Source organism: Microtus oregoni, unplaced genomic scaffold (genome assembly GCF_018167655.1).
Source record: "Microtus oregoni isolate MIOR12 unplaced genomic scaffold, Mior012 000001F_ref0000356, whole genome shotgun sequence".
NCBI classification, from domain to species: Eukaryota; Metazoa; Chordata; class Mammalia; order Rodentia; family Cricetidae; genus Microtus; species Microtus oregoni.
The window spans coordinates 24483999-24556087 of NW_024543060.1; the positions used below are offsets into that span (position 1 = coordinate 24483999).

The window sequence follows — 72089 nt, forward strand, 5'->3', positions numbered from 1 at the left end:
CTCACAAAAAAGCCAAATTAATCAAGTAATTGGAATTTTGTAATACCATTCTGCTTTATAATCAGTTTAGATGAGATTTTTTTTGAGAGATTATCCTTCTAATAGGAGACCAACACTAGTCCTACCAAAACGGATATGCCAAGGTCTCTAAGAGATTGATTCAGTTAAGCATCTTCTATGCTTGGGTAACCAAGCATGAGGCTTTGGACATATTTTGTCCTTAAAACAAGGCTTTATAGTATTAAGGAAGAAAAAGTGTTAATATTTGGTTTAGGATTTTTTCTCTAAAAAAAATGGAGATTAAATTTTTCCCTTTTTAGAAGATGCCTCTGAACCCATTTAGGTTTCTTCTATTACTACTGCTGCAAGCCACATCCACACAAACCTGCCACTGAAAAGGCTATGCCTCAAGAATGCAATATTAAATCTTCATAGTCCAATTTTTGCCAGTCATGTGATCCAAAAAGGCTTCATCAAAAGAAAAATGCAGATTTTAGCAGTTATTTCAAACCATATTAATATGGGATTCCCTTCTGTATGCTATGAATATGTTTTATTTCCATTGGTTAATAAAGAGTCTGCTTTTGGCCAATGGCTTAACAGAATATAGTCAGGCTGGAAAAATATAGAGAAAGAGTAGGCAGAATCAGAGACGCCATGTATCTGCCAGAGGAGAAAGAAGCCCATGTGCCAGTACTGGTAAACCATGAGTCTTGTGGTAAAATATAAAATAATAGAAATGGGTTAATTTAAGATGTAAGAGCTAGCTAGCAATATACCTAAGTGACTGGCCAAGCAGTGTTTTAATTAATATAATTTCTATGTGATTATTTAAGGTCTGGGCAGCCGGAAATGAACAAGCAGCCTCTGACTACACCATATCAGGCAGCCTCTTACCGTATACCACACTCTTTGTTGATGCTACAATCCCAATGATTCAAGTTATTTTAACTAACAAGAACTTCTTGTGAAAAACACATACAGGAACAACATAGCAAGTATATCAGAGAATAAAGAGATTTATCTTTAAGCCTTACTGAGGAGATCTGTATTCTGAGTCTGTGATGTCATACACATAGTGCTGGATGTCAACTGCAGAGCTTTTCATGCTAATCAAACATTCTATCACAGAAGTCCACCCTGGGCCTTGGCATTTTGTGATGAAGTCCATATAACTTCTTTTTTTGTTGTTTCTGTGGAAAGTCTCTCCACGTCTGCATTCCTTCCTTTATGACTCTGACTTCATTACAATGTCTACTCATTTCTAACCTGTACTGCCTTACGCTCTCCACAGATGGCTTTCTCTTGTTTTTGCCTTCACCTTCAGTCCCCCTGTTAACTGTTCAATAAGTGAATTTTTATTTCACTTTCCAATTCCTGACAGAAAACTCTCATCACCCTATCCAATTAACACAGTCCTTTTAAGGACAAAGCTGTTACATTAAAACACCTAAATACCCTCTGGACAGTCACTTGCTAGGCTGGCTTTTCATTCACTTGTTCTAGGTGATGCTATGTCATAAACATGTTATCCAAAATTCTGAAAGGGGAATCTAGCTTGGCCTTTCCTGACATGGCTAGAGAGGGAGGCCCTTTGGAGAACTGGCAAACTTTAGCTGATGGAATCTACATCTCTCAAGGAGGGTTTGTGATGATATATATTCTTCTCCTAATCCCATAAGGTTTTGATCACAGCATCTCACCTTGATGAACAGGATGAAGTAGCCTTAGAGCCTCTAGGTGCTGGGGAATAATGGTCTTGTACCTTGTCATTTGTATTGTTTTAATAAAATGCTGAGTAGCCAGTAGCCAGGCAGGAAGAATAGACAGGGCAATCAGGCAGGGAATAGAGGTGGAGCAATGAGAACAGGAGAATTCTGGGAAAGAGGAAAGACTCAGTCTGCAGTCATCACCCCGACACAGAGGAAACAAGATGAGAATGCCTCACTGATAAAAGATAACAAGCCATGTGGCTGACACAGAAAAGAATTATGGGTTAATGTAGGGTGTAAGAGTTAATAAGAAGGTTGAGCTAATAGGCCAACCAGTTTATAATTAATATAAACCTCTGTGTATTTCTTTGGGACTGAAAGGCTGTGGGACTGGGCAGAACAGAAACCTCTGTCAACATCTAGGTAATTGAGAGACTGTGCTGCATTTCTTAACTCCCAGCCAACAGAAGTTCCAGATCCCTGTTGAACTGGGAGCCTCTACATATGTATGGGAGCATCATCAATTGCCTTTCTCATTATTGTGACCAAATAACTGATGGAATAGAAGGAAGGAAGGAAGAAAGGAAGGAAGGAAGGAAGGAAGGAAGGAAAGAAAGATGGACTTATTTTGGCTTTCAGTTTGGGGAATACAGCTCATCATTGTGAAGAAAACATGGTGGAAAAGTTGTGAGGCAGCTGATCATGTTGTGCCTCAGGCAAAAAAATACAGATGTAGACAGAGGCTTCTTGTTCATTTCCAGCCACCCAGACCCCAAATAATCACGCAGAAACTGTATCAATTAAAATACTGCTTGCCCAGTCACTTAGGCATATTGCTAGCTAGCACTCATATCTTAAATGAACCCATCTCTATTAATCTGTGCATCACCATGAGGTTATAGCCTACTGGCAAGGTTTCATCTGGTGTCTGTCTCCTGCAGTGGTTGCATGGTGTCTCTCTGACTCCATCTACTTTCTCCCAGCACTCAGTTTAGTCTTCATGCCTAGCTCTATTCTGCCCTGCCATAGGCCCAAGTAGCTTCTTTATTCATTAATCAACGGTATTTACAGCATACAGAGGGGAATTCCACATCACACAGAGATAGATGTTGATACTCAGCTTATTTCCTCCCTTGTATTCAGTCCAGGGTCCAACCAATGGAATGGTGCTGCTCACAGTTAGGGTGGGTTTTCCCACTTCACTCAAGACAATAGCAACCATCATAGAATATCTAGATTCCTGTGTGTTCAACTTCATTTAGTGCAATCATTTAGGCAGCAGGAAAAAAATGGACTCAGAGTTTTTTTTATGAAAATTTAAGTATATCTTGTCATATGTTTTAATTTCTGAGAAAAAGAAAAAACAATTATTGATGGGGAACATGCTTCATGATAATTTGGATATCAAAAAACAATGCCTCCATGTTCTAGCCACCCCTATGACAGAGTATAACCTGTGACTCATTCCTCACTTCACAAAGCAGTCATCATTACTAAATGTAGTTTAAATTGGAAAGACACTATACATTGCACATGGAAAAATTAGCATTTTAACATCTCCAGAATGCTATTAAATATCTCAGAGATATCCATAAAGGAAAATGTGTCCTAGAGCTTGAAATAGAAAAATGATTGGAAAAAGTAGAAATAGAGTTAGTATTTTTCAAAAAGGAGCCATATCATCCCATAAATCTTTGAAAAGAAGTTTTCCTGGGCTCTGCTCTAAGCATTCAAATGCTTCCCAAGAGTGCCCTGACCTTAAATTAACATTTATAGAGTTTAGCTGACACCAAGCTTTGCCGTTTAGTGGAAGGTTTAGCGCTGAAGAAGGTAAGTAGTCTAAATTGGTATTGTATATTAAGTCTCGAATAAGGATGCATTTCTACAACTGCCACCATTTTCATTTATTTCTCCCTCTAGAACAATAATAACAATTGGTAAAATATATGAAATGCATTTTCCATCATGAATAATACATTTTTATATGTTAACCTCATGGAAACAGGAGTAGCTCAACAGTAGCAGCAGCACTCATGCTGCCTTCTTCAGAAAGAGGGTATGTGGCAATCTGCACTATATGACCTTGGTAGTGATGTTTTCTGTAGAGTCTGTGATGTAAACACAGTTTGTAAGAAATATTAACCCAACACTAAAATAATAAAGAGGCCCCTTGGAAGAGTGAAGAAAATACCTGCTGTTATGTATAAATCATATCACAGATCAAATGAAAATGAGGGGAGCTGCATTCTCTTCAGATCACGAGCACATTTTCTACAGTGTATGAGTATCCAGAGAGTAATAGATGAAGTATGAAGATGGCTTTGTAACACTGCTGATGAGGTGTCCCTTGGTTGTATTGCAGTTAAGAACAGTCTTTCTGCAATACATACACAAGCACACACACACACATACACACAGTAGAGTGGATCAGATATTTCTACAGTAGATAAAACTTCATCAAGCAACTGATGGAAACAAATGCAGACCTGTCGCGTTCACCCTCGACCCACAAGGATGACACGACACCCGGAGCTCTTTCTGCTAGCAGTTTATTCAGGACCTTTTTTAACAATTGTATCTCTCTCTCTCTCTCTCTTCCCCTCTCTCTCTCTCTCTTCCCCTCTCTCTCCGGGCAAACCTCTCCCAGCCCTTAAAAAGGCACGGGCCGCCAACCCCGGATTGCCAGGTGGGCACTGCCCATAGGTCCACGCATTTGCAAGCAGCTGACAATCATTGCGTGATCACAGCATAAGTCAGGTCTTAGCCATAATTAGGAGCTGATTATCAGATGTGGCTTCACGCAGCTTGCTACACAGACCCACAGCCAAATGTTAGGCCGAGCTTGGGGGAATGCTGCAGAAGAGGAGAGAATAGATTGTAAAAGTCAGAAGAGTCAAGGGCTTCACAAGAAAATCCACAGAATCAACTGACCTGGGTTCACAGGGACTCACAGAGACTGATCCTACAACCAGGGAGCCTGCATCAACTGACCTACGCACTGTGCATATATAATACAGTTGTGTAGCTTGGTCCTCCTGTGGGACTCCAACAGTGGGAGCAGGGGCTGTCTCTAACTCTTACTGGCTTTTGGAACCCTACTCCTTACACTGTGTTGCCTTGCCCAGCCTAAATACATGGGAAGGTACTTAGTCTTATTGCAACTTGATATGTCATGTTTGGTTGATATCCATGGGAGAGCTACCCTTCCCAGAACACAAACTGAGGAGGAGTGTATAGGGGGATGGGAACAGGGTGGTATGGGAGAAGAGATTGGGAAGAGAGAAAACTGTGGCTGGGATATAAAATAAATAAATGGATTAATTGATTGAAAAATTATAGATGGTATAAATACATAGAAGAAAACCCCAATCTTCTAATTGTTTAAATCTGTCAAAATACTGATTTGGCCAGTAGAAAATATGCTTTTGAAAAAGCAATTAGAAGAAGTACTGCTTTTAGAGTCGAGATTTTGAGGCTGTGAATAGCAGTGGAGGTGGGGACAAAATCCCACCTTCTTGTGTATTGTAGAATCTTTTGACTACGTCCTGTATTGAAGGAGGGCCTGCTTGTTCATCCTGGCTGCCCGGCTAACTTAGCCCCAAGATAACCACAGAGAAACTGTATTAGTTAAATCACTGCTTGGCCCATTAGCTCTAGCTCTAGCTAACTCTTACATTTTAATTTCTATTAATCCGTGTATTGCCATGTGGCAGTGGCTTACTGGGTAAAATTTCCAGCATCTGTCTCTGGTAGCTCCATGGCGTCTCTCTCCCTGCCTTTCTTCTTTCTACCAACATTCAGTTCTGTCTTCTCTGTCTACCTAAGTTCTTTATCAACAGGCCAAGGCAGTTTATTCATTAATCAATGAAAGCAACACATAGACAGAAGGACCTCCCACATCAGTCCTGAGGCCCCCTCTATTGGTTAGGATCACTCTGAGCCAAAGCTCTGTTCAAGCAGAGTACCCGGAGTGAGCTTGTAACCTGTTTGGGCCAGGATCCCCAATGCTGCTGTTTAGGGTGTTTCTAGACCTCTCTATCCATCCTGAAGGTATGAAGTTGGCCATGTACTCTGGGGAACTGCAGTAGTCCTACCTATGGGTTGTCCCTAGGGCCCTTCAGTGAGTTCTCAGTTCCCAGAGGACAGTGCATTAGGCAAGTCATTTGTGATGTAGTTCAGTGTCTCTTTCTCTGGATTCTATGACATGGATCAGTGATCTCAAGCTTTTTGAAAATATCTTTTCCTTCCACACCTCGAAGGCAGGCATGTTCCTATGAATGGTTATAGTAAACAAGAAATTACAATCTAAGCAAGTGAGATAAGGAAGAATGTTCCCTTTAAGCAAAATTGATGGCATATTGCTTGCATAAGGGCAAAAAAGTAAATGAGTGTACTGTCTGCAGAAAATGAAATGGAGAGAGAAAAAAAGGAGTAATATTACCAAAATATATTAATGGGTGCTTACTTACAAAAGCAGTCACTGTAGTCAAATGGGCCAGATATTCTGTGGAAGGCTTCCTCATTTAAATCTTGTTTCCAGCTCCTGAGATTTCTCTTGGGCACTGCCTTATGGCCTCTATCTAGTGTCCTGTTGTCATGACTACTGGGAAAGGGTTAGTGCAAACTATAACAATTTGATGCTGAAATCCCTACTGTCACAAGGTGCTGTGGAGTCCTACTGTGTGATGCAAAGACCCTGGATGTGGGGTAGAATTCCTTTCCAGCGGGTGTCTCTAATTCTCTCAAGAGATAGTCAATGATTAGCAGCTAATACATGTCCATGTGGGCTTCTTGGCAACTCTTCTGCTTAGACAGCTGAGGAAGTATCAAAGAAGATGTTCCAGTAGCTGACTTAATAGCACACCTCAATTTTATCCTCCCCCCCTTTCTTCTTTTCCTCCTTACTTGTCATTTACTCCAGTTCACAGGGATTCCTTTCCAAAATAAACTTCCAGAACAAATTCTGGCTTTCAGGGGGAAGACAGCAGACTCATTGACAATATCCTTTGCTTTACAGAAGCTTCCCAGTTTCAGGAGGTCCCGTTTATTAATTGTTTCTTTCAGTGTCTGTGCTACTGGGGATGTATTTAGGAAATGGTCTCCTGTGCCAATGCATTCAAGTGTACTTCCCACTTTCTCTTCTATGAGGTTCAGTATGGTTAGTTTTGTTGAGGTCTTTGATACATTTGGATTTGAGTTTTGTGCATGGTAATAGATATGGACTTATTTTCATTCTTCTACATATTGATATCCAGTTATGCCAGCACCATTTGTTGAATATGCTTTCTTTTTTCCATTTTATATCCTTTGCTTCTTTGTCAAAAATCAGGTGTTCATAGGTGTGTGGATTGATATCTGGGTCTTCTATTCAGTTCTGTTGGTCCTCCTGTATTTTTTTTTTTTTTTTGATTTTTTGAGACAGGGTTTCTCCGTAGCTTTTGGTTCCTGTCCTGGAACTAGCTCTTGTAGACCAGGCTGGCCTCGAACTCACAGAGATCCTCCTGCCTCTACCTCCTGAGTGCTGGGATTAAAGGCGTGCGCCACCACCGCCCGGCCTCCTGTATGTTTTTATTCCAGTACCAGGCCATTTTTATTACTGTAGCTCTATAGTAGAGTTTGAAGTCAGGGATTGTGATGCCTCCAGAAGTTCCCTTATAGTACAGGACTGTCTTGTCTATCCTGGATTTTTTGCTTTTCCATATGAAGTTGAGTACGATTATTTCGAGGTCTGTGAAGAATTTTTCTGGGATTTTGATGGGCATTGCATTGAATCTGTAGATTGTTTTTGGTAAAATTGCCATTTTCACTATGCTAATTCTACCTACCCAAGAGCATGGGATATCTTTCCATTTTCTGGTGTCTTCTTCAGTGTCTTTCTTCAAAGATTTAAAGTTCTTGTCATACAGGTCTTCTACTTGTTTGGTTAGAGGTACTCCAAGTTATTTTATATTGTTTGTGGCTATTGTGAAGGGTGATATTTCTCTGATTTCTTTTTCATCCTGTTTGTCATCTGGGAAAAAGAGGGCTACTGATTTTTTGAGCTAATCTTGTATCCACAGAGACTCATATTATGATTTACCGTCATCATTCCCTTATTTCCACATGCTCCTCCACCATCAATTATCTATCACCTAAACATCCTTAAGTAAATGAAAGAGCACTCCTTTTGTGCACAAATTCATTAAGTTTATCAGACTGGTAGGGTGACATTTATGATATCTTATTAGTTTCTGTTAGAGACTATTGATTGATGAAAAGGCTTGGTGCCACATATCCTTCAGGTTCTCTTACTAGCATCTGGGGTATTGTTCCAAACTCACTAGAAAGTTCTGGCCCTGAGCCCACAGAAAGTGACTATTTTGTAAGTGGTTTTATTTACTGTGTGTCTCACCTATTACAATCACATAAATGAAGGTGAGAAACACATTATCTTTTATCAACCTAGCAAACATGTTTGAACTTGAAAGAAAAATCATTAACTGCTATCTTTGTACAAACGTTCCAAGAATTGTCCTTATTCCCAGGATTTCTGTGTTTTAGAGAAAGTATTCTTAGTTACAGTATTATGCAATTAGAATGATGAAATCAGGCTGCCGAAGTACTTATTTCCTCAAGACTTAAAAACATTAGGATACATATGAAATTAGGCATTTGTCTAAATGACTAGTCAAGTCAGAAGTTATACATACTTGCACAGACCTCTTCATACATGAGCAATTAAGCTGACACCATTTGCAAGTGTCAGTTTTCCATATCCCCAGAGGGGGAGTGGGATGATTAAAGGTTCTTCTTGGACAGGCTTTATTGGTCTTTAAAAAAGAGAAAACTCTAGTTAACATCTGGGTGTGATGCATTATTGAGATACATTACAGATATTGCTTCCTTTGGTCAAACCCCTGGAATCCAATTTTTCAAAGTCTCATCATCCGCCTTCCCCGGTATTTAGGAAAAAAAAAAAAAAGAAGCATGAATAGCAAAGGAACTTACCGTCTGTATAATTACCCTTCCTCTTCCAGGCATGCAGTATAAAGATTCATATGTGTTGTTCCATGCAAAGTTGCAAAGTTGACTTTAGAACTGAGACCCGCAATTCAAAGTTCTGCAATAAGCATCCAAATATAGTGAAATTTTATGCTTAAGTTTTTATACAAAGCAGACAGTTTTTACTTGTTCCTTTAAGACTTTAAAATCATTTATAGTTTAATGTTTTGGGACCTTGAGATCACAATGGGAAGAGAATAAGTTTGGATCCTGTAATACTTCTAAATAGAAAACTAGAATATTTTATTATTAGAATATTATGTTGACATTATTATATTATTAGAATATTATAGTATACATTAGAATATTATGTTGACATTTCATTAATTCATATATTCATAGGGGTGGTGGCATTTGATTGTAGTCCCAGAACACAAGAGGCTGAGACAGGAGAATCTATTCCAACATCTAGGCTAGCCTTGGCTGTATAGAGACACTTTGTCTTAAAAATAAATTAATATACTCACATATTTATTGAAAGGATAATCCTAAACTTTGAAAAAATAGGACTCAGCCAACAAACATGAACAATTGTAAAGTAATATGAATTTCTACTGGCTATAAATTTAAGGAGCTACAAAATTTCAGGTTTAGGTTTCTAAATTCCATACCCATGAATGTGGTGCTAGATCTTCTGTCAATGAACATTAAGGAACCCAAGCTCCTACCGAGTCACCGTGAGTTTGCCTCCTTAATTGGCCCTTAATTAGTAACTTGTAGTAACACTCCAACCTTTTCAATTGGTCACCCAATGACCCTTCCTCTAAGCCTTACAGAATATTATTTTTTAAATATTGTAACTTTGCACATAAAAAGTAATTATATACTCGCTTTAAGTCAAGGTTTTAAGTTAGAAGTTGAATTGGTGTTCTTTTTTAGTGAGGAAAGCTAGTGAGAGAAAAGAATTTTAGAATCATAAATACTTTAGTTCAAACTCATTTATGGCATCAATTGCCTATTGTCTTGTTAGAGTTTCTGTTTTATGAAGAGACACTATGACCACAGCAGTTCTTATACAGGAAAACATTTAGTTGTGGTGGCTTACAGTTTAGAGTCATGATCATAGTGGGAAGCATGGTAGCAGGCAGGCAGTCATGTTGCTGGAGAAGTAACTGAGAGTTCTCCATCTGGACTGAAGGCAGCAGGAAAAGAGTGACACCAGACCTGACTTGAGCATCTATAACCTCAACCACCACCACCCCCATCAAGACACACTTCCTCCAACAGTTCACTCCCTAGGAGCCTATGGTGTCATTTTCATTCAAGCCGCCATACCTGTGCTATAAAAATAGGTTTCTCAGGGGGTTTCTCACTTGGAATACTTTAATATCTTAGGCCAAATAATTCTTTATCGTGAAGCATTGTCTTGCACATTGTATGATGATTAATACAATCTGATATATACACACTACATGTCAATGGACCCTGGAAATCTTGTGACAATCAAATATATCTCCTGACATTGGTAAATCTCTCCAGGGATATAGAATTGCCCCTTCCCGTGATAGAGATCCACTATGCTAGAGTATATTTTATTGATTAGTTAAGAGTCCTTTAAATTATTGTTATAAAGATGAAGGGTGTGTGTGTGTGTGCCATAGCAGAAATCCAAGCTGGCAAATTACCACATGATTAATAAAGTAGGGTGCATGATTCCTTTGAGTAAATTATAATATGCTTAATTATGAAAACTTCTTTCCAGAAATATAGCATGATTAGCATTAATTGGTCTATTTAATTTATAATATTACATTAGAATATTATTTATCTTAGCTACTAAATTTTCATCACCCCCTTCCAATTTTGTCCCCAGCGTTGACCTGATGAATGCTTAATATCGGATCCTGTAGCATCATTGCTAAATCAGAATTTGCATAATAGCAGGTTCCTAACTGATTGGGATACACGACAGAAGTGCAACAACGCTGCAGTTGAGTCAAGAGTAGTGTTGGGAGAAGCAAGCGTGTGGAGGGGAATGCAGATGTGCGTTAAGAGAGACAAGGACTCTGTGGGACAGCTGGGGCCATTTCAGATATCCGTTCTTCAAGGCTTCCTTATAAACTGTGTAATTGGTGGAAAAGTGGAGAGAGCTGTTTCCTTGGGGACTAGGCAAGACATCTGCTCTTCAGATGCCTTCTTGATGAAGTGAGGTACCAAGCCAGGGAAGGAGTCTCCCCTCTTATCCTGTGACAAGCACTGTGGCATGTGTATGAGAAGTCATCAGGGAGTGTGGCAATTTGCTGGAACAACTCATTTGCTTTGAAAGGAAGCTCTGGGAGTCTGCTTTCTTCTGGAGGATGCTGGTGCCCTCAAGTGGATCTGTGGGCTGCAACTGGGCTGAGAAGCAGGAAAATGCAGACCTATTCTGAAGACGGATGAGGGAAGACAAATGTGAATAGGGTTTTCCTGGGGCCAGAGGCCTACACGCAGCATGCTGGTGGGCAAAGGCTCCGCTGGAGGTACACATGAATCAAGAAAACTCACCAGTTTCCATGACTTGTAGGATGGGGCCGACATACATGGCCGATAGTTATTTATTTGTATTTGAAATGTTGGCAGTTTGCTGTACTCTAAGCAATGTCATGCACATGCTTAATGCTCAACAAATACCAATTGCACGCCTGCGTGAATCTTAAATTTAAACACTTAGTTCTGGCTATATTATTAGCCTAGTTCTTATTGCATTATCATATCCCATGACCAATGGCTCAGTCTCTGCACCCAGGCAGAGCTCAGCTACTTCATCTGAGATTTTATGCACAGCTTATATGTAGTAAAATTTTGCATGCAACTGATATGCCTGTTTATATCATCCTACTAGAGAATATGTAGAGTGACTATTTTGGTTAATAAAATACAAATTTGATTAAAAAATTTTTAGCTTGTCATTCTATATATATTTTAAAGTACAGCAAATATATAACAAAATTGCACATAAGTCTCTCTGCATGTTTACATATGTATTTGTTGAAAGTTATTAAATACATATACATATGTGCATATATTTAAAAAATTGGAAAGTCCCAATGAAGATTATGCTTCTAAGCTCTCATTTAACAGGCACAGATACTCTAAGAACCTGAAGTTTTCCCCAAATAATTGAACAATATCCAGGAGTAAAAGCAGAGATTAGAATTCTGTACTCGAGTTTCTCCTGTCCTGGGGCTCCATTCTCTCTGCTACTTTACCTCAGCAGAGAAAAAAGTAAGCTACAAGAAAGCAAACTATTTTAACTATGAAAGGTGACCCGAAGAAAAATCATTTCAAGACCAAGTCTGTTGCAGCAAAATTCATTAGCCTCCTCCAGGATGAAAGCTGGTGTCTGGGTGACATTCCAAGGTTACTAATACTTGTCAGTCCAACGACTTGCAGACTGTACATGATGGGGAATCTTTGGGGTTTGGCATCAAAGGAGAAAGGATGTAAAAATGGCCCTGATGGATGTTCTGAGGTTGTTTGATCTAAATCCAGAGAAAATAGCAGCTATCACAGCTGATGGAGTACCCACTATGACTGGGAAGATGAATAGGAGGGAGAAAAAAAAATTAAAGTCAAAAAAGCTTGTGCCAGACATTTTATCATATCTTTTTATTTTATTTTTTACAAACCAAGCTTGACAACTTGGAAATCCCTTTGTGCGGTTTATAAAATAATGAATTCTAAATGAAGGCCCAGATTCACCAACAGAGCAAGCAATTATGTAAACAATTTCTGTTCCCCAATATGGCTCCTTGTCATTGCATTTTCAAGTCAAATCACTTCCGTGAGGTGGAACAGTAATACATATGATGCATATCTTTGAAGTGCGGGCTCGCAGACATGGTAAGGTGCCAGCTTCCTGGCGTCCTAGTGACAAGAAAGGTACCTACGCTGTACTTCCACTTCTGATTTACACTCGGAGAAGAGTCAACTGAAAGACAAAAGTGCCAGGAGATGATTTGTATTCTTGTAGCATTTTCCCTGTGTTTAGTGGTTTGTATTCCCTGATAGCTTTACCATGATTAGGGCAGCCTTATCTTACATATGCACATACATACTCACATACACACGGTCACATGCACACACACACACACACACACACACACACACACACACACACACAGGCATAGGCCCTCACACATAGTTCTTTCAAGTTCGCATCAGGCTGCTTCTACTAGGCTGCCTTAAAAGACTTTCCTTGTGTCTGTGCCGTTTGGTTCGTTAGTTTACAATCTCCCAGAGAACAAGTACCCAGTGTATTATACCCTTTGTGTTCTTCCCACACAGTGTGTTCGATAAATGCTATTGACTGACTGACACATTCCCCCCTTTTCCCTTTGTCTCTGACACCTCTGCTTTCTTTCAGAGATGGTATTTTTTTAAAGTGGCAATAGTCCCCACTCTGGGCTTATCAAAAGCTCTTCTCAGCCTCTAACTTTTTCTTTATGTAAGATTTTTTTTAACAATGGACAAAAATACAGGTGGAAGGAAACTGATATTCTAGTGCCCCTTAACAATAAATCCAGTTTTTAATTGGAGCATGGCAAGGGTCTTGCAGAATGGAAGCTTTTACCCCAAGAACAATGAGAGCAGGAACATCGCTGTTGAAGGAGCCATTAAAAAATAATAATGCCTCCTGCCTGCCCTACCCACTCCAACAACTGAATCCAGGCCAGGGTATTAATGGACAGCCCTGTTTTATTTTTCTTCTGTTATACAATGGGTCAGAGCCACTGTCTATATTCAGTGTCTCTGCTGTTCTCTCACAGAACTTAAATAACAGTTGGTTCTCCTTTTGAAGGAGACACCAAATTACAATTATTTTTTTTAACCTTATCTTAGAAAAAGACTTGGTGGTTCAGTGATACCCAGAGATGTGGACTTTTCCGAAGATTAAAGTGTAGTCTCCATCAAGTCAAACATTGTTTGATCTTTCACAGGTAAGGCTGCGTGCCCTGATGGCTGTTTGCTTTCTGTATTACAGCTATTATGGATTGTGTAGTTGTGCTGATGATGGCGAAGGTGAAATTGTTCTCACGTCACTTCCCTCCATCTGTGCCGGCCTCCTGTAAAAGGTGCTGGTGAGGAAAATCTCGACTTGATGTGGCACCTGCTCTTCACAGCAATTATAGCTTTGGGCAGCATTCTCTCTAGTGCTGCTTCTGCATCCTATTTCTCTTCCGCTCACAGTCCTTGTTTAATGCTGACCGGAACAAAAGAATATTCAGAAAAAAGGCATACGTGAAAGTGTCGCGGATTGGTATATGACAAGGATGTTGATAGCGGCCCTCACTTTTTTGTTTACTTGCTGGTAAGGTGTCTGTCTGGAGCAGATGCTGACTACATATCTCTAACCACTGAGCTCCCTTCCCTATTCAGGTCTTACTGGCACCACCATCAAAAAATGATGGCATTGAGGCATGGTGGCTCACACCTGTAATCCCAGCACTTGGGAAGCTGAAAGAAGAGGATCAGGGAGTTCAAGACCAGCCTAAACTACATAGCAAAGTGAGACTCTCTTTCAAAAAATGAAAACAACCAGAATAAACCTAAAACAATAAGGACTGTGTATATTGGTTTGGGTAAGGCTCAACAAGGATTGTACAGCAAAATGTGTGTTTAGGAATCAATCTCAGGAAGTCTCAGAAGATGGTGCCTTAGGCACCACTACTCTGAAGGATGTGGAACAGATACTACAGTTTCTGAATGGCACCCAGTGTCTCTTCCTGTGCTTGGAAACACAGCAAGTTATGAATGATGGTAGGAAGAAAGGGAAAAACTTCAAGAGGTGTTGGGGCCCCAGATGCTGCCCAGATTTCTTCCCCTGTGGAGTGATGTTCCTGCTTACATCAGACTTAGGAGGAACAGCAGCTCAGGCAATGGACCATCCCATGGAGCCAGGACAGACATTGCCAAGTGCAGTTGTGAAGAGGTGTTAGAATTAATTGCCTTATGACTTTTTGAACCAAATAGAGGAAAGTGAATTAGTGGAGGCAAGAAAAGCAGCTGCACTCCTAAGGACCAGGAAGACCCAGTTGATGGAGGTGGGTCTTTTTTCTATGTGTTGTTTTTATTGGTTAATTAATAAAGAAACTCCTTGGCCTTTAACAAGACAGAAAATTAGGTAAGTGGAGTAAACAGAACAAAATGCTGGGAGAAAGAAGCCGAGTCAGAGTCACCATGATTCTCCCACTCCAGACAGACGCAGGTTAAGATCTTTCCTAGTAAGCCAGCTCGTGGTGCTACACAGAATATTAGAAATGGGTTAGATCAATATGTAAGAGCTAGCCAATAAGAGGCTGGAACTAATGGGCCAGGCAGTGTTTAAAAGAATACAGTTTCCGTGTAATTATTTCAGGTAAAGCTAGCCATGCGGGCAGCCGGGTGCCAGGAACGTAGCCTGCTGCTCCAATCACAACAGAGTGGCGCCCAACGAAAGCTAGCAGGGTGGCAGGAAGCAGCCCACCGCTTTTATTACAACACCCAGTGTGCACACCAGGCCTTGATTTGGGAAGTGACCACATTTCACAGAAGAATGCCATGGTTCAAATACAGTGGATAACCAGCACCCAGATGCATAGCTGGCAAGGAGGAGAGGTAGAACGAGCAGCCTGGTTGGAGCCTGCTCTTGTGAACACTAGACACTTATCATGGGGAAATATCACATACTGACATATATGCTGTCCTTCGTATCTTGTCATTCTCTCCACACAAAGGAAGAAATGAAGGTGTGATGTCTTGGGACTAATATAGACTTTTTTTTGATGAGGTTCTTGGGTTTTGGTGTCATCTCTCAAGGGCGCTTCTCGGATATGGTGGCTTCTACAAGTCAAAGCATAATTTACTAAAGTGGGCCTAGAATAGTTCTTTAGACTACGGCAAGGGCCTCATGCCAAAGTTATAAATCCTTCACTTTTTCATCTCCTCTTTCTACTGTTATCCCACTACATTAGCATACATATCCATTTTCCTCATCAAAATAATTTGAGTAAAGATGCTGGAACCCATCCTATTTCTCAGACAATGTGTACATCAGAGAAATCTAGCCAGTGAAATTCTCTAATATTCGTGTCTGGAAACTATACAAGATGTGATAATTATTCAGGTGAGTGTTTTTTTTTTCCTCCCAGGAGGACAGGTAGTTATTTTGACAGCTAATTTCACTGTTAGAGATAAAGTTTATACTGTCAATTGATGGGAATGCACTGGGTAATACTCATGAGCTCTGAGGGACTAATCTTGATGCCATTTCCAAATGTCCTTTATGGAGGCATATGGCCACATCCTCCATTCCATCACCAGGTCAACCCATGCTTGCTCTTTAATATGGTGTGCTCTTCATGCACCAGCGCGATTTCCAAGCTCCTCACATTTGTTTTCTCCCCCCGTGGTGCTGGAAAGTTGCTTAAGCCTCTGATTATTGCCTTGCCATGAGCTCTGATCACTCTTCTGGATGGTAGGCTTTCAGATGTCATCTTTAATTTGCGATATTAATATTGAACTCCATCACCGTTCAGTGGTTTTACTGAAGTATTTACATATAGACTAGCAAAGTGTCTGAGCGATGCATGGCAAACTGTCCGTTCCTAATTGGAACCGTAAAGTTTCCCACAGCATCTGGATGACATGGATATGATTTCTGGTTATAAAGCAGCCACGGAAGTTTGCTCTCAAAACAAATGAGATCTGCTTTTACAGCTCTGGATCACCTCACCCAGTCAGACCATTCATGACAAGCGGTGACAGGGCTCTGAGAACTCTTTCTTCCTAGCTTCCTTCTTTCTTTCTTTCTTTCTTTCTTTCTTTCTTTCTTTCCCTCCTTCCTTTCTTCCTTCCTTCCTTCATTCCTTTATTGCTTTTTTTTCTTTTTGCAATCTCACATACTTTTAAGAAAGATTAACTATCTCAAAGAGTTTTTACTGGGAACAGCATTTAAAATTAATGAACTAATTAGTTAAGAAATGTATTACTTTATTATGGAAAGAGAAACCTTGCACCATAATGATCCTGTGAAATGCACGAGGTGTCCTTTTATTTTATGACAGCAGAGGAAGGTGGACTTGTTAAGGAACATTTGGACGGCTGCTATTAATTATCTGTTTAAAGATCACCTCACTCTGTGAGAAAGATGGATTATCAGTCACTGTTTGTGAGTTTCCGAAGGATGAAAGAGAGTGAGAGAGAGAAAAGATAGGAAAGGGGCCATCTTCCAGCTGTGTTGTTCGATGACCTTGTGCCCTGGTGTGTTTAAATTGCTTACTTCCTATAACTCTATAAACTTCTGTGTTTTCATTTGCTGGATTAGATTGAAGTGTCAACTATATTTGATGAATGGCATTGGTAATATATGTTCATGTTCGTCTTTGCTCTTTCTGCTTTTATTTATATAGAGTCAGTATAATTTATTTCTCCCGAAAAAGCTTTCAGCAAAAAACATTTTTTAAAGTACAAATACTTTTTAACAGGGCTCTGGGGTTTGTGATGATCAAATCACTCATTCTTCCTTCTTCTTTTCAAGCTTTCCCCAACCTTGCTTACTTATTTTAAGGGAAAAACAAAAACAAAAAACCTAGGGACCAAAAAAGGAATACAGGGAAGCTCAGTGGTTGCAGTCATGCTGAGTGAATAGAGCATTGGAGGCAAGACTCCAGCTAGGTTTGTGTACATTGTTGAAATAAAATGAAGAATTGCATGATTATCTGGACAATTTAATTTTAAAATCCCAGTCAGAAGTTTTTCCTCTTCAGATGCTTTATTCTCTTACAGCAGCCTATCCATTCGACTGTGGGCTTTTCTTTTTCTCCCTTTCCTTCCCCTTTTCCTTTCTTTCTTTCTTTCTTTCTTTCTCTCTCCTTTCATTTTTTTTTGGTAGTTCTAGCTAAATAAAAGACTTTATTTCTTTCTACAGGGCCATTGGGAAGGAAGCCTGGTAATTTTTAGATTAAATTGGAATGCTTAATTATTCATACAACCATTTATTCATTTTTGCTTGTTTGTTTACTTACACACAAAAAATGTTATGTTTAGGTTAATTGGCATCCAAAGTTGTTTTCAAAGACGTCTGTGATGTAATGGGAAGGAGGGAACGAGAGAAGAAGGGAGGGAGGGAGGAGAATTGAGAAACAAAGATTGCATGTCAGCCTGTTTATAATCTAAAAACTATATCTCACAATGTTAGAATGTTGGTCATCGATGTAGCTCACAGGGTTCACAGTTATTAGTCATCTTAAAAAGTAAATACAGGGATTCTGGGAGTTGTACTCACGTCCTCAGGCTTTGCGTTATATCTCAAGCGTTAGTGAATCATTTTCAATTACATACATACATACATAAATATACATCAGTATAAACCAAAAAATACATCAGTAAACCACCAAATAACCTAACACAGCTTATTGCCTTTTTGAAGCACCTCATAAATGAGACTGTACTCTCTCTTTTTATTAAACTAAAAACTATGAATTTTATGATATTCTAGTCGTGTGTGTTGTATTTTCATGTGTGTATATCTTTGTGTCTTAGGTAGGGTTACTATTGCTGTGATAAGGTACTATGATCAAAAACAGCTTGTGGAGAAAAGGGTTTATTTTGCTCACATTTCCAGGTAATAGTCCATTATTGAACGAGATTATGGTAGGAACTGCATAGAGATCTGAAGGCTCACTGTTAGCTCATGGTATGCTTAGCCTGTTTTTTGTTTGTTTGTTTGTTTTTAATAGCACTCAGCTTGGGATGGCACCATCCACATCGATTGTGCCCTCCCGCATAAATTCTCCATCAAGAATATGTACCACAGGCTTGCCCACAGGCCAATCTTGTGGGTGGGGAAAGCATTTTTTCTTAGCTGAGATTCCCTCTTCTATAATGACTCTTGCTTGTGTTGAGGTGACATAAAAACTAGCCAGGGCACCCTGTGTGCATGGAGGCAGAGAGGAGGGTGTTGTTGCCCTGCTCTACCACTTTGCCTTGTTCCCTTGAAGCAGGGCCTCACACTGAACTAGAATGGCACCTAACAAAACGTAGTAATCTGCCTTTATCTGTTGACACCTTCCAGTGTTGGAATTCTATGCTTTTACAGACACATTTAACTTTTTTAAAATAATTCTTTTTTATATTTATTTGTTTATTATGTATACAATATTCTGTCTGTGTGTATGCCTGAAGGCCAGAAGAGGGCACCACACCTCATTACAGATGGTTGTGAGCCACCATGTGGTTGCTGGGAATTGAACTCAGGATCTTTGGAAGAGCAGGCAATGCTCTTAACCGCTGAGCCATCTCTCCAGCCCTGACACATACAACTTTTAATGTACTGGGGATTCAAATACAGGTTCTATGTATGCTTGCACATCAAGTGATTTTATACACACAGCCCTCATACTCTTTTTTTTTTTTAGCTACAAAAGTGGCTATGTAATATGGCTTGACTTGGATCTCATCTGTATTAAACTGTTCTTAATTTTTGCTTCAATTGTCTTCCCACATCTTTAGCATCTATTCCTTAAGAAGCGACGTGACCTATACATTTCTGATCTTCTCTCCTAATACTGTAGTTAGAGTCCATGTAAGCAAGATTCTCCCCATCTCAGCTACTACCTGATCAGTAAGTGCACAAGCACTGGGAGGGAAAGATGTGTGAACGGTAGAAACCTGGGACAACATGGGCACTAACTCTCTCATTAGTCTCCCTTGGATGTCTCTGAGTCTAGACTGGCCAAAGTATGTTGGTGACCATCAATAATTATTCTGATATTTCCATGTGTTTGCCTGTGATGGGCAACAACAAATACGGCAGAGTAACTTTAAACAGAATAATCATGTGCAGGGAAGGGAAAATGAAAATATTAAAGGTTCATGTGAGCATTTTCTGAAGTCGGGTTCTGTGGTTTGATAGAAAATTAGGATATGACCATTGGAGAAGGATGTGGCCATGGGGTAAGTATATAACTGAAGAACTAGAAAGTGGGAGTTGCCCAGGGGCTCAGGCACTGGAGAGAAGGTTACATTTAGTCTCTGAGTGGATGGATTATCTAGAAAGTCTGGTCTGTTTTTTCGTAGCTTGTAAGGGTGAAAGTGGGCCAGCAGGGACATAAAGGAAGGAAGCAGTGGGTTCCCAAGGAGGGTCACGTATTTCCCTGCCCTTGGAGAGGAATGCTAGTCCTTGGACCCAGCCAGGAGCTACTTCAGGTGTGGGGCACAGACTGTATGCTCACATCCTCTTAACATGTGCACCAAGTACTCCTAAACTGTGGGCTTTATTTTCCTGTTGGAAACAGTATTTTCCGTTTTTTTTTATAAATATGCCAATTAAATATTGTCACCCTATAAATTCATGTTGAACAAAATTCCTCAATATTGAGAAGGAGAACCTAGCAGAAGATGTTTGGGTCATGAAGGTAGAGCACTTATCAATTGACGCCATGCCTTTCTTGCTTGAGTTCTCACTGTCATAGGACCTGATTAGCTATAATGAGAATGGGTTATTACAAACATAGTTAACTCCTCCTCTTGTCTCTCATATGTCTCCTCTTGCTCTTTCATGTCCTTCCATGAGTTGAAGCAGCAGGAGACTTTCACCAATGCAGTTGTCAAATGCAGAACTATTAACAATAATGAACTCTGCTGTAAATTACCACATCTTGGCATTTTCCTCCATTAGCAGAAAGCAGACTAAGACCCACACGGAAGCTCTAATACCAAGGTCTGTCCCAGCATTGTACTTGCATAGAATGGGCCCACTCTTTGTGCTTTCTGGATCTTAAAGCTGCGTGTCAGGTAGCAATCTGCTACAACAAGATGGGAAGGCAACGGCTTCCCCTGCTGCTAATGTAGGCCATCTTTTCTTGACTAATGGATCACTGGACACAGGCAGACACAAGTTCACATGCAGATGAATCTTTATATTTTGTTTTGCTTGATATTTGAAACTTTTTAGGCAAGGCTCACAAACCGCAGAAGAGTTTCTACATAGCCTCTCTGCCCAGCTTTCTCCAATAATAGCCTGTTACATAATCATAATGTATTATTAAAATCTGGAAGCTGACAGTGCTATACTCCTATTAGCAGACAGAGGGACCTTAGTGTATAATGACCTCGGAAGGGCTTCCATCTTCAATTGCATCTGCTTTTGCCTAGGGCAATACAAAGTCATTCTGAGCACCAGCCTTCCTTTTACATTCTCCTCTGTCTTACTGATGAGCTATGATCATTAAGACCTGGATGGTCGGATAATAATCCAGCCATGCCTCCCAGTTTCACCTCTCCTCCGGTGTTCACATTTGCTTGGACCGTGGGTCTTTGCAGATCTCTGGGATACGCGACTGTCCATTCAATTCACGTTGTCACAGTGCCACTTCCCAGTTCCTGGACACGTGTAGGACCCACCACAGTCGCAGCCTTTTGTCTCCAGATTGCCCTGAGAGGATGGGCTGTGTTCTAGCTGATGAGCTTCCATCTCTTTAAATCAGTCCCAGCTATTTCTAGAACACCATGTGGCTTCTTCATTTCCCCTCTCCCGCCGTCCATCCCGGACTTTATTATTGCAGTCCACACAGCCTAAAAATTGATTTTCCATGTGACTTGACTATAGATGGAGACGGGTGATGAAAGTGCTTTTGGCACGGTTCAAGCACTAGTGAGAAAGTTATTCTGTCTTCCTTACCTATGTTTTAAAATTTCAACCACAGGAATTCAAAGTCTCCCCTGCATCATCTTGAAAAATCTCTTTCAGGACTATGTGAAGATTAATTAAAGATGCATAGGGACACCTCAATGGCAATAGAGTGACTAGTAGTCTTCTCTTGTGGTAGATCTAACATCTTGTTAACCCAGGGTGTAGCTGTAGGTTGATGTAGTCATCCTGGGTATACCTAAAGGCTCATCTGTGGCGCGATTTCTAATTGGTTTTAATAATAAAAACCTGGAGTCAGATAAAATGAGGTGAAAGTTGAAATTCAGAGAAGCAAAGGAGCCAGCCACTGGTTCCTACCTCTACAAAATCCTCAGTCGGAATGGGATATCCCATTTCTACAAGTCCTCAGACTGAATGCTATCTCTAGGAAACCTCAGACTGAGTCCTGAGCTCCTGTCTCCTTCAACCTTATCACTCACCCAGCCACATCCCTCCTACCTCCACCTCCCTAGAGATGGGATTAAAGGTGAGTCACCACCACTTGGCTCTGTTTCTCTTTTAGACTGATTCAGTCTCTTTAGCTCAGAGTTGCCTTGAACTCACAGAGGTCCTTCTGCTTCTGTCTCCTGAGTGCTAGAATTAAATGTGTGTGCCACCATTGCCTGGCCTCTATGATGACCTAGTGTGGCTAGCTCTGCACTCTGATCATTGGGCAAGCTTTGTTAAAGCACAAACAAAATATCACCACACTCAGCCAAACGTAAGACAATTATTTCCAAGGTTCCTCAATGGTGCGGGTCCCTATTAACTGCAGTTTGACAAGTTGATGCTACTATGTTCTAAGGGTACTAAGGTTTCGCGTGTCATTGTAGTCCCCATCTCATTGCTATCTAGATAAGTTTTGTTGGCAAGGCGCTTATGAGTTTTCTTTATCTGACAAAATTTTAGTGAAAATGGAAAAGATAAATGCATGCAGATGTTTCTTGGCCAGCTAAAGGAGGAGGGTAAACTGACTTGTCCTCCAGGAGACCCACAATGGCCCTATCAACCCCTGTAGCAATTAGAGCAGAAGTTGTAGGTAGACCCCCCAAGCCCCACCCACTGATATCATCTTCAGAGACTAAAATATTTAGCAGGAATAAAGTTTCAAAATGCTATTGTTGGGAGTTGCACTGGGGGCTGTGCAAATGACCTCTCTTATCAGTTGGAAGAAAACCAATTTCTGCAAGCAAGGATAACCTGGGAGAATTGAGGTCGTGTGCATTCATTTCTCAGCTAGAGCAAAGCATATATGGGTCTCTCACAGTTTGCTAAAGGATATTCATAGGAAAAAGTATGGAAACGACATGGAAAATTAAAGTATAACCTGATGGTCATATAAATAATTAGGATTCTAGATTATGGTATTTGGGAAAAGATGTAAAAGGAAAAACTTGATATTTATTGGGGTTATTTCCAATCCTAGAACGCATGTCAATAACTAATACTTCTTTCAGCTTCACTTGTGAGTGTATATGTGTGTGTGTGCAGGCATGTATGCGTACAAGTGTGTGTGTGTGTGTGTGTGTGTGTGTATGCACATACTTGCTTTTCTGCAATGAGCTCCGTTTGCTGTAAAGAGAAGTTTCTTTGATGAGGGGTAATAGCTACCTTTATCTGTGGATGTAAGGCTGAGATTTAGAATGTCATAAGGAATTATGATGGTCTAGCGAAGAAGTGGTGGGTACAGACTCTTCACTAAGATCTATGCCTTCACTAGCCCTGGAAACTGGCTAGGTTTCTAGGACCTAGCAGGATCCTGTTGAGTGAGTGTTGCTTCTCACGGATAAGTAAGAGCGTGACTTCTTACACCTTTATCTCGTCAATTGTCACAGGTATTGCAGCAAGACAGAACCAGTTAATTGCTTCCCTCCCTTGGCAGCTTTTACAGTATTTTCTGGAACCATTCAAGCTAGACTGCAAGAATGAGGCTTTTATGCCAGATCCACCTTGAGTCATTGTTTGGTATCTTCAGTAATAGGGGACTTATCCTCAATCGTTGAGAGGCAACCAGTGATAATCTATATTGTTTGGGAAGTCACTTGAACTATCTTGACCAACCCTTCATATGAAAGTTTCTTGTTTCTGGTACTGGCTGGCTTTTTGTTAATCTATGATTATTGTGGGAAGCATTGACAGCCCAAATGGCTTAACTTTTGTATGTGCGTGCATACACTTATATATAATATAATTCTTTCTTTTTTTCTTTTCTTTTCTTTTTTTTTTTTTTTTTGGTTTTTCAAGACAGGGTTTCTCTGTGTAGCCCTGTCTATTCTCAGACTCCTTCTGTAGACCAGGCTGGCTGTGAATTCAGAGATCCACCTGACTCTGCTCACTGAGTGTTGGGATTAAAGGTGTGTGCTACTACTGTCCTGCCATACTGTGTATAATTTTAGGTAAATACAAAATAATATGATTCCTTGAGGCTTTTTCAAATAACCTTGATCTTACTTATTCTTCTTCCTCCCCCTTCTTCTGTGTTGACTTCCCTCCTTCCTCCCAAGTTGGAGATCTCCTATCCATTGTTCCATTTGCCATTTCTTATCACCTGTATCCTGCCATTACCTTCCCAAGCCTCACTACAGCCTATAGTACCTTTATCCTTTCCTGGTTTCAGTTATTATTCCGCATTTTATACTCGCACCTGAATGTTGAGAGCTGGTAAGCCCAGATGAGAGAGAATATGTGTCATGTGTCTCTCTGGGTTTGGGTTATCATACTCAATATAATCTTTTTTGAGGTCCATAAATTTACCTGGAAATTTTATTTTTCTTTACAGCTAAATAATATTTCATAGTATATATGTACCACATTTTCATTATCCATTCATCTGTTGATGGACATTTAGGTTGTTTCTTTTTCCTGGCTATTGCTGAGTAAAAAAACTGGACACAGAGCAGAGATCAACAGATATGGGAAGTCCAGGCACATGGATACATCTGCATCATAGTTCCTGCACTTACGTGGCTTCTCAGGTAACACTGCTGCACATATAATAATACACCTGCACACATAAGATTGAAACAATGGCAATACCCATAGAGATGTTAACATGGAAGGGGAAAAATTCGTTGGGGCTCTACCCATGGACACAGAGACAACAAAAACAGACTGGCAAGTTGTATTTATATGTTTGCATACACACAGAGACACATATGTGAGTCATACAGCATGGAGAAACCAAGCTTGTATCAATGTGGAAGCTTTATCATTGCTAGCTGCTGGAAGGTACTATGTAGGCTACCACTGACGAAAAGTAACCATTAGTTTCATCTAACTATGTACAGTGCTATACTAGCCAGCCTGGGAAGATGTGCTCACCTGTGCAACAGTGGTAAAAATATGAGAGTAGCCATCACCTTCTGATTGGATTCAAGACCCACTCCACAATGCCTGGCCCCATTAGCAGGACCAAGAACTGGAGACTGGGTAGGTCAGAGGCCCTAGGGGATAACTTTCTACCATTAATGTCCTAAATGAGTACAGTACTAAACCAACACTTATTATTCTTGTATGTTAGTGCGTCACTCAGTCTTCATTAGCGAAGCTTATTTTGCAGGAGGTACCAATTAACACAGAGACCCACAACTGATCAACGTGCAGAATAGAAACAGCAAGGTGATGAGTCCTAAATTGAACATCTGTATCATAGTCCTTCCTATCAAGGCCCAGGAATCATCAAAAAAAGAGGCAAATGAAAGATTATCTGACCCAAAGGCAATGGGTAATTACAGAGAAACTCTTTTCTACAAATAACAGGGAAGCTGCACATTGTGGACACATAGTGCTGTGACTAGATGCCCAAGATCTGTGCAAAATTAGGTCAGACAAAAATCCCAATATGGGATGGGGCTGGGCACAAAGCTCCACCCCTAGCTGAGGTGGTATTGGCAATTGAGAGCTCCTGGGAAAGAATGAGAAAGTTTTCTTCTGGGATGTAGGCCCTGAGAGGCTCCCTGTAAGACCCAGCCATGAAAAGCTAAATAGAAACAGACCACCCAAAGGAAGTTCTTTACTTCCAACCATTATCACCTGACAGAGTAGGACCTGAGTCTTAGTAGTTTACCCAGAAGGCCTGAGTCTCAGTAGTTTACCCTGAAGTTACCCTGAAGTTTACCCTCAGTAGTTTACCTGGTTGCTGGAAGAACCTTAAACTGAGATTACCTGAGCACCACCCAAGAACAGACCATCCAAAGGAAATGCCTAACGTTCCAACCGTTGTAGATAGAATCACCTGCCAGCACACTCACCAGGACACCCGTAGACAAATATCAGCCAATCAAGGGTCCTGAACTTAGAAATCCCTCCTCATCCCCATCTTTAAAATACTGTAAAATCCCAACTCTAACTGAGCTTGGGGCTCTCCAATTATTTCCGTATGTTGGACATGGCGGAAAGACCAAGTTTGCAAACTTGTATGAAATAAAGGCTCTTTGCTTTTACATATGGGACTCGGTCTCCTTCTTGGTTTTTGGGGGACTTCGCGGATCCGGGCATAACACTACCATGTTCCAGGAGATGGCTTTACACTCATGGGCATAATGGCAGCATCAAGTGGACTGAGTGGTTTATTTAACAAAAGAAAAAGAACGCATGAAGTTGGGACACAAAAGTAGTGGGGGGGGGTAGGATAAGATAGAGGTTGAAGGGGAGGAAAGGGGAGGTACATTTGATCAAAACCCATTGTTTTGCATCTATAAAATTCTAAAATAATAAAAAAGTAGGACATACAATAAGACCTGGATTTAGCAAAAAATAATAACAACAAAAAGAGTGAGGCCCCCAAACAAGTCTAAGACCCCAAGCCGCCACAGAAAGACACATTCCACGACAGCCAAGTCATCTAAGGCAAAGTCAGGAAGAATTCTTTTTAAGGAAAAAAGATATAATAGAAACATTCCATTTTTTATACTGTTGAGACAATTACCTATTAAAGGTTCTAGTTTGATTTTTGTTGACAATAGGTAATTCATTTGTAGTTATTTTATAAAAGTATATTATTATAATATATGGCATAACGCTAGGGCTTTCAATATACTCCTGAAGTCTTGTTCACAGCAGAATTTTCCTTCATATGCCCCAGTTTTAGAAAGTAATACAAAGAGATATTTCAGACTATTTTTGGCCGGTTGTCCAAAACAATTTAAAGTTAGGGTTAAGTGTCTTCAGCAGGCAAAACAAAGAGCTTTACCAGAGTGAGAGATGCGAAGCAATCGCCCAGTACGAAAGGAGGGCTGCCAAAGTCTGCTTGTTGTGTCTGAGCTACAGAGATGTATAACACAGTTATTTCAAATAATTTTAATGATTGAGGTGAGTTAATCTGAAAAAAAAAAAAAGGAGAAAAGCAATTTGCAAAAAGCGAAGCCTCCACTGAGTATCACACAGAGGGACAGGAGAGCAAACAGGAAGGAAAGGGAAAGTGTTCAGGAGGCAATTACTCCGTCTCCCGGGGTTCTGTGAATGATCTAGCAGTAGGTGTCCTGCCAGTGGCAAGGGGCCACCTCCATGAATAGGACCCGAGGGAAGTAATCAGAGATAAGAATAACCGGCGGCAAAAGATACAGAACGAGGAGACCGGTGACAACAACGTTTACAGTCTGAACTTCAAAGGCGGCACACAATAAGAAAGTTAGCCAAAGCTGAGAATTAAATGAAGAGCCTGCCCCCAAAATTTACAAAATTGCAAGAAGGCGGAATATAAACTCACTGAAGGAGGCAGGAAAGGCGTGGGCGAGGACAGACTAACGGGGTACAAAAAGACAGTATCCTCATCTGTAGCAGAAAGGACTGGTGAACGTCCTGTGCAAACACGTAAATGGAATCGGGGGTTTCCTGAGGAGGTCAGGGACAAGTTGTGAAAGCTGATTCTTTCCTTCCATAATTGAAGTTACAAGGATCAAACTCAGATTGTCAGGGTTGGTGGCAAACACCTCTACCTGCAGACCCCTCTCCCTGGCCTCGGCCACAGTCACAAATGCGCGCCTCCACACACAGCTTGAAATACTTGAAATACGTCAGAAGTAGCTCTACCACCCCAGATCCCGCTCAAATTATTTGTTTATGTTTGTGAACATGTCTCTGAGGCAAATGTTCTCTCTGGGAGGGAGATTGTTTGTTAATTTGTGGTACTTGTGTTTGAACCGAAGGCCTCGTGAGTACGCGGTGAGCAAGCATGAAGCAGATGACCTACATCCGCTGCCATTTATCTCGAAGGGCCGAACTCATGATTCCCTTGTCTAAATCTCCCAAGTAGTTGAAGGTAGGCCTGGGCCGTCAGCTTGAATACCTGCCAAATGTTGTATGACAGAACTGTATGCTTGACATTGTCACTTTCTTGTCATCTCTTAAAACTTCTGTGTCCAAATTTTCTCATCCGAGGCAAGAAGGTCACAATAGTGGCCATGCATGTCACCTGCTCATATTATCGAAGGCATGATGAGGCTGGGGTGTTGTGCTGTGCTGTGTGACTGGGCACATCATACTGGTGTTGATTTTGCTGGCACTAGTGTTTGTACCATTGCTTGTCACTAATGGCCACACTGTTTGTATGCCTCAGTGAAACAGCATAGCAAGGGAAAAGATTTTGTTAAAAATCAGTATAATATGTTTTTTGCTGCCAAGTTATCATAACAAAAGAAAATGATGAGCTCAATTTTCTTGCAGCTTTTTAAAAATTAAATGTTGTATTTTAATAATAATCATATCAAAAAGAGGAACTATGAGCATTAAAATGAAATCAACCCAGTGTAATTAGTGTGACTTATCAAAATACCAGCAAATAAGAGTATATATGCTTTATTATTTAAAGAAATAAAACAGGTGTTTAAATGAGATAAAAATGCTTTTTGAATTAACAGAGACTATGAATTGAATTATACTTTTAAAATATGGAAACAACAGGCTCTAATTGTTTTTCCATATATACCAGGTTAATATTTTATTTAAAAAATTTCAAGAAGAAATAATCAATGTGATGAATACATTTGTATGCAACTCTATCCTCTCCCAATGGAATTTTGGTCCTGACAATGAAAGAGAACTTAAATATCAATATAGTGTTGAATATTAGTGGGAAATGCTAACCATAATGAAAAGGAAGTAGATTCTTCTAGGGTTTTTAGCTTAGCAGAGAAAGTTCTGCATAGATTTTGGATCTTGAAAGGGAACATAAAGATGAAGCAAGGTTCTGGAAGGTGACTGGCTTGAGACATGGGAGGGAATTCAACAGCAGACAGGGTAACAGCATACAGGCCTGAACATAGGTAACATAGTTCATGCACAAGATTGCAGGACTTGCAAAAGGTCATCACATCGTCCCCCTTCCCCTCCTCCCTCAGCTCTTCACACTCTCCTCAAAACCCTCCCTTGCCCTCTCTCAAATAGACAACCTCTTTTTATTTTATTATGTTTGTTAAACACACACACACACAGACCCCACTTACCAGCAACTCCCAAAGAGGCAATACATTCCAGACAATGAGATTTTTATTTGATAATCTATGGTGTCTCAGAGAGGCACTGTCCCCTTGTTATAGGGTAAATCTATTTAAACTCTTTATATGTGTCTATGTATTTTATGAAGCTTCTACAGTAGGAGGTTTGTGCGGGGCTTTTTCTAAGGTCTTTAATGTTATTTATCATTCCACATACTCCCTCCTTTTCCCTACCCTCTCTTTACCCAGTTAACCCTTTCTTGTATCATTATTTCTGACTGCCCCTTTATACCACTTATATTCTATCTTCCCTCCCTTGAATATCCCCTCCCAAGACCCCTGTACTGACATCTATGGGTTAATTTAAACACATATATCTAAAGATTAAAAGCTAGCATCCACACATGAGTGAGAACATGTGATATTCATATTTCTGGATTTGTGTTACCTTACTCAGAATGGTTATTTCCAACTCCACCAATTTATCTGAAAACTTTATAATTTCATTTTTCATAATAGATGAATAATATTCCACTATGTAAATGAGCCACATTTTCATTATCCATTTTGCTGCTGGTGAACATCTATGTATTTCCACTTCCTGGCTATTGTGAATAGATCAACAATGAAAATGGATAAGCAGATATCCCTGTAGTAGAATATAAGCTCAAAGATCAGTATAGCTGGATCACCTGGTAGACCTGTTTCCATCTTTTTAAAGAAACTGCACCCCGATTTTCATAGTTTTATTTCTGTTGCCCTGATAAAATATCCTGACAAAAATAAATTAGGGGAGAAGGGGCTTATTTTAGCTGACAACTCTATGTTATGACGCTTCATTGTGGAGAAGTCAAGGCAGCAAGCACTTAAAACAGGGACATGACATCCGCAATTGAGAGTAAAGCAAAATTAGTGCACACAATATGTGTGTGTGTGTGTGTGTGTGTGTGTGTGTGTGTGTGTTTACTACTTAGCTCACTCTTGACTCTTATAGAGTCCAGGACTCAAACCTAGGGAATGGTACCACCCACAGTGTGTTGCATGTTCCAATGTCAATTAACATAGTTAAAACAATAGGCCAGAGACCTGCCCACAGACCAACCCAATCCAGACAATCTCTCACAGAGACTCTCTTCCCAGACAATCCTAGGCTGTGTCAAGAATATAGTTAAAACTGACCATCACACGATGTATTAATTTACATAGGACTGCTTATATTTTCTGAGCCACATTTAAAGTCTTCATACTTAACATATTTTCCTAGAAGTTTTGTTTTTTAAAGGTAAAATTTGTAAAACATTGCACATTTTTAAGTGATAAGGACTGAGTGGTATTTAGTATGTTCACAGTGTTGATAAGCCACCGCTTCCATCTAGTTCCAGAACACTTTCCTTGTCATTTACCTGTCCAGTAGCTACTTTCTCTTGCCAACAACAACTCCCCATGGGTTACTTTATTCTGGTATTTCATAAATACAATCCGTGACTGACCTAACTGCTTTCACTTAGCATAATAGTTTCAAGAGTCATCCATTGTTGCAACATGCATCAGTACTTTATTTTCCCCCCTATGTCCAAATAATATTCCAGTGCCATCCATTGATGGACGTTTGGGCTACTTGCCCTTTGACCATTACGGATAGTGCTGCTACTGATGCACACGTGCATATATTACGTACCTGCTCTCAAGTCTCCTGCGCATATATCAAGGAGTATAATGGCTGTATTAAAAGGTAATTTCACATTGAATTTCTTATGAAAGAACTGCCAAGATATTTTCTCTTTAGGTTTTGCATGATTTAGTTAACATAAAAACTAAAGTTTTAGATAGCAAGTTCCTGATCAGTATTCCTTGAATGGTATCATGTTTAAAATTGAAACCATTAGTAACTTGATGAATTGGGCCTGTTACTTCAAATGAAAGGTGTTTTAAGGAATCGTGCTCTAGGAAATCAGTGAACGAGACCACATGGTTACCGAATAGTTACCAAATCTTTTGGTATGTAAGGTATTGGCAGAGGGAAAGAAGGCAGTAACTCTGGACCTGCCACTATAAATCTTACTCTGCTATGTGATCAGGACAGGGGACTTCAGGAAGGGAAACCCCACAAAGAAAGGGGCTTGTTTCATGCAACTTCCCTTCTTGGCTCCCGTGTTCTTTATTTTAACCTCAAATCCCACCTTCAAAATAGCACACACCAAATGCAAAAAAGAAAACAGGGAATAAGAAAAACAGAGAGAGAGAGAGAGAGAGAGAGAGAGAGAGAGAGGAGCACCCTGAGGTCATCAATGAAGCAGCATCAAGGAAATGTCTCTTTTTTATTTTTTATTTTTTAATTTATTTATTAAAGATTTCTGTTTCTTCCCCGCCACTGCCTCCCATTTCCCTCCCCCTCCCCCAAACAAGTCCCCCTCCCTCGTCAGCCCAAAGAGCATAACAGATCAGCTTTGTCAGTCATTTGAACATTCAGGACCATTGTCAATTACACTCTCCTGTTTATTCAGGGCTCCTGATTTTTTACAACTGATATTTTGCCTTTCGTGTAGGAATTAAATATAAATTTAAATGTCCAATAAAAGACTAATTTTAATGCGGAAAAGTGACGGTGTCTTTCTCTGTTTATGTGTCCACCTGTCTGCCTAATATTCTTAGCTTGGAGTCCAGCAGGTGATGCACACCTGTAGTCTCGGCCCTGACACTCGTGAGAAGCAGGATTAGGAGTGCAAGGTCATTCTCACCCACTGTTTCTAAGACATGGAAATTGTTGACTAAATGCATTCTTTGCAAGATGGGGATATTTATTTTCATCTGCCTCTTGCAATTTTGGCCAATTCTTTGAGAATAATTAAGTAACTCTTGAAGATTGAAATGCAAAGATGAATTTACATAAAATTGTGACCAAGTTCTACTGTTTTTACTTTTATTAAAAACAAATGTATCGTTTTAGATTACGTTGACAATGGCTTATGCCATTGGAGTATAAGCTTTGAAGTCTTATTCTGTGCAGTAATGCTTCAGCAAGACATATCTCTCATCTAAGAGGTCTCCTTCCTAAGTGATGTTCACACTCTGCTTCCTACAATAGTGATGCTTCTTTGGGGGATTTTAGATGAGATACTATGTTCCCTTCCTCCCCACGTTTTAACTTCTTGCCCTCTCAAAGGGGGTTTTCTTTTCCGTAGCCTACAAAAGAAGGAAAAGAAAAACTGGTTTGACTCATTCCCCCCCCCCCCCCCACACACACACCCAAATCAGTTTTTCGAATTGCTTTCTGAACACTGTCCCTCATGCTATTCTTGAGGTGTGTTGTTGCGGGTGAGACAGATAATAGGAAAAAGAGCACTTAGATGGCTGAGATTGCCATTAAAAAATATAGCTCCAACTTGACACAAATTGGCTCCTTTGCCAGGTTTCTATGTCTTTGAAGCTTCTGATGTTTAAACAGTTTATGTAACAACTGAGAAAAGCCTGTTTAAATATGCAGAAGGAGCAGTGCAAAACATCTCCCCTCAACCACTTGAAACCTCCCTGTGCGTGAGTGAGTTTGGAAACAGAAGATGATGCATGCCCTTGTTCCTGTGATTAGGACAATCCTCCTCTGCCCATCTGAGCGCTTTGCCAGCATACTAGCGGGCTCATATTGAAGCTGTCGTTGGTCCAAACACTCAGGCCTAAGCTGGCCTGGGCCACTCCCAGCACAACCTGTCTTATCCATTTCCTGGCTGTGTCTTTTTGGGCAGGCAATCTTTTTCTAGGTCTTGTGAAAGGAAGGAATATTTAGGATGGTGGAGCTTCTCAAGAGTGGCAGTGTGTCCAAGGGACAGTCAAGGCCACGGTCAAGGACAGTTACTTCAGTGATGGTGTAAAGAGAAGGTTTCCTGCATTATCTTTAAGACCTCAACACTGATGTGCTTCAAAACCATATTAAGAATGCCTGGCTCCCCATGAAACCTACTACACCCAGGTCTGCCAGGAAATTTGGGTAGGAATGGGGTTGATGATCTTCCCCTTCATACAAGGAGAAGTGTTGATGCGAGAAGTAGAGCTTGGGAAGGCTCCAGTCCAGCACCTGCCCAGGGCCATCATTAACTGCTCCCTTTGTCCAATCAAGATGATCTCTGTCAGCTAAATGTGAGCAAGCTGTGCTGGATGGGAGCATGGACCATCACTGTACACTTATCTAAGGCCCGTTGACAATGTATTCAATGATGACAATGACATCAGTAAGTGTATCTGAGATACACCAAATGGGGACAAAAAAGAAGACCCCCCCCCCAGGACAGCAACAAGTAAGAGCAGTCACTCCAGAGCTGGGCCCTAGAGCAAGACAGTTAATAAGTGTCTTGAACCTGCTTTTCTTTGATGGAGGAAGGTCATTGGTTAAAAAATAAAGAAACTGCTTGGCTGGCCCTCATAGGTTAAAACATAGGTGGGAGGAGTAAACAGAACAGAATGCTGGGAGGAAGAGGAAGTGAGTTCAGAGGCCATGCTCCCCTCTCCCAGGCAGATGCACGAGATGAAGCAAGCTGCCAGGTCAGACATGCTGAATCTTTCCCGGTAAGACTGTGCTACACAGTTTATTAGAGATGGGTTGATCGGGATATCAGAATTAGCCAGTAAGGGCTAGAGCTAATGGGCCAAGCAGTGTTTAAAAGAATACAGTGTCCATGTAATTATTTCGGGGCATAAGCTAGCAGGCGGCTGGGGTGCTGGGGACGCAGCCCCGTCACTCATATTACAACATTTCTTCCTTCCTTGCTTCCTTTCCTTTATTCCTCTCTCCCTTCTTCCCTCCATCTCTCCCTGCCTCCCTCCCTTCCTTTCTTCCATGAATGGTATATACATATTTGTGCGTGTTCATGTGTGTATGCATGTGTATATATGTATGTGTGTGTGCACATGAAGGGCAGAGGCCAGGTAGCTTTCACTCTCCCTTTTCTGTTTCAAGACAGGCTCTCTCCATGTGCCCAGAGTTCTCAGTTGGTCAGTTGGCTAGACTGACCTCCAGAAATCCAGCTCTCCCCACCTTCCCACACCACCTCAGGACCAAGGTTGCTGGTGTGTGCTGCCACACCTGGCTAGCTTCATTTTTTTTAAATTTTATTTTATGTGCATGGTTGTTTTGAAAGTATGCATAGGTGCTGTGCTGTGTGTGTACTTGGTGCCCATGAGAGCCCAATGATGGTGTTGGATTCTTGGGATCTACAGTTAGAGGTTGTTATGTGTGCTGAAAAGCAGATCCTCTCAAAGAGCAGCAATCTTGACCACTGATCCATCTGTGCCTGTTTTGTTTCTTTGTTGGGGTTTTGGTTTTTTTCTTTTTCACATAGGTCCTGGGGATGTAAAGTCCTCAGGCTTATACAGCAAACATTTTTTTTACACTGCGCCATCTCCCCAGCCCTTGAGTCTCTGTTTCTTCTTCTAGGAGAAGAGAGCAACGTTATCTGCAAGGCAGTGGGCACAAAGACTCAGAGAATGGTTAGATGACTAATAAGTGCTGGCTATTATTACTTCATCTTAAACATTCCTTAAAGTATTAACGTTTAAAACCAAACTCAATTTCACAGAACCCATTGACTCAGAAAGCATTTAGGGAGTTAAAAATCTCAGGTTCATCATCTTTCAACATTATCAAAACAAACAGTAGACACTCCAGAAGTCTCCTGGAGGAGGGCGTTCAGACAGCCCAAATTGAAGTGTGGAGCAAGAAGCATATTTCCACTTCTCTAGCAATTAATCTCTCTATGTCTCATTCCTGTTTCCGAGTTCTGTGCACTCTGTGGTACCTGGAGGCTCTTAAGCAGTTTGTATTTCATTTTTCTCCTGTGATGACAAATATATCAGCATTACTGGTTCTTAAATGTGAAAAGACTCGAAATGGAGGAATAACATCAGGTCTTCCAAGATTTGCCTAAAAATATTCTTAGGTCTCCTTTTCCTGGTTCCATGTGCTTAGCTGTACACTTTAATTACAGCATGGGATAAAAACGCATCGTGGAGGTAATCATGTCGAAGACCACACACAAAAATGGCACAGGGATGCTTTCATTTATTTTATGGTAGAAGGATGACTTTAGCATGATTTTCTATAACATGAAAGATGAAATACGTGTAATTTATTTATAAACACGAAACGAAAGCTGCTCTATCCCCACTGTGTGCTGGCATTTTCTGAGGGGTTGTCAAATTTTCCAAAGAAATACTGGCCCTTACCTTCTCAGAGCTGAGAGACACAGGAGGAGGGGAAAAATGAACATTTTCACAAATACCAAAACTATAAAGCATGCAGGAAGTGCAGCAAAGGTTAAAGGAAAGTATTTATGGGAACAACAAAATAATGGAAGGTGAGGACTTCCTGCAGGGACCTTTAAGAAAGCATCCGAATGGTGGCATTTACGCTGGATAGGATTTTGACAGAAGGGACAGGTGAGGTTGGGGGATCCCAGAGAAGAGAAGAGTATGAACAAAGGCGTGGCAACATCAATGGTCTGTGCTGGCTGCAAACACACGGGCAGGGAGAGGTGAAGCGCACGCTGGTAACATCATGGGTAGCAGTGGGGAGGTCACCATATCTGAGAGACACTGGCAGGAAACGAAGCATCAAGAAGGAAGAATAAGGCGGAAGCGAAAACCTCAGATGTTAAAGATGTAAGAAGAAAAGTCATTTTAATAAAGCCAGAAAGAGACATGTTTTAGTGCTGGGGCTGAGCAGGAGGCTAGTGAGACAACCAATGTTTCTGGGAATGCAGCTCAAGGGTGGAATGCTTGCTTGCCTAGCACATATGATCCCTAGGTTCAAGTTCTAGTACAGCCCCCAAGAAGAAAGAGAAAGAAAAAGACCAGTGATAGGGTAGATCCCCCCCCCTTCCCTCTTGACAGAGAAGTTTCTGGGGTGAAGCCAAGGGACAGAGGAAGTGTTGGAGGACAGTGGGAAGCAGTTAATCCTCTCTAACTCAAGCCTTGTTCAGCTCAGCTGGATTCCCTAGTTTCTCTGCTCTGTGGTCGGATCCCAGAAGGAAATGAGTGGCACACCCACACTGGCAACTGGTGACTTCCACATGGAGAGGGCTGGTGAGGTGTATGTAGGAATGGTGAGGCGCTGTGACCACCCCTCATCCCGAGTGGCAAAGGCAGCAAATGGTCTGAGCAATGGAAGGCAGAATGCAACTTAGCCTCCATGGGGAAGCCAAAGAAGTATTAAACAAGGTGAAAACTTTTAGAATCAAATGGAGTATATTATGGATCCTATTCAAACGGTATATGTGCAAGACATGTTTAAAAATGAGGTTAAAAAGGAAGGATCCTTCAACAGAGATGAATGCTTGATTACAGTTGTCATAGTTGATGCTGCTAGATATCAGGCTTGCACAGAGGCTTCTACAGAGAAACTTCTGCAAGGCCAGGTGCCCATGGACAACATTCTAGTGTTAATCATTGTGACCAAAGATATAGTAATCAAAGTATCTGATGTAGGGGCAGGGAAGATAGCTCAGTGCATAATAAAACACTTGTTCTCCAAAGGTGAGTATCTGAGTTCAAATCCCCAGCATTGCACAAAATGCCAGGCATTGCTGCATATGCCTGTAGCCCTGGCATTAGGAAGAAAGAGACAGGGGAAGCCCAAGAGCTTTCTGGCTGCCAGGATAGTCACACATCAGACTACCAGTTCAGTGGCCTCATGGCAATAATATGAAGATGGAGAGAGGAAGACATTCTATGTCATCTCCAAGTTCACACACCTGTGTGCATGCACCATACACAATACAACCTATACACACACACACACACACACACACACACACACATACACACACACACAATCTGAGTTTTGTCTTTAAAATGTTCCTCTTGTCTTCATTCTCTCGATATGCCCAGGGGTTCACTACGCTATGCCTATTTCCATCACAGCTCACTGCTGTTCTGCTGTCCCCAAATAAGTATGAGTGTACTCTGGAGACCCTCCCTCTGGTTATTCTTTATTAAGATGGCTGTAATTGCCCTGACATCAGTCATCATCACTCGCCACCCCTATTTCCTGTTTAACCCAAAGGGAACCTGAACACATGAGTTCCCTGGAGTGCCAGGCAGAGAGAGGAGGCTGCATGCCTGGAGGCTGTAAGAAGCTGTTGTCGGTGCCTTCTCAGTTTGTTATTTGGAGCACTGGTCACCATATCAACTGAAATAGGATCATATGACACTTGCATGGCATCTATCTTCACAGAAACCAGCCATTGGGTCTTTTGCCCTGTTGTATTTCTGTTAACCTGACCTCATGTCTTACATGTAGTCAATTTCAAGATTGAACAAAAACAGCAAACATTACATTCTCTTCTATTTGTTGCAGAAGTTTTGTAAAAAGTTCAAAAGAACTTAAAAGAGATATACCATTCGTTTATTTTTGGGTTTATTTTAAGCCGTGCTTAGAATAAATCTATGGAGCTGAAGGGTTTTTTTTTCTCCTTGATGTGGCTATAATCCTTTTCTCCCTGGAGTCGGGTCCTCAGGAGACACCATTGTGTGGCAAGCAGTGGAAAGCTGAAGGTCCTAAATATCCAACTATTGAACAAGCAGAGGTGGTGGCAGCTGGAAGCACCAGAGAAGCTGTACTTACACGAGGAAGGCTTATGCTTCCGAGCCTTCTACACACTTATCTAATTCGCTCTATTTTTGTCAAAAAAAAAAAGTCACTCTGTATTGATGAAAATTTTTACTTAATTAGTGACAAAATTCTTTCCAGTTGTACCTTGGAAGAAGGCTGTAACAGAACAGTGCCAAGCGTGAAGTATTGTGGCTCCATGAAAGATGCATACATAAGGGAAGGTCATTCATCTGTTTGTAGTATAATCATTGTTTTCAAAACACTGTGCTAAGGGCCAGGAATATAACTATAAGCACAATAGGCCTGCCTCTTGCTCCAAATGTTCTTAGAGTTATGTTCTAGTTTAAAGTAGTAAAGCAGGAAACAGCGGGGAAGCAGATTATAGGAGACACATTGTAAAAGAAGATTGGAGCCCCCTGTGGTAGGTAACTGGTTATGACTTGGGTTGGGATGAAGGGACAGGCTAGAGAGTGTATGTGTGTGTGCCATTTGGATTGAATGTTAAGAAAGATTGGTGGGTACAAGGTGAGATTTGGAGCAGCTGCACATTGTTCAGGATGCCACTTACAGATGTGCTAAAGGGTTCAGAGAAAATAATCTGTCTTTTGTGTCAAAAACTGCAGAAAGTTTGGGGTGAAGACATAAAGGGATCAGATTTATTTAGTGGCCTAGAGTTCACTAGTTATCCAGAAAGTAGCAGCATTTCAGTAGAACAGTGAACACAAAAGCATACTGGTGTCATTTGAACAGAGAAAGGAACGAAGAAGTATAAGTGACAGGGATTGAATGACTTATGTGGTACTTTGTTACACAATGCAAAAGGGGGGGAATCAGGAAGGAAATGTGAGGTGACAGAAGACAATGACCACTTATAATAGGACTGAAGAGTGCGTGTGTTTATTGTGTAAGGAAATGATGATGCTAGGGAAATGATCACAGGAATTCAATACTAAAGCAGGAACAGGAGACAGGATCTGAGACACAAGATGTAATACTGAGAGGAAGAGGCAGCTGTCTGGGACCAGCCTTGACAAAATACATCTCGCCAGGGTAGAGGCATGGGAATTTAGAAATAATAGTAAAGAATATGAAGATGCAAATGAAAATAACAAAATAGTATTGGGAGGGAATTCCAGTGAGTGCTGAAAACTGACACGTGTTTAATTTCCAACTGCTTAAAATACCCTTGACTCCAAAAGGTAGGAGGAAGACAAAAAACTACATTAACATGATACAAGGAAATGAACATACCAGTTGAAGGTTGCCTGCTACATTCCTAGTTACACGTTAAGTTGCTAGAACAAAACAAGTCTTGCTTACACCCTAGACCAAAACATTCTGTAGGCAAACCACTCCCTGGGTGGAATCCCAAGTTATCTCCATAAAGGGAACTAGAACTTAGTTGGATCCTTAGACTCTTGTTTGAGGTAGGAACAATCTACTTCTCTATTCCTGGAGTACAAGGTCTGGTTATTAGCCACACCTGTTGACAATAACCTTGAGAGAGCAGAACTCTGCTCAACAACTAAGTGTGACCTTTTGTTTGAGGTAGAAGCACAACAGCCTCCTTGTTGGAAAGAACAAGAGGCAAGTTCCAACTCTCTTTGTTCAGCATGGAAACAGGCCCACATTTCTGAACCTCCACCGGCAGCACAGGAAGGCAGGGACCTGAGAAGTAGGCAGGGCTCTTTACTTGAATGTAGAAAGAGAAGACCGTTTCCCATGATCCTTTGTGGGAAATTGTCAGAGCAGCGATGTGAGAAGGAAATGTGGGACAATGGGCACTGTAAAACAGTGGCTCACGTAGTGGGGAGGTGAACTCACAAGGAAATGTGTCACTGTTAGATGCTTGTTTGGGGGTTATGGCCAGTAATTTGAATGCAACCTTACAGTCTTTGGTGTCATTTTCCTAGCAAAGGCTAACGTCTTTTATGCAGTTACGTGTTTGAATAAGTCACAGTTTTGGCAGCTGAATATGAAGTAAGAAGAAAGGGAAAATTGTTATGAGTGGTCAAAGGAGTGATGAGCCTTCAAATCTAAGTAAGGAAGCCACAGACACAGGGGTAGGAATGATATAATAGGAGGAAGTGGTCACTTGCATGTATCACAGGAAGACAAAAATCATTGATACATGTAATGGAAGTGGACTGGGAAGCTGGGCAATGGTAGCATGTTGAATGTGAAGTCTCAGAGAGGTGGCATTACCTGCCATGGCAAGAACTAGGCTGTGTCCATAGGCAGATGATTGAAGTGGCATGCAAGAAAAGACAACAGGAGTTGTGGGAGACAAAGTTACAGAGCTGAGGGTGTGTTATTTGTGTGACATCACAATCCCCTGCAAGTCATGGCTGCTATTGGGATGAAAAGGAAGGCAGTGGGGCAAATCTTCAGAGACATGACACTGGGCAGAATGAGTCAAACAAGGGTGAAACTCTGCCAGCTATGACAGGAGATGGGGTTGATGGGGAACTGTGCGGTTAAGAACCTTGTCTGCTCTTCCAAAGGTCCTGAGTTCAATTCCCAGCAACCACATGGTGGCTCACAACCATCTGTAATGAGGTCTGGTGCCCTCTTCTGGCCTGCAGGCATACACACAGACAGATCATTGTATACATAATAAATAAATAAATATTTAAAAAAAAAAAAGAATGGCTTGGGTATGGACATGAGCTCCCTGTGACTTCCTGGCAGCCCTATGAGAGGTAGACTGGTTCCTAGTTGCTGTCTGTCCTCAGGACTAAGCAGACAAAAATGTTCAGAAGCTGGAGGGACAAAAAGGCTTGCTGATCATGAAACTAGATTCTAGAAGACACTGGAAAGTCTAATAGAGAACAGGCAAAAAGTTGGGTAGTATATGAGAGACTGAGTCTAAACAGGAGCAAAGCCAGGGTCATGGTAAGCATGGAGCAGAGACAGCCTTGTGGATATAGACAGAACTGGACTGGAGGAGGATCACTTTCCTCTGAATATGCTCTTGTCCCTCACTATTGCTCTGCACTTGACTTTGCCTTTCCTTAGGGAATGAAGGGCTGCCAGGAGTTGTAAAGGAAAAGACACTTTGAAAGGAACAAAAAGACAAATTCTGTAGGTCATTTGCAGAATAGATTTTGTTTTTCTGACTATTATGTTAGTCATTGTTTCTTGACAGCATTTAAATGGCAGAAATTCAAGAAACAAGTAGCCATTTCTTAAATGCTGGGAATTTTCCCCCTGGAGACTACCAGTGCTGGGGATTTTGCCCTAGAGACACCATGCTGGGGATTTCCCCCTGGAGACACTGCTGCAGGGGACTTCCCCTGGAGACACCACTGCTGGGGATTCCCCCTGGACACTGCCACTGCTGGGGATTCCCCCTGGACACTGCCACTGCTGGGGATTCCCCCTGGACACTGCCACTGCTGGGGATTCCCCCTGGAGACACCATGCTGGGGATTTCCCCTGGAGACACCATGCTGGGTATTCCCCCTGGACACTGCCACTGCTGGGGATTTCCCCTGGAGACACCACTGCTGCAGGAGATTTTAGAGAAACAGCTCACTTCTCCCAGTTCACACTGTCTTCTGTTTCCACTGGAATCACAGAGGGTGAAAGGAGTTGAGAAGTCCCAAGGTGAAGGACATTGTTTCAAACAGAGGAGCTAAGGGTGTTACGGCAGATAATGAATAGGGCAAGGAGAGCACAGACATTTTAACCAGGCTGGGGGACATCTGTGTGTCTGCCCTGGTGACAGTAACCAGAAAACAACAAGGGTTTGATGGAATTCTACCATTATCTGCTGAGAATGGTCAAAGAAAATATTCCATCAACTCCCAATCCACCCTTATACCAACATTAAACTATTAAAAAAGTCATTTATTCTACCAACTCAATAGCATTATATTTTATAGGACACAGCAACCAAGTTCAGTTTCTAGTTATCTCTAATTTCTGTAATTATCATTGGTAGACCCAATGGGGAATTTTTTCTCTCTCTTGCTGATGATTTCAGAAATGAAAGAAAAATAAAACAGCTTTCAATTCACAGCTTGAAAAACATCAAAAGTTCAAGGAGCTGAGTTTTAAAAGGATTCTGTGGTCAACTTTGTCAGATCATGGTTAGAGAGGCAGAAGCTTGGGTCCCCAACATACACCGTCACTTTATTCTCCCGCAGATAACTCTGTCATTGAGACCTAGATTGCAGATGGATGTTTCTAAGTCTTTCAGATAATTCATAAAATAATTCTAAGTCCCTAAGTAACATTCATATTAGGAAAGGAATATGTCAAGAAAGAAAGAAAGAAAGAAAGAAAGAAAGAAAGAAGGAAGGAGGAGGGAAGACAAAAGGCTTTTCCTGTTGCTTCACTTCTTGTCTGTATTACAACTCTAAGGAAATTTCCTGCTGTTAAGAGTCTTAAGCACCAAGGCCATGCTTCTTGCTCTTTCTTTCTCTTGACAGCACCGAGGCACGAGGTGGCAGCAGGTTCGCAAAGTTGCTGAACCCGAGCACAGAGGTGGACAGCGCCTGGCTAGGAGGGCGGCATGGCCTCAGCTCATGGGCCAGTGGACAGACAGGAGCAGGGGGTCAGACAACTTAGGCACCCCTGTGTCTGAGACACTGGACCAGAGAGAGAGGCACTGGGGAGAATCGGGAGGACCTGGCAGCAGCGGCCATAGAGACGATGACATGAGTGAAGGTTTATCTTTAGGAAGGCTTCAACCCTTCCTGCTCCCACACTGAACCCATGGGGGCTACAGACTGAAAAGGGGCACGAGGCTCATCAGTGAGGTGAGAGGGGCTTTTCCCCTTAGATACAGTCTAAAAGAGAAGTTCATATCAAATCCCTCCTGAATCTTTTCCCCTGAAGTTTTGAATTTAAGATAAAAGTTCTGAGTTTTGCCTCACCGGACCAGAAAGTGTTCCCAGCACATAGAATGTATTTTAATTAACCAGGCAATTATGTTCTTATGCATTATAAGCAGGACCATCAAAGGACATCTTTTGCCTGCGGGGTCTTCTGTCCTTCAGCATCCAAAGGTATCCTCTTATCTCTCCCTTCCTACACAAAGAGGACAGAGATAGAAAAGGGTGGGGGGCACACAAACCAGCACCCAGGGTTGTGTTTTCTTCCTCCTTACTCTGATTTGATGTCTTTTCTCATTAGTTCCAATGCTTCAGTTTTAGTAAACACTCTCCTCCCTGCTCTCTTGCCTTTTTATTTTTATTTTTTAAAAGGTTTTAATGTTAGCATGCCAGATCGTACTGGATTTTATCACGGCTGATTCATGTTCTCTGTTCACTTGCACCCCCTCCCAGCACTTCTTTTCTATGCCCCCTCCTGCTTCTTCCCCTTTCCCAGATCCTCCCAGGATACTTGAAGGATCTCGTGTATTCTATTGCTCTGTTGTTCTTTCTCCCTTCTGGTGAGATCTCTTCTTCCTCTGCTGTGGTTCCATTTCTGTTTTCATCTCTCACACACACGCTCACACACACACACACACACACACACACACACACACACACAGATAGAGGGGGGGTTCACATGAGATAGATCATGCAGTATTTATTGTTGCCCCCATTTCCTTATAAACATCCTGATTGAGTATTTGTACCTGATAGCCAAAATCTGAGAATAATCACAGAGAGCTTCTTTAGAACGCTTTCCCATAGAGAGGTGACTCTCAATATTTGCTGAATTCATTTATAAGTGATTGACCTTATTAGCATGAATAGGCACTTATTACACACCACACTGGCATTTTACATTCATCATTTGATTGCAATATCTGCAGTCATTTGGGATTAGATTTTATCTCAGCTTTGCAGAAAAGGAAACCGAGTCACAAAAAAGATGCCTAAACATGGCTGCCTAAAACATAACCTGAAGAAGGAGGGAACCGATAATAATGCAAGTAAGAGAGATGCTCAGGAGAATTCATGTAATTCCTTTAGAATTCCTAATTCCATTAAGGCTGCACTTCCCGGTTCTGAGGTCAGCGCATGTATCCCAGGTGCACTTGCGTGAGTTGCCCGCCATCTGGGTCACCAGCGTCTGACGTAGAAGCCCCGTTATGCAGGCGCAGGGTGTAGTGTCGCCCATCATCAGCGTCTGACGTGGGCACGTCTTTCTCCCTCACGCGTATGTGCTGGGAAACCTTTAAAAGCTAAAGGTGCCGTTCCCACGTTCTCTTCCTCGCCTTCTGTTCACCGTTTCCGCGAGCTCATCTGCACAGATCTTTTTAATAAACTTATACGTGTGGGTTTGTTTGTGTCTCGTGCTCTCTCCTCATTTCTGCAGGGCATTTTAACTCAGCCCTAGACAAAGAACTACATTCAACTGAGGAGTGTTAAAAGTATAGAAAATAGTCTTCTCCAAGGAAGAGCACAATGGTTGTTTCCCAACACCAAATGGTTAGAATTAAAAACACATACATATAGGTAGGATTATAGAGATTGAGTAGGTTGTGTTTATGTATGTAGCCCCCCCCACACACATATATGTATCAACAATTAAACAAAAGCAGGCCATGAGTTTTAATGAGAGCAAGGATTGGGTTACATAGGAGGGGCTGGGGAAAGGCAAGGCAAGGAGGCAAATGTTGTAATCATATATAGTGTCAAAAATATGAAAAAAATAAATATTTTAAGTTGCTCTGTGTCCTGTATATGAGAGAAAACGTGGTATTTTTCTAAATATGGCTTATTTTACTTCATATGATTTCCAATTCTATTGATTTTTTTCAAGTGACGGGGTTTTATCCATTTTTATGGCTAACCAAAGCTGCATTGTACATGTAAATTACACAGTCTCCATTCTTCGTTCATCATTCTGGATACCAAGACTGATTTTCCAACTTGGCACTTGGGAAAAAGGAGAGAACCAGCAAGGCACATGAAACAGTAAAAAGACACATATGGTCTAGGTACATGACACACTTGAATGAAAGTCACCATGAAACCTGACACTTTGCTCAAAGAATAAACACTATTGAAAAAATTTTAAAATGTTGTGTGTGCTCTTATACTTTTGTCATTAAAAATTGAAACTTAAATAGAAAGCAAAATCCTACTTAATTTATTATGCAGGTTCAAAACTTTCTTTATTCTAACTAAACAAGTTGCTCTCCTCATGCCCCTAGTAATTTATAGTAGTGCCCAGACCATCTACCACCCACCCGCCATCTCTAAAAAATCTTGTATTCATATAAATTTCAGTATTGCCCTTTCAGTTAAAACCATAAAATATAAAACATTTTTAAATGAAAGTACTCTTAGTTCTTAAAAGCTAACTTTAAAACCTCAAGAATTACCCAGTAGGGTAGAGTAAAATAAGAAAGTTGTTTTCTAAAAAATGCTGGTATTCCTCCTTAAGAGTCAGAAAAAGACTCCCCCGCCCCCATTGATTGGACTCTGTGAACTACAAGGCCCACTCCACCCCCAAACCCACCCCTGCAGCCTCAGAAGAACTCTGAACCACAGGCTGCAACTGCACACAGTGAACCAAGAGAGCGGGCCAAGAGAGACCTCAGCAGCTCCTTGAGACACAGACAGGGACTGCACAGAGTAAACTAAGAACAGCTCCAGAAGACACAGGAGGCAACTACCAGGATTGGACCACAAGGCAAAGACACTGCTGGCACCAGTTGGAGGAAGAGATGGGTAGACACCAATGCAAAAATTCATTAACAACCTAAAAAGCAACATGTAACACCAGAACCCAGTGGTCATACAACAGGACGACCTGATCATCCTAACCCAGAAGAAGCAGAGGAAAACAATCTTAAATGTAACGTTATGACGATATAGAGACGTTCAAAAAGGAAATGAAAAATTCCTTTAAAGAAATGGAGGAAAAGACAAACAAAAAATTGGAAGAAATCAATAAATCTCTTAAAGAAACTCAAGAAAATCAAGAAAAAGCAAACAGGTGAAAGAAACAGTTCAAGACTTGAAAACTAAAAGAGAGGCAATAAAGAAAACACAAACTGAGGGAATTCTGGGAATGGAAAAGTCTGTGTAAACAAACAGGAACTACAGAGGAAAGCATACCCAACAACATATAAGAGATGGAAGAGAGACTCTCAGGTGTTGGAAATACTATAAAGGAAATAGATTCTTTGGTAAACGAAAACATTAAATCCAGCAAATTCCTAACACAAAACATCCAGGAAATCTGGGACACCATGAAAAGACCAAGCCTAAGAATAATAGGGATAGAAGAAGGAGAACCCCAGCTCAAAGACACAGAAAATAGGGGCTAGGGAGATGGTCTAGTGGTTAAGGGCCCTGGCTGATTTTCCAAAGGCCCAGGCAGGGTTCAGTTCCCAGCACCCACATGGCAGCTCACAGCTCTGTAGCTCCAGTTCCAGGGGATTTGACACCTTCACACAGACATACATGAAGGAAAAATACCACCACGCATAAAGGAAATAAATACACTTTAAAAAATAAATAAAATTTAAAAAGACACAGAAAATATATTTTAAAAAATCACAGATGAAAACTATGGACTCAATTCATATAAAAGTGCACAGACTAACAGAATGGATATGAAAGAAGATTCATCCTTCTGCTGTATAAAAGAAACACACCTCAACCTCAAAGACAGACATTACCTCAGAGTAAAGGGATGGGAAAAGATTTTCCAATAAAATGGACCCAAAAAACAAGTGGGAAAGAAGGATATCCCTTTGAAGGTACTAGAAGCTTACAGAACACCAACTAGAACCAAATAGACTAGATCAAAAAAAAAAAAGAATCCTCATTATCTAATAATTAAAATGCATACAGAATAAAGAAAGAATATTAAGAGCTGCAAAGGAAAAAGGCCAAGTAATATATAAAGGCAGACCTATCAGCATTACACCTGACTTCTCAATGGAAACCATGAAAGCCAGAAGGTCATGGACAGATGTGCTGCAGACACTAAGAGACCATGGAAGCAAGCCCAGACTACTGTACCCAGCAAAGCTTTCAATCACCATCAATGGAGAAAACAAGATATTCCATGACAAACCCAGATTTAAATAATACCTATCCACAAATCCATCCCTACAGAAAGTACTAGAAGGAAAACCACAACCCAAGGGAGCTAATTATACCCCCCAACACACAGGCAACACATAACCTCACACCAGCAAGCCCCAGACAAGGGAAACACACAAACATTACCAGAAAAATAACAGAGATTAACAATCACTGATTATTAATATCTCTTAATATCAGTGGACTCAATTCATATAAAAGTGCACAGACTAACAGAATGGATATGAAAGCAGGATTCATCCTTCTGCTGTATAAAAGAAACACACCTCAATCTCAAAGACAGACATTACCTCAGAGTAAAGGGATGGGAAAAGATTTTCCAATAAAATGGACCCAAAAAAACAAGTGGGTATAGTTATCTAGTATCTAACAAATAAACTTCAAACTAAAATCAATCAGAAGAGATAGAGAAGGACACTTCATACTCATCACAGGAAAAATCCTAAGCATCTTTGCGTCAAATACAAGAGCACCGACTGTTGGCTATGGTTTTCTGTTCTCCTCGGTTCCTGCAGTCATTAAGTCCCAAATAAATCACACAGAGGTCTACATTAACTATAAACTGATTGGGGCCCATTAGCTCAGGCTTCTTATTAACTCTTATAACTTATATTAGTCCATTATTCTTGTCTATGTTAGCTTCAGTCCAAGTTTGGAAATTGATGTCTTATTTAATTCTCCTTCTAAATCTGTAGGTACAAATTTTAGATATTAAGAAATGGAAATTTAAAAAGGTTAAGTGACTGGCCAAAACACACTGGGCATTAGGGATCTCTAGAGAAACAGACACAATCGAATTATAAAGGGAATTTATTAGATTGGTTACATGATACGGAAAGGATAGTCCAACAATGACTGTCTGCACACTGGAGGAGTTGGGATCTCGCTACCTGCTCAATCCATGAGGCTCGATGCCTCCACTGCATGTTGTGGCGCTGAAGACCTAAAGGATTCTTGGATGGCTCGTAGTCTTCAGTCTAAGTTATAAGGAAGAAGAAGCTGGGCTCCCATGTCAACAGTAGAGATAGCCACAAAGTAGATGCTCTTACCAACAAGAAGCAAATGTGGGTAGGCCAAAAGCAAAATTCCCTTTAGATATGTATATATTTAACCTACTACTGGAAGGGATGGCTCTCTTGGGGGAGAGGTGTCTTACTCCTTAACCTTTCCATGAAATACTCTACAGACACCCCTGTAGGCATGTTTTTTAGTTGGCCTTAGGTTCAGTCTAGTGGACATCCATGGCTAACCATGATATGTAGCTAATGGATAAATGTCCTTGGGATTCGACATCATCTGTTTTCAAATGTTTGTGCTCTGCAGTTCAGCATGACATACCTGGGGTAATAATATTGTTTTAGATGGCTTCTAAAGTGTCTCACAATGACTCTTACCTTTTAGAATCCATTCTCACATAGAATCCCATCCCATGTATGTGGGGTGGACCTTCCCACATTCCACCCCACAGTTCTAAGAAACTGAACCCAGCAAAGGTTAATGACCTACCACACAGAGATCAAATTATACAACAGAAACTTTAGTGTTAATAGCATTTTTCACTAGCTGGCATTCTCTTTGCCTTCTTGTCCAGTTGCTCTAGTGAAGCAAGCTGCCATGTTAGGATTGCCATAGGAGGAGGCTGCCATGCCAGAAACAGAGGCCAGCATGCCACATTGAACTGAATACTGCCAGCCAGCCCATGAGTGAGCACCCAAGGGACCTTCCCCAGCCTGGACCTTGGAATCTCTGCAGACAAACTGACACTTTGGGTTACCTTGCGAGACTGTGAGCAGAGGACCCAATTAGGTCTTGCCCAGGTTCTGTTGTTTTAAGATATCACATTTTGGGGGCAATTTGATACACAGAAAGAGGAAACTAATATAAATGATAATATAATTTTTAATAATAATCATTATTATACCCTTTTATTTATTCAGCTACTTAATATTTTTAATGAAAAGTAGATTTCAGAATAGGAAAATTAGAAAAATATATTTCCACTATCTTTACCCACGCCGTAACAGCTGCACATGGCAGTACCATCTGCATTTTTAACAAGAAAACTGGTATTTATTCACCTGGTTTTCATTACCTTAATTCCCACCTCTAAGACCATTTGAAGCTTGGTTCCTAGCAAGGGAGTTTGGTTCTCCTTCGTGCTAAGCTGTTAGTATAGAAGCATGCTTAAACCATCTGGCCTGCTGTTCCTGAGGCCTCCAACTCCGTAGCAGCCAGTTGGATTCCTTAGCCTGTGTTGTGGTTTCCTAATCCCTGGATCAGTTCCCACTCCAAGAGAGGGATGTGGGTTTTAGGCTGTCAATCAGTATTTTTGCCAGTTTGAGATGTATGTAAGCGATACAAATTTTTGAAAATTAACATAAGACCAGAGCTCAGTTTGGGCAGGACCACAAAGAATGTTTTTCAGAAGTTTTCCCAGAAGGAGCTAATTACTGTGGGAGAGAGTAATTTTCACGTTTGGCTTGAATAGCTATGGAAACAACAAAATGCAAATATTTAAAAAATGATTTGAAAACTTAAAGGAAGAAAAACTTTTGATAACACTCTCTGAAGGGCATTCTCTAAAAAAAATTTACAGAGTATATGTATAAATGTGTATGCCCCCACATGAATTAATAGGTAGAGAAACACAGGACATAAACTAAAAGCTATTCATAAGGTTATGTATATAGTTATTGAATAGCCACTGTGTGCCAGGCGAGACTTGAATGCAAAGGTTTGGCTACCAGATAAGACAAACACAATCTCTTCTCTGAAACAGCCTATGTTTTAGTGGGAGTAGCAGATAAGTAAAAGCTAAAGCAATGAATCAATAAATAATTACAGATTGTGATAGGGGTGGAAAATAAGAGCCAGGGCTTGTTTATAATGGATGTTCGGAAAATGCTTGTTGGAGACCTATAGGAAGAGTAGTTCATTTGTGTCCGAATCTGGCAGAGATCTTTCCAGACAAATAGAATATCAGGAAAAATAATGTGTTTGAAGAAGCACAGAATGTTCTAGAACACTCAAAGTTAGGTGAGCTTGGTTGAGAGGGTTATGAGATGAGGAAGGGATAAGGGTCAGATCATCAGTGGATTTGTAAACTGGAAGACTGGGGTTTTAGTCTTAGTGTATACTGGTTTTTGGTCCAGTGGCATACTCTAATTTGTTCCCAAAACATGAGTGTCTTGGCTGGGTGGTGATGAACCAGAATGGACCTCAGAGTCAAAGGTGATTGCACTGCCTTAGGCTGGAGATGAGAGCGGTTGGAAACAGGGTGGTATAAAAATGTGAAATAATGGGAAGGAGTTTGGAAGTAAAATGAAAAAAAAACCTTAAAGCTGAGTTTGGGTATGGCCTGAAGATACAAGGAATCAAGGGAACTTTGTTTCTTGTGTTTGGGTTGTGAGCATGATGCTCTGTTAAGGTCTGGTTAGATAAAGAAGTAGACTAGGAATTCCCAGTTTAAGCCAGACTTCTACATAGTATCAATGTGATGCCTGGAACAGTCCACAGTTACCATAAATTTAATACTAAGTACAGCACAGAGAATTACATACTTTTCACGAACCAGTGTGATTCATTAGGGTGCTTGTGTGAGCTCTGATGAGTTCTTTCCAGAAGCATGCTCACCTTCCCACGGAAACACAGCAAAGATATGTCTCTCCCTGTACAAAGAGCAAAGAGAGACTTCAGGAGGTTTTCTGGTATTTTCCACTTTTGTGTGTTTAAAAATCCTAAGTACAGTGGGCATCATTTAAAGACTCCCTCCAGTTTCACAGTTCCCAAATTTTAAAAATTTTAATTCTTCAATAAAAGAAGTTTGGGAGACAGCTCTAAAATGAATGGAGCCTCTAACTATAAGACAGGTAAGGGCAATGAATCACGCCACTGGAATTAGAGCGATCGTGCAAGACCACCACTCTTCGTCAGGTGACAAGGCCGTGGCTCTGAGTGGGTAAGTAACTTGTCCAATGACATATGGTCAAGACGCAGAGCTAGGTTTTCTTTTGCCATCGAAAGCCACGTGCTACCATTGTAGCGGCTGTAAAGCTCGGGGCCTCTGCTTCCCCGTCGCTTCCCTATTGGCCCACGATTCTTAGACCTTGTTTATCATCTGGCTGCATTGAGTTCAGCAAACTATGTGTCCCCTTGTTTGTATTGCCACTGTTTCTGCTGGGCTTGGACGTGCTCTGCTCCTCACCTCTGCCATTTGATGGCATTCTGCTATTGTCTCAGCTGCTTAATAAAAAGCAATTCCCTGTCCCCCTCTCTGAATGTCACAAATAGCTGAGATTGCCTTGGCAATTGCCTGGACTGCTGCAGCCAGCGAGGCCTGGATGTTACCTAAACTGTTCATTTTCTTCTGGCCACAATCCACAGGACACTAAATTCATTACCTCCGAGGCTCGCTTAATGGCACGAATAGCTTGATTTGGTTTTTTTTTTCTCCCTTTATTCTCCCACCGTATGTCTTTCTTTCCATTTTTCTTTCTTTCGTTCCCCATTCTCTTATTTCATTATTTTATTTTCATGCTACTTTAAGTAATAATCTAATGATCTTTTCTAGAATTTTCTAAGATTCTCCCTTTATGATTTTATTTTTTTTCTTTGAACAGTACTATTTGAACCAATTAATATTTACTTATTCATTTGTTTAGACACACTAACAGTCTGGCCCAGGACTTGATCATTCTATATTAAAAAGAAGTAGTTGTCATTAAAAGATCTATCTATCTTATGTAGATACATTCGTGAAAAAAAAATGAGACCCCAAACTCCTCTGTTGCAATTTCTGTGTGTCTGTCACTATTATAAACCACAAGCATATACATAATTTTCCCAGCCACTCTGTGAAGTTGCTATTATTATCTGCTCGTTACAGGTGAAGAAATGACTGAAAAATAGAACGAGAGCTCAGAATAGAAAGTCTATATACAGTTTTGCACACGGAAATAGAACCTAACCCTAATCACCTGATAGCAATTTATATTTGGGGTATTGTGTGCTGGAGAGAGGAAAAGCTCCAGGAAATTGGGTCTCTTACTGTGCAAAGATGTGGAGTGTTCACAGGAGGCAAGAGTGCTGTTCCAAATGGAAAGAACCAAAGAGCCTGTGAAAGCAGAAGTCTCTGACCTTCTCTTTCAATGGTCGCATAATAACTTTGCTAGCTAGGAATTGCTCCTTTTCCTCGCTAGGGCTCCAGTAGAGAAATTTGCATATGCTTATGTGATGGAGAGATGAAAATACATGGTGACCTCAGAAGGACACCATCAATCTACTGGTAGACAGTGGGTGTGCAGGCTGGTTTTATGTCATCTTGACACAAGTTAGAGTCTTCGGAAAGGAGGGAACGTCAATTGAGAAAAAGAACTGCCTGTAGGGCATTTTCTTAATTGGTGATTGATGGGGGAGGACCCAGCCCACTTCAGGTGGAGCCATTCTTGGGCTGGTGGTCCTTAGTTCTGTAAGAAAGCAGACTGAGCAAGCCATGAAGAGCAAGTCTGTAAGCAGCATCCCTCATGGCCTCTGCATCAGCTCCTGCCTCCAGGTTCCTGCCCTGTCTGAGTTCCTTCTATGATGAACAGTGATGTGGAAGTGTAAACCAAGTAAATCCTTTCCTCTCCAACTTGCATTTGGTTATGGTATTGCATGACAGCCAAGGTAATCCTGACTAGGTCAGTGAGTCAGACACCCATGTGGTAGTTAGCAGTGTGGGCGGGCAGTCCTAGTAGAAGAATCTAAGGACCACCCTAATGTAATATAAGACACAATGTGGAAACAAACCCTCAGAGGATAGAGAATACCTCCCTGAAAGGGAAAAGGGAAGACAGAGGAAAAACACTTCGATTGCAGAACACCCACCCAGGAACTGTTCAATGTTTATGAGAAGAATGTGGTAATGATTTCATTTTTCATTTTAGAAGTTGTCAGGAGATGTAGCTCAGTGGAAGAGCGCTTGTGTAGCATGTGAAAGGCCCCGAGTTAGGTCTCCAGCTTTGTCAATACACATGTACGTGTGCAGAAGCACACCGGCCCACGTGGTGTTTGTCTTTCTGTATCTGTCTTCTTTGCTTCACGCTTTGTCACCCAGTCCCATCCATGCTGTTGCAAGTGATGGAATTTCGCTCATTTTATGGCTGGATTTCATTTCACTGTGCATATATATCACATTTTCTTTGTCCTCTGGTCCGTAGAGAGACACTGTGGTTAGCTCTGTCCTTTGGTTCCTTTAAGTAGTGCTTTATTAGGTACATAAGTGCACTCATGTCTTTGACACACTGATTTCGGTTCCTATGGATGCATCCTTAGTTATGGGACTGATGGATCATATGGTAGTTTTATCTCTATGTTTTTGAGATCTCTCTGTATTCTTTTTAATAATGGCTATACTTATGTATATTTCTACCTCTACTGTATAAGGGGGCTCACTCTGTGTGCTCACCAGCATGTGTGATTTGCTTCTTCTGAAGTGATCTTCTTTTTAGAATATAATTACATCTATATGTTTATTTAGTGTGTATGTTGTACGTGTCCCTACATGTGTATGTGCATGTGCGTGTGTGTGTGTGTGTGTGTGTATGCACGAATCAACACAAGCTCAGAGATCAAAGGTTAACTTCTGAGAGTCGCTTATCTCCTTTTACCATGTAGGTCTCAGAGATCAAACTTAGGTCATTAGGCTTGGTGGCAGATACTATGCCATATCATGCGTTCACGTCTGATTTTTTTTAATTTACAAAATCAATACCCCTTATATATAATATATTTTAGTTACTTTGTTGCTGTTGTTGATGTCCTAAAATACCCCCAACAAAGTAACTTAAAGGGGAAGGAGTTTATTTTGGTGTGCAGTTTCAAAGGGATACAGTCTATCCTGGTGGGGAAGGCATGGCAGGAGGCTGGGAAGTAACCGCGGTAGGAGCAGGACGCTGGCATGTGCTCTCAGAAAGCACAGCATAAGACAGAAAGTAGAAGTGAGCTTTAAGGTATCGAGTAACCCACTCCCCCCAGTGAGACTTCCCCTCTTTAACATCCACAACCTTCCCAAGTGATGCCACCATGAAGGAATCAAGCATTTGGGGGACATTTCGCAGTCAAACCAGAACGGCATACATGATTCATAAACAAACTTTCCGGGTCTGTGTATCTTCACGCTGCATCCTGTCCCATAGGCAAGCAAGACCTCAACTGTTGTGGGCTGCCTCATTCCTCCACCTCAGTGTCTTGATCTATATCCCTATATCTTAGCTTTTCAACTGAGCCTTTAGGATTTCTTTTCCTGTGGGGGTGTGGGGATGGGTGAGTGTACATGTGTGTATGCACACACGTATGTAGGTGCCCACGAAGGCCGAAAGAGGGTATTAGACCACTTGGGTCTGGAGTTACAGGCAATGGTGAGCTGCTGATATGGGTACTAGAAACTGAGCTCTGGTTCTCTGGAAAGGCAGCAAGTGCTCTTAACCACAGAAATGATGCCTCCAGCCTCTCCATTCAATCTTCAAAGATAGTCTTTGATCTCCGGCATCTTGTGACCCCACAAAAAATGTCACATTTTCCTCCTAAGCCCCTGCATTTTTGCACATCACTTGACCAGGGCTCACTGAAAACAATTCAGGAGCTCAGGAGCGCCAGCTGCAAAACACAGCATGAGTTTTCATGACTGGAACTGATTTTAATGTGGCTGGTTGATCGCGGAGCGTTGTTTATATCCTGTATATCGCGTTGATTCTATTTGAATGACTAGGGAATGGAAGTGAGCATCATTCCGAACAAAGCTACCCTTGTGGCTCAGCTCACTTTGTTCAAGAGCCTAGGTGATATGAGGATGGGCGAGGAGAGTGAGGTGACCTGTGTCAGAAAGCTCTATGCAGACAGTGGTTTTGGCGAGGATGGAGAAGAAAAGCAATTAGCCCTGCAGTAAAGCGGAATCGCTCTTTCAAAAATATGGGGCAGTTTTAGTTGTCAAAATGATGATTATGAATAGATTTGCAGGAGGTTAGTGAGCACAGGCCAGAGGCACTCAAGTCCCTGTGGTCCACAGCATAGACATAGACAAGGAAGACGGGCTCTCCTACAGTCAAAACACAGAAGTTTCACTTCTCTGACTTCCTCCTGCCCAAAGGACAGGTGTGGAGCTAGAGAAAAATCAATGTTCTGAGTTTAGAGCTGTACATAAAATGAGAGTGGAAAGCCTTTTTTGACAGTGTCGTCTGAAATTTCTCCTCCATCACCCTACTTCTTTCTATTGCTTTTTGTTTGGAGACTGGCTCTCATGTGGTCCAGGCTGGCACCAAGACGCTGTGTAGCCTCAATTTCTGATCTTCCTGTCTTCACTCCAGGATTCTGGATTCCAGGTCTGCACCACCGCACCAGCTAGCCCCTCAGACAAACAAAGGCTATTTTTTTTAAAAAAAAAAATCAGTACCTTTTTCTTCTAAGTGAGAAATATATCCCACCCCCTGGCCTGTCACAAACACCCCTAAATCGGAGTGGGTTTTTTTATGCTCAGCAGTTTTCACCTCCATGTCAGGCAACATCTAGGTTCAAACGAAAAGCATGTTTAACCAAGGGGAAACATTGGTCAAATAATGCTTAAACTCTTATAAGCAAATACAAAACTCTCTTTATCTGATAGAAAAGTATCCATCATTGTACCAAGAAACTTAGAAGGCACATTGCCTCTCAGTACTTTGGAAATGTAAAAACACGTCTCGTGGTAATGAAGGATGCTTTCTCCAACTACTCACCCACATTGGAAATTATTCTGTCTTTTCTTTGGCACTTGCAAGATTTTCTCATGATTCTTAAATGTGATTATGTTATCTAGCATTGTCATGCATGACGTGTCTAAGGAAGGCTTTATTTTTAGACTCTGCTCAGTAACAATGGATGCTTCTTTAGCTTGATTCTTTAGCTTTCGGTCTGTTGTCTTCATATATTTCTTGAAAGCTCAAGACCATTTTAAAGACTAATCTAAAATCTGAACACACATCCAAGCCTGTTCATCTCCTCTTCCACCTCTCTTTCCTGTGTTCTTATTTCTCTGTGTTGCATCCTGAGCTATTTCTAAGGGTTAATGTTCCACTTCTTCTGCATCAAAACCATTGTTTAGCAAATCTATTTAGAATTTTATTTTCCTACTGACCCTATTTGGTTTTTTCTATAGTTTGCAAATGTCTCAGTTTCCCTCAGTTTTAATATTCTACTGGCTTAAAAAAAACATCCCAGCTCCTTGAACATCTTAAACGTATTTATATCCAAGTCTTAACAACTGGCCCCATTATCATAGTTATAAAGTCTCCTTTTTCTTTGCTCTCTTATTTGATACTAAATCTCAGTAATTGTCATTTCTGAGTCCATCGTCTATAATGTGACTCCCCGTAACCTCCCCTAGGGGTGTTCTTAAAAGTCTTTAAGGATCTTCTAAACCAACTATCATGTTTTCTTTTTTATTTCTTTCTTTGGTTAGTTGTCTTAGTATATAGTAAATAGTAGGAGTTCAGCAATATGGCTAGTCTACCTAGCCAGTTAGTTTCAGAGAGCCCCCACCTCTGCCTTATAGTCCTTGAATTACAGTGGAACACCATGCCCACCTAGTCGTATGTGGTTTCTGTGGATCTGAACTCCAGCCCTAGTACTTGCATAGTAGATGCCGTACCCACTGATCCATGGTCCTGTTTGAGGTCTGTGTCACTCCGGGAGTGGAAATCTCAGTCTTTTGACCTGAGCACACATTTGACCTCTTTATGCAGACTCTTCTGCCCCCACCTCCAAGCAGAAGCTCGTCTCTGGGTCTCTGGTCTATTTAGATTCACTGGCCTCCTGGCAGGGAAAGCCCGATTTCTCACCAGAGTCTGCAAATCAAGTCCTCACTGGGCTGAGCCTATCCACCTTGAGTTTTATCGCTGCAGCTGTTAAAGACCTGATTATGACATGGTCCTCCTGGGCACTGCAGCTTTAATCCCTTTTTGCTCTGAGACTTCCTTATCTGTGTAACCTGGAGAGTTTTCTAATGTTGAATTTGGCTATATACCATCAACATGATTTAAAAATGTTCTGGCGAGGGTTGGATGCTTCCTTGACAGAGGGGTGCAGAGTTTGCTTGCTCTGCGTGCTCCACTTGTCATCCGAATTGGAAGTCTCTTCAGACCTTCCCTGTCTTCATTACAAAAGCATTTTTTACTCTGATTCAGATGAGGTGTTCAAGAAACGACTGCTGAACTACTGTATAATTAAAGCATACATCATATTTTGGCTGAATTGAATCTTAGATAGAAAAGCGTTAAGTAAACCTTATGGAAAACACAAAGAGCAAAAGACTAATGCTATTTTTGGTGGCATGTCAATTTGCTTACTCATTTTATAGTGACTTTTTTTTTCTTTTTCACTATGTAATTGCCTGTTAGGCTTATCTGAGAAATTGATTCTTTCCAGTTCTATAATTATGTGAAGGAGTCTTGGGCTTTGGTCTGAACAAATTTTGCGTCCAGATCCCAACACTTAAATGCTCACACCAAGTGGTAGCTATACCACAATCGCTTTTGGAAGGACCACACAAATAGATGCAAGGCACTGTCTTGTGTCTGTTTCTTCCACGCAGTACGTGGGTAATCACAGCAGCCCCTTCACAGCACTTGCTGTGAGAATTGGGTGCGGTCCTTTCAGCTTTCTGAGAAGACTCTAACCTCATGTCTAACACGGACAAAGACTAAGTATTAATGATTACTGTTTTCATTCCACAAAGCTCCTCGGAATGCATATCTCAAAGTCTGGACATGGAAGAATTTCCGTAATTATGCATTCCCTTTGCTTCTCCTCTTCTTGCCGTTATCATTTCTGTCATTCCTATCTTCTTTTGAAAAATGTCTGCTCCTTAGAAAATCATGTTCTTCAGCTTGGGCTCTGTGCTCTGCTTTCTTCTCCCAGCCCAGAAATTCTGACTCTTTCTATATTAGTAACAAGGAACTGTTTCTTCTCCAGGCTTATCATTATTATCACTAATTATTAATTATTCAGAAAGCTAAATCAAGAAATTAGAAACCAAACAGAAGCCTGGCATGTCTGCACAAGGGGAAATACCATGTCATGTTATTCTAAAGGAGAAAGGGTTTTCTTGATTTAATACATTTTAAAAAACAAAGGAGAAATAATAAAAACACAATTTCCCGAGTTCATTCTGATTTTCACTTATTACTTTTTAAAAGGGAGTTAAAATGTCTTAAAGAAAATTAGATCATCGTATAGTTCTGTGCTATTATATTCCCTTTAATATTCAACTACAATTTATGTAATTTAAACTATAAATTCGAGAATGCTATTGGAGTTCCCTGCCTGCTATTAAATACAGAAACTTATAGTGCCATCTTGTGACACAAAGCAGAACTGCAGCACATTGCCTCATTTGATCAAGCTAAAATACAGCGGAGGAAAGGGTGCAGAGCTCAAGGCTCTGCATAACCAAGATTGATCAGCACATTTCTGTTAATGTAGATAGACTTAATATTAAAAGACAGAACCTAATGGGCTTCCTACACTCCAAGATATTTCTGCAGCACAGATAATAGCTAGACAAGACAGGTTAATATACTGAATTGAAACCATACAAGCGACATTATCAAACATCAGAACATTTTAATTCTACAGGAAAGAGAGGGGAAAAATGGCTCTGATGCTTTGAATCACAAGGTTGTCTCCACGATTGAACCAAAAATGTTGCTAAACCCAATAGGAAAAAAAAGAAGGAGGTGTTCCCAGGCCTGGGTAAATACCTATATCACTCATCAATGCTACATGAGGCAGGGACAACCTCAAGTTGCCTTAGAAAGAGAACCTGGGGTGCTTAAAGAAGTAATTATAACATACAGAGAGCAGTTACCCCTTACTAATGGACGTGATTTATTTTTTACCTCAATATAGGAAGACATAGAAAGCATTAGTTTTCAGGGTTAATGAAATTAATTCACTACACATGAATCCAAGGCCTATGCAATTATGGGAAGAGACAGGAAACAGCCACCACTTATCACTTACGGTCTGTCCCTCACTGCTTGTTTGCGCATGTGTGCTGAAAACAGCTATGCACCATCCCAAGAGGTGTGAAGCCAGGCAGGTGAGAAATGCGCTTGTGTCTTAGGTTTCATAGGGCCAACTGAGAAGCATGAGGAAAAAGGGCTTTTGTTTGAAGGCACTAATGGGAAATGAAGATGAGGGGACAGAGTCTGGGGAACAGCGATGTGGTGGTTGGGAGGTAGACAGGTGACACCGAGTGATGGTTACAGCACTTGAAATGAACTCTCATTTTCTGTGGTATTATTTTGATGGGTAGAAGATAGCTCCCAGGAACTGTGCTGAAGAAACTGCCAAGCACAAAGAAAAAACTGAGAGCAAGAATGATGAAAGACATCAATCATCCCCTTATGACCTCGCTCTTATTAACCATAGTTTGAGTTACTTTGCTGGTCTCGGGGCCCATGAGAGTTGTTCTCAGCTAAATAATTTAATTGCCTCCACTCCCTATATGTTTAAGGAGGCATCCCGCTCACACAGTGAGACGGGCAACTAAAGGAATTTTACTCCTAAATCCTTCCTTTGAATTTTCTTGCCTCCATGGATTTAACTTAGATCCTTTAATGCCATAATAATTTGGTTTCATATTGAATGTCCTTTGGGCTTTCATTGTCATTTATTTTTTTAAGAAGTTTTTTTATGACTTCAAAATAATCCTTTTGGTGAAAAGGCAATTCAATTATAGTGACAGCACAAAAGGAACCCGATATGATACAATTCTCCACTGAGATCAGATTTGCTGCTAAACCCAGATGATTTTATAAAACCAAAATTTGTATTTGCATTTCGAGACACTTGACTGAGAGACTTGATCAGAATCGAAGGCATCAAACAGACAAGACTCTCACCACAATAAGGCTGAGCTGAAATTAGGAGCTTAAGAGACCCTTTGGGGGAAAATATGCTGCAGGCACAGCCCGGGAAGAAGGTTTGAGTGTGATTGTTAGACCCAAGTCCCCTCCTGGTATCCTTTCTCTCACAGGCAGCAGAGAAAACACCTGACTCATTCACATTCTAAGGAGGTGTCCCATGTGGTAGGAGTGGCTAGCACACACACTTGGCCTCGCCATACTCATCTTAATAGGGACGGTTCTTGGAAGACCTAGGTCTACATTAAAATCCTGACTACAGCCGGGCAAGGCAGTCAGATTCCTAGTTCTGTTTCTGATCACCTACAGGGACGATGGAGGCCACATCTGTATCACTGGCTTTTTTGAGAGTTATGTGCTTGGCATCTGTTAGTTTTCCCACAGTGTTATCTGTGATTACCATGTACAAGGAGTTATCATATAGCTGTGTATGTTTACACATAACGGTTTCAATACTTCATAACGATGTTATAACAATGAGAACATAAAGTTCAGTATTGCCTGCCTAGAAACTTGAACTTTCTGAGGGGCAACTAAAGAGCAAGAAGGAATTATTAGAAGCCAAAAAAAGAAATTCTGTACAGGTCCAAACGAAACCAAGAAAACATGAACCAAAGGGAGCAAAATTGCAGAGCAGACAGATGGTTTGTCAACATTAGCTACTCCAGATGCCTGGTAAGTTTTTAAAGCGGGAGTTGATAGAAAGTTTCAAACAAGACCAGAATTCTGAAATGATTCATGAGAAACCTGGGGGATGGAGCTGGGAATTGACATATAACATAGATTTGTGAGACACTCCTCTCTTCCATCCAGTTCTTCCTCCTTTGCGTTGTTGTTAAAGCAAAAGTTTTATTATATAACCTAGTCTGGCTTTCAACTCAGTATCTTCCTGCCTCCACTTCCCCGAGTGCTTTGTTATATGTTTTGTGCCTCGTTTTTAGCATAACAGCTGCCGTTAATCATTATCCTAATTGCTTATATTCCGATCTTCCTCCATTCCCACTCAAAACGGCATCCCAGGACTGGCAGCATGAACCTTACCCTAGAGTCAGGCAGACTCTCCAGTCCATCTCAGTCCTGCGTTCACAACTGCGCTTTTTAATAAGATACTCACAGGTTGTCTCTGCATCTTAATACAGACCTTTCAGCCTCACACCTAATCATTCTTAATGGAAATCTATAGACTGAGCTGAGTTGAGTTCCTGGATACTGCTGAGGGGCACCAGGTGGGAATGGAAAAAGGAGTATCAACCCCAAACCAAGGCTTTGAACTAAAGTTCAACTTCTACCGTGAGTACAGAAACTAGGAAAAATCTCCTGCCTTGGTCCACATGATGGAAGAGGAAAGAACAAAGTGATTGAGGACTGGAGCTGAGGGCCCCGGGGAGGAGAATAGGAACCAGCCAGCTAGACTCGGCATATACATCACAGGACTCATCCTAAAGCCGTTCAGTATGTCACGATCTTTTTTTTTTTAATTTATTTATTTATTAAGGATTTCTGCCTCGTCCCCACAACCGCTTCCCATTTCCCTCCCCCTCCCCCGATCAAGTCCCCCCCCCTCATCTGCTCGAAGAGCAATCAGGGTTCCCTGACCTGTGGGAAGCCCAAGGACTGCCCACCTCTATCCAGGTCTCGTAAGGTGAGCATTCAAACTGCCTAGGCTCCCACAAAGCCAGTACGTGCAGTAGGATCAAAAACCCACTGCAATTGTTCTTGAATTCTCAGTATTCCTCATTGTCCGCTATGTTCAGCTAGTCCGGATTTATCCCATGTTTTTTCAGACCTAGGCCAGCTGGCCTTGGTGAGATCCCAATAGAACATCCCCATTGTCTTAGTGTGTGGGTGCACCCCTCATGGTCCTGAGTTCCTTGCTCGTGCTCCGTCTCCTTCTGCTCCTGATTTGGACCTTGAGATTTCTGTCCGGTGCTCCCGTGTGGGTCTCTGTCTCTGTCTCCTTTCATCGCCTGATGAAGGTTAATATTCCTGAGGATGCCTATGTGTTTGTCTTTGGATTCACCTTATTTAGCTTCTCTAGGAACATGAATTATAGGCTCAATGTCCTTTATTTATGGCTAGAAACCAAATATGAGTGAGTACATCCCATGTTCCTCTTTTTGGGTCTGGCTTACCTCACTCAGGATAGTGTTTTCTATTTCCATCCATTTGTATGCAACGATCTTAAACAGATGGCTCTTCGTGTCGTCTCTTAGGGAATACTGTGTGTGAGAGAGAATTAGAGAGGACCACGGGGAAGGGCAGGCAATTTTTAGCCCAGCTTGGGTCTTGGTGGGTTATCATGTAGTATTACTTCGAGAATCATCTCAAAGACCTCAAGTTGCAGAATGATTCAGTAGAAGCAGCTTCTTTCCATTCTTCTCAGACCATGTTTTTAGAGTCACACAGAAACTTGGCTTTAGTAAGAAGTCTTTATAATACCTACCCTGGGCGGTCAGTGTTAACTCATCAGATAGGCCGACAATGGCTTTGAAGAAAACACTAAAATATCCATTTTATATATTTTATCTCTCATCTATCTTTTTATGTATGTTGAGTCAAGATCTTCTTATGTAGCCCAGACTGACCTCCAGTTTATGATCCTAAGCGCAGCCTCCAGAGTGCTGAAACCACAGGCATGTACTGCCATAACACAACCACTGCCTTTGTTCTTTTTAATAATACTCTTGTGTTTTAACTTATCTCTACAGAGATAGAATCACCTCCCACCCTTTAGCCTCACATAAAATCCAGCTATAATTCTTAACTGATCCTTCTCAGTCTGCCTCACGTAACTTTACAATTGTGAAAAGCCCTTTGTCATGTTACCTTGTGTCTGGAACAACCTTTACATTGGGAACTTGACATCACCATTGGAATTTGGGGTCAGATGGAACTGGCCTTGACTTCTTGACCTGTCCCTTAAATTACTAAACCTCCCTTCTTCAGTTTGCTTATTTATAACATGGTCATTAATATGGGAGCTTCCTTATAGAGTTGCTACACAGAAGCCATACATCATGTATGTACATCAAATGCATGTACATCAAATGTATATTAATGGCCAGGAGCATCCCCAGTAGAGCCAGACTATGTAGTTTAGCATTTTGCTACCTACTAGACTCCATGTCTGCAGAAAAATCTATCACCTATGAGTCAGTTTCCTTTTTGGATAAAGGAAGACAATGGCAGTACTCATAGAATTTTGCAAGCACTAAGTAAACGACTCTGCATACAGGGAGGATAACAAGTGTGCAATATCTGCTCAATAATTGTTTATCATTCTCCTTTTGTTTTATCAGTCCATTGCTGTTGATCCCTTACAGATCTGCCGGCACCGGTTAGATTGTTGTGGTTACAAGTAACAGGAAAACTGTCCCATAGCTCAAGCTATAACGTATCTGCTATTTATTTAATTAGCTAACTTGGAATAAGAAGACCCAAAACTGAATGAACAGTTCAATAACGACATCAGGCATCAGATAGCTTGCTTTCTTTTCTTTTTTTAGCTTTCTGTTTAGACATTCTGAGTGTGTTCATGAGAGCTCTCCTCAGAGAGCCAAGATGGCTGCTGAAGCTTGCAAGTGCTACATATTTACACAATGGGATTCACAGAGTGTTTTCAGCGAGGGAATGAGATATAGAAGTAGCAAAAAGAATTTTTTCCTTGTATGTCTTCTCTGAAAGAGAAAAAACATCCCCTCCTCCTGAAGCCCATGGAAGGCTCCCTTTCCAGATTTTTGCTACAATGTGCTTACATTGTCAGAGCTGGTTCCCATGTGGCTTTGTCAGCCAGGAAGAACAGTTCAGAGGGCTTAGTCCGGTCCCATGTAGGATCTTATACCAGACTTTGCTAACTCCCCAAGGGAGGCCTTACCCGAATGAGGAGCAGATGGTGGGGTGGGATGGAGAGAGGTGCAAGAGGGTAGAAGAAGGGGAGAGAGGGGGGACTTGGGCTAGTATGTAAAATAATAAATTCTTAAATAAGAAAAAGAAGAAACAGTTCTTGGAGAGCCAGTTAACCGTGCCTACATCATTGTCCTGCTCTGCTTCAAAACAAACCCTTCCATTGACTCTTTTTGCTTGGATCAGTGTTCTAACTTCCTGTGTAAGCTCCTAAGCCTTCTCTATGGAATGGCCTGCACATTTTCCCTAATCCCATCTCCACACCCCTACTCTGTAACTGATACTTCTAGACCCTTCTAGAAGACATTAACTCAACATGCCATGCACTTTCCTGTTGCTATGATCCAAATGTGCCTACTCCCTTCTATAAAATTCATAGATTGAAACTGAGTTTTACAAGGGATCGTACCGAATGATTAAATCATGAATTATTCCCATAAAGGGGACGAGTGGGTTTAGAAAACAGGTAGGAGGGAGCACCTGTTGTGATCTCCTCTTGTGCCCTGCATGGAAACCCATCTGAAGGGAGCGGTGCCCAAGATCTGCTGTTGGATCAGAATCTCTAAGCACAAGACTTCCCAGCCTCCAGAGCCAAGAGAAATGAGTTGCTCTTCATCATAAACTGCCTAGGCCTTGGTACCTTGTTCCAGCAGACACTGGCTGGAATCATCACTTCCTTACCCATGGTTAAGTTGGCTAATAATCGAACTTTCATTTCTTCCTCTCTGTTATAACAATCACAAGACTATTTCCAAAGACTGGCCATGTTTGTGCTGGCCATTTTACATCTATTCATCTCACTAACCCAAAAGCTGTGAATGTTCCCTATTTTAATGATGATCAAGCTTAAGTCAAGGCAGGCCTAGTGACTTGTCTTAAACTGGAATTCAACTCTTGTACTTCCAATATTACTATGGCTTTTAAGAAATACTCTGTAGAGTGCTATCCTCATCGTATGTTTAGTTAAACAAATGAAAGGTTTGTGTTTGTGCAATAGAGCTAATAAAGATTGTCTCTGCTGTGCTTCCTACTTCGACTTCCTCTGCCTTCTTCTCTTTCTCTTATCTCCCAGATTTAACTCTCAGGAACAAAATTCTGGGGTTTTGTTATTATTGATTTAATTGTCTGGACTCACATAGATTTGCAAAAGAAGCAGGATTACCTTATTTGAAGTAAAGTAATAGCACAGATTAAAGTAAAGAGAGGCCACAGTATTCTGATCAACAGCAGGCCACATTAGTGAAGATAGTCACGGGTTCCAGGCTACAGTCTGAGGGTCTCTTTTTATGGGGTCTAAAGGAAGGAAAGGCTAAGTACTAAGGGATGTACTATGGATGGTTCTCTAACTTTATTGTTAGATTAAATTATATAGTCATTTATCAACTGTGCATGCTTCTCATAAAGCATCTGATTTTAATTATATGTACACTCAATTTTGCATAGATAAGTAGGGGACTCTTTAAAAGGTTGATAGAGGATATATTTTAGTCTTACTGCATACACACAAAACTCGTTCAGGCCAGATAAGTCCTTCATACCCAGATACATTGAGAATATATTTTAAAAAGAAACCATCTAAATTTGGTTGTTAACAGGGGCTTGGAAATTCATACTATTGTTCAAAGATGGGAGTACATGAACCCTGATATCATAAGAGTTGGGGATGAGGGCTTCAGACGTTGTTGGGTGCATTGTTTGGAAAAGGTGTGAGTACATAGCATGTGCCACAGAAGGAACTTGGATGCCAACTACATGATTACAATATGTGGGGCTTACATATTCCAAGACCAAATAAGGGTCCTGAGGTGCTAAACTATTCCCTATGCTTGCCTGCCTCATTACCATATCATGTCTTTCTGTAGTCTCTTTAACAGTTGGTAGGTAGACCACTGCCACATGAGACTATCATGTCCATTATTTTAGTTCTTAGCAAGGTGTCCCTGAACTTCTCCTGACCGTTCCTGCATGGGAACGACATGACAATGGCAACTCCAGGTGACATCAAAGACACTCAGTCGATGGAGAATGCCGGGCAATGGTTTCTCCTCACTTTCTCTTGATGGATAATGAAGAAACACTCTCAGATTTCTGGTTACATGTTTGCCTCTAGAAGATAGTCCCATCATCCCTCAGATGAACAGCCTCTCAATACCCAGTGAAACTGGGATTTCTCTAGTAATAAACAAAGGAAGGGAAGTGAGCTTCCAGTTACCAGCAGAAATTGTCTCCCAGATGAGTAACATACACTTGAAAGAGGCATGTGGTTCCTGCCCTGATGCTGCTGGCTCACGGCGAAGGAGACAGCTATCAAATTTCAAAAGTGTACTCATTGTGATGAGTGACAAACCAGGAAATAAACAAGGCGCTGCAAAGCAGACTGGCATGTGCTCGAGGCGAAGGGTTTCTGTAATGACTTCTCTGCGGAGGTGACATTTAAATTGACACCAAAGAATGAAAACGAATCAGCTACGCACTGAGCAAAAAGGAATGCGAAGAAGCAAGAGTAAAGACCTCAGTAATTACTGAGGAAAACCTAAGACAGAAAACGTAGCTTTTGCAGCTGATGGAAGCAGATACAGAGATCTACAGCGAAGCACTGGGCTGAGCTACCTGAGACCAGCCCAAGAGAGGGAGGAGCAATAATATGAGCAAAGGGGTCAAGACCATGGTGATACCTACAGAAATAGCTAGTGAGAGCTCACTGACTCTGAACTGATAGCAGGCTAACATGCATAAGACCAAATTAGGCCCCCTGAATGTGGGGGACAGTTGTGAGGCTTGGGCAGTCTGTGGGTCACTGGCAGTGGAACCAGGACTTATCTCTAGTGCTTGAACTGGCGTCTAGGATCACATCATTTTGAAAGGATACCTTTCTCAGCCTCAGTAAAGAGGGGAGGACCTTGGTCTTGCCTAGAAGCAAAATGTCAGATTTTGTTGACTTCCCATGGGAAGCCTTACTTTTTCTGAGGAGTAAATGGGGGAGTGGAAAGGGGGGGAAGCAAAAGAAGAGGAGGGAGAGGGATAAAGGATAGCTATGTAAAATGAAAAAGATTGTATTAAAAAATTAAAATTATGATGTAACTTTTGAACAATTGGTAGAAGAAAGCTGGAGAAGAAGAGCGGAGTCTTTTTGCTGTCCACACAAACCCTTTCTCGTCCTGTTCTACAGTCCTAGAACATAGCCAAGTAATTCCCAAGTACCTTATACTTGGCAGGCTCTCTTTCAGACCAGAGCCTCAGAGGTGGCGGGGCCATCCCTATGTGCTTTCCTTTCCTTTGTCCCTTTCTTCCCATTTCTCACTGGCTGCACTTTCTTTGTGGCAGTGTCTCGGCTTTGGTCACTCATTTGAGAAAAACACTGTTGGATACTTGTTCCCATTGTCCCACATCACCATCAGTGAGCATCAAGCAGAAACATGTTAGAAATACCAACTTGGGAGCCCTCACCCACACCTGCTGAACCAGAAACTCTGATGGTGCGGCTCAGCAATAAGAACGCGGTGTTTCAACAAGTCCTCGGAGTGATTTTGATGCATGTGGATGTTGCAGATGTTGATAGTGGATCTGTGAGTATGGAGCTTAGAAGAAAGGATATATCTCTTAGACTTTCTTCTTTTTTTCAAGGCAGGGTTTCACTGTTTAGTCCTTGCCATCCTGGAATTCGCTATGTAGACCAGGCTGACCTCAAACCCAAAGATCCTCCTGCCTCTACTTCCCAGGTGTGCCACCACTGTCCAGCAGACTTTCTTATCTTCCCTGAGGTATGAATTCTTTTATTTATTAAAACAATAGCCATAACAACAGGTAAAGTAAACTAAAAAGAAGGACCGAGAAAGAACAAGAAGAGGACACAGGATTGTCAGGGGTTGGTTAACTATCATTTGTCAGTGTTTCTCAACCTTCTTAATGCTGAGACCTTTTAATACAGTTCCTCATGTTGTGGTGACCCCAACCATAAAATTGCCTCACTCCATAGCTGTAATTTTGCTACTGTTATGAATCGTAATGTAAATATCTGATATGCAGGATATCTGATATAGGAGTCAAGGCCCACAGGTTGAGAACAGTTGGTTTAGAAAAAAGGAGTGGAAGGCGTGGAGAAGGAAGAGCATTCTGTAAGAGTCCAAACTGGTAGCCACAAGGGTCCAAGGCACAGTTACTCTACTACAGATTTGGAGATCTTACCCCAACTCAAAGGCAGGTCTGACCAAGTGAAACATGGTGCCCTTTCTGCCGATGTACGTGAGGCCCACTTCTGGTCAGTAAGGTGTGAGAAGTATGTTAGGGACTTTCGAGAAAATTCTTTCATTCTTAGTAGAGAGTGACAGTAAATACTGTTATCCCTACCCTTGGATATAAATGTGGGGGACACTTCCAAGACCCCTAAGGATCGGTGAAACTGAAAATGTGGTATGTATATATGCAATACATCTCTAAATATGTGTACAGAGAGCATATTTTCTACACACCAATATTTAGGATAAAATTTAATTTCTGTTGTAGGTATGTAGCGATAAACTACAACAATAGAGAACAATTATAACAATGTTGCATAGTAAACATATAAGGGTGATTTCTCTCCTCGCTTCTTGTCCTTTCTGCTCCTCTCCTTCTCCTTCTCCCCTCCCCCACTCTCTTATGTCTGCCTATGTGATAAAGTGAAGTGAGGTGGCTGCCATCTACCAGTGGGTACCTTGTAACTGTAGCACTAAGTCACAATCATGGCAGTTACTTGAGCTAAACCACTGCTGACCCTGGCAGTTGGCCCGATAACCGTGATATTTACGGCAATGGGTTGGGTAATATACTTACATACATAGATATGAAATAAAGGGGTAATTCAGGTCCCAGATGGAACAGTGTGAAATTTTATCATGGTACTCAGAATGGAGCACACTTTAAAAACTACGAATTATTTCTGGAAATTTTCATGTAATATTTTTGAGCTGCTGTTGACTGTGGTAACTAAAGACAGCTGTATCCCTGGGAGCTGTGTTATGACCACGAAGGATCCTTGAGGACATTATCATTTTTAAACCAGGGCCGTGTTAGTGTTACTTCAGGAAGGAAAAACTAGCACTTTGGACACCAATGTGGGAAAATTACAAGAAGCAAAGTCATTGATAACACGGTGAGCTCCTTGAGGACCAGAGTGAGACACCAAACCTATGAAACAAAACTTTCTGTTATGTCAAGTAATAGATTTGTTTAATCAGATAAATTTAGGATTTCTGTTGCTTGGAGCTGGAAACAGCTTATGTGATATATGAAGGCTGCTTCTATTTTTAATTGTGAGAGTCACTGATTTATTCCAAATTCTCAAAAAAAGATTGGCGTATTGTTCAGCAAGTGTTGAAAGGGACTTTTCTAATAAGATGGAATTAGCAATATAATCTTATAAAGCAACAACACCAAAAACTATTTTAGGAAGAATAGATTAAGCATTTTGCTTATTTGAGAGCAAATATATATTCCAATTAGTGTGTATCTCTACAGTTCAAGTCATATTTTAATATTAGAAGTTCACTGCAACTAATGTTTTGAAATCTTATTTAGCATAAGTATGCAAATATTGAAAGTTTATGTGTTATTTTTCCATCAACCTTGAGTCATTGTAGGAACTGAAGTTAAATCTTTGGAAAGAACATCTTGAATATTAAAATGCAAAATACTCTAAACACAAAAACATTCACACAAAGTCAATGGTTTTGGCTGGTTGAAATATTGGTATCTTAATTTTATTTAGAAACTTGAATTATTAAAATACAATGAAGCCTAGTTCTTGGAATAAATGTTATTTACCACTGGAACACTGAGGTTACAGAAAGAATGCCAATTTCAAACTCAGGGGCTTTGTGTGTTAACTCCATCCCTGGCATCCATTCTGTGACTGCAGATACCTAATTTCCAACTTCCTTAGCACAGTGAGGAAAAATTGGTAACCTATAAAAGTTTTCCAATTCTCTAATCTGAGTTATCTTAAATTTCTAAAGTTAAAAATAACTATGGGCAGATTTTTATAAACATGCTGCATTTAACTCGATTTTGAATTCCAAATGGGTAATTGCTTCTAATTCATAACTTGGTCTCTTCTCAAACATTTCTATTTGGAATTATTTACTGGAAGCAGGTTGGAAGCTTCCGCAGAGATGAATTTTTAATTAAAATACCTGCATGCCATGCACTAAGAGGCACATTTAAAGAGAGGTGAAAATAGATTGTCACAATGAAGAAGGGCGACTTGTTTATGTGGTAGTTAGAAACAGGCTTACAATTAAGCAGGATTCCTAAATCAGCAGCACATTCTTTTAATAAAACCACCAGATTAATGCTGTTATTTTTATCAGAACGCCACTGTTGACATTTTTCACTTGCACTGTATAGTCCGTGCTGCAACAGGATTATTGTTGAAGCCTGAAGCTTGTGGAATTTGGTTTGTGCTGCAGCCGGTGTCCTCTCTGGCAACACGCTTTGTTGATTCAGTGACCGACATCAGCATGTGCAAACAGGAGAGCAGCGATGAGCGATGAAGGTTGATGAGATGACCCTGTGGATGAAGTACTTGCCATGCACGCACGAGCACCTCAGTTCAAATGCCAAGCAACCATTACAATAAACCAAGTGCAGGGGTGTATGTCTGTCATCTAAGCATGGGGCTAGGGAAGACAGATAGATCCCTGGAGTTCCCTGGCTAGCCAACCTAGTTGCATGGGGAGTAAGGAATAAGGCAGCTACTAATGTCAGCAACTGGCCTGCACATGCATGTGTGCACATTGTGCCAGCATGTACACATGAGTGTGAGTATACACACATACACAGCACACACACACACACACACACACACACACACACACACACACAGAATGATGGAAAGGATTTACTATGTTGTTCTCAATAGACCCAGACAGATTTCCCCTGATTTATCCTTCACATTTGTTCCTTTTCCACCATTGCCCCCCAACAAGGGTTATAATATATATTTGCCTGCATGGCTACCAATTCAGGGGATCTTCTTAGTGTGTGTCCTAGGTACTATCCTGGTGCTGTGATAAAAGACCTTAACAAAGGCATCTTAGAGAGGAAAGGGTTAATTTTGGGTCCTTATGGACAGAGTCCATCATGGCGGAGAAGACATAACAGCAGGATCAGGAAGCTGACTGATCCAAGTTTTTATTCCCATACAGGAAGCAGAGAGACACAGCAGGAAGTAGGGCAAGGCTCTATACCTGCTAGGCCCTACCCTACCCAGTGATGTACTTCCTTAAACAAGGCTCTAGTTCCTGAAGGTTTTATAACTCCTTCCAAACAGAGCCACCAAGTGGGGACCCAGTGTTCAAATACATGAGCCTATGGGGTGCATTCCTCACTCAGAGCACCACAGTACATTCACAGTCTGCCCTAATTTTAAAAGGCAGTAGTACTTAACCTTTGACTTGATAAATGTGATTCAATTGAGTTACACTGCGGTTCTTCTAGAACTTAAAAAGTAAAATGCCAATATAAATATGTGGTAATTATCACCAGAACTGTTCATTTTTAACTATTAAATTTAAACAAAGAGCAATGGCTGTTTGTTCATGCAAAACAAACAGTGCCTGCTTAAGATCTTTTTGATTAATCTGCTTCCCTGTGTGCACATTGATGAGAAAATAATGCCTCGGGCTCAGCACATACATCCACAAAATAAAAAGCATTGCTGTTCTAGGCTGCTCATCAGCCTTTCCCGAAAGAAGACCATCAACAGTAACTAAGGCAGGATAGACTGGAGGGAAGGGAATCAGGCTTTGAGGCTCAGGCCAACACATTGAAGGCTTGGCAGATGCAGCCCAGTTCAACAACAAACGCTGGGAACAAAAGGGGGCCTTATTGCTGGGGACAGTGGCTGAATGATAGAAGGAGAGGAATTCACAGGGAAGGTAACAGCTGCCAGATCACACTAGAAACTCCATCTGAAACAGTATAGCAAGAGGAAAATGGTTTTAACCACAACTAGTTGGGAACTAGACACTCTGTGCTCCACCAGAGATCATCTACCAAGACTTTGGGGAAGAGGAGAGGCAGATGCATCCAGATAGAAGGCTGTTTTAGATACTCTCTCTTCTTGTCCTATATGTTTACTTGAAATAAGAACCTGTAGAACATTTCGAAAGGTGAAAATTGCTTGAATTTCTTATTGAAATGAGTGTAGGGGTGGAATTGGGAGTTCAGGACATGATGTAAAGAAGAATGCCTTCCCAGGTTGCTGTGGGAAGCCACAGGGAGGATTTTAGGTAGGCTCAGAATGGGATGGGAATGTCTGTTCGATCTGGGGTGGGAGCGGGTATGAAGCTCCAGGACTGAAAACTTTTTTATGTATGCAGGGCACTGGGCAGTTTTATACATTGCTAGAGTTAGCAGATCAAGGAAGGGCAGGTGTCGGGCTGGTGGGGAAAAGCTGATAGGAGAAACAGAGATGCTGGGAGGAAATATTGGCTGAGGTCCCACAGGGACCTGAGCATTGTGTATAATGAGACACTGGGGATATTTGGTCTTGGTGTGAGAAAGTTTGCTTCAGAAGAAAAATCCCAAAGACCCAGATAGCACAGTACTGAATGAAATTATGTATGATGTTCTCCTGAATGGACTCACTCAGAAACTCCATCTCAGGTTTACATATCTCATCCTTGTTTTAGGTCACTTTCTGGTGCTGACTCTGTTACCTAGTGATGTGCGATTCCCCTCTGTATGCTGTGAATACCATTGGGTAATAAAAAAGCTGCTTTGGGCCTATTACAGAGCAAAATAGGGCAAG

At 41.1% G+C, this 72089-nt stretch overlaps 1 pseudogene; it reads left to right on the forward strand.

Moving 5' to 3' along the window:
- Positions 1-30551: 30551 nt before the first annotated feature.
- LOC121458728 lies at positions 30552-32924 on the forward strand (annotated as a pseudogene).
- The last annotated feature ends 39165 nt before the right edge of the window (positions 32925-72089 follow it).